At 40.3% G+C, this 54,632-nt stretch overlaps 3 protein-coding genes across 4 annotated transcripts; all 3 read right to left on the bottom strand.

The window, feature by feature from the left end:
• Positions 1-4,470: 4,470 nt before the first annotated feature.
• Positions 4,471-16,981, bottom strand: colq (collagen-like tail subunit (single strand of homotrimer) of asymmetric acetylcholinesterase). Of its 2 annotated transcripts, XM_022194512.2 has the most exons (18): positions 14,837-16,981; positions 14,357-14,393; positions 13,693-13,802; positions 13,311-13,418; positions 12,439-12,483; positions 12,282-12,308; positions 11,392-11,463; positions 11,059-11,121; positions 10,946-10,972; positions 10,816-10,860; positions 10,701-10,736; positions 10,504-10,584; positions 9,279-9,375; positions 8,556-8,686; positions 6,928-7,047; positions 6,693-6,834; positions 6,485-6,587; positions 4,471-6,394 (listed from the first exon to the last, which is right to left on the bottom strand). In XM_022194512.2, the coding sequence occupies exons 1-18, from the start codon at positions 14,840-14,842 to the stop codon at positions 6,325-6,327; spliced, it is 1,320 nt and encodes a 439-aa protein (XP_022050204.1). In that variant the 5' UTR covers positions 14,843-16,981; the 3' UTR covers positions 4,471-6,324. The 2 variants fall into 2 exon arrangements, with proteins under 2 accessions (XP_022050204.1, XP_022050202.1); XM_022194510.2 differs by having other exon boundaries at positions 14,357-16,981.
• An 833-nt stretch (positions 16,982-17,814) lies between these two features.
• Positions 17,815-26,509, bottom strand: hacl1 (2-hydroxyacyl-CoA lyase 1). Its single transcript, XM_022194513.2, has 17 exons — positions 26,365-26,509; positions 26,035-26,139; positions 25,915-25,955; positions 25,736-25,816; positions 25,572-25,644; positions 24,541-24,618; positions 24,317-24,411; positions 24,097-24,209; positions 23,828-23,963; positions 23,413-23,518; positions 23,149-23,232; positions 22,805-22,906; positions 22,027-22,181; positions 20,636-20,794; positions 20,452-20,559; positions 20,156-20,342; positions 17,815-18,022 (listed from the first exon to the last, which is right to left on the bottom strand). Exons 1-17 carry the CDS (start codon positions 26,413-26,415, stop codon positions 17,990-17,992), a joined length of 1,707 nt encoding a protein of 568 aa, XP_022050205.1. The 5' UTR covers positions 26,416-26,509; the 3' UTR covers positions 17,815-17,989.
• Positions 26,510-28,029: 1,520 nt separating this feature from the next.
• ankrd28b (ankyrin repeat domain 28b) lies at positions 28,030-49,547 on the bottom strand. Its single transcript, XM_022194515.2, has 28 exons — positions 49,280-49,547; positions 44,082-44,165; positions 43,497-43,575; positions 42,844-42,914; positions 42,554-42,754; positions 40,934-41,021; positions 40,016-40,158; positions 39,615-39,827; positions 38,982-39,060; positions 38,746-38,860; positions 37,770-37,852; positions 37,537-37,600; positions 37,357-37,425; positions 37,139-37,279; positions 36,849-36,960; positions 36,719-36,745; positions 35,472-35,546; positions 35,185-35,386; positions 35,006-35,093; positions 34,803-34,920; positions 33,202-33,421; positions 32,789-32,876; positions 32,608-32,691; positions 31,765-31,910; positions 31,539-31,621; positions 31,345-31,427; positions 31,112-31,203; positions 28,030-29,630 (listed from the first exon to the last, which is right to left on the bottom strand). Exons 1-28 carry the CDS (start codon positions 49,304-49,306, stop codon positions 29,347-29,349), a joined length of 3,159 nt encoding a protein of 1,052 aa, XP_022050207.1. The 5' UTR covers positions 49,307-49,547; the 3' UTR covers positions 28,030-29,346.
• Positions 49,548-54,632: the final 5,085 nt, after the last annotated feature.

The following is a 54,632-nucleotide window of genomic DNA, read 5'->3' as shown; positions in this document are numbered from 1 at the left end:
TCGTCCCGCCTGCCGTCTCTGGAGCTGAAGCTGGACTGGAACAGACCAAAGTACAGTCCAATCACGATGCCAGCTGCCTCTCAAAAAGTTCCTTCATCTGGCGGCACTTCTTCTGAGGGGAAGCTGAGCTTCAGCAGAACTTTGGAGATGTGTTCCAGTGGTTGGTGGATGTGTGGAGAGATAGAGAGGGACCTTTGAATTGTTCATAAAGGAAAACGGGGAACCCATTGGTAGTTTTAGTTTAGGGTGCTACTGTGGTGTGTTTTGGGTTTTAAGAGGTGAACAGGAAGAGTTTTTTTATTTGTATTGATGATCTTTTACTTTGTTCCTGGTTGGAATGCCCATCAATGTCAATGTGAAGTTCACTTTTAGTTCTGTTTATTTTTATTTTACTAACACCCATTTGCTTTTAACCCCCTCACATGTTGTGTAGTTGTAAACTTACTCTTTCAAATAAATACTCATCTAACCCTCTGGAAACCAGCGTTTGGACTGTTTTTGTGTTGCTCCTCACCTACTTCAGACAGCCGGGACATAACAGCGTTTTGTGGACCAAAGGCTAAACTCTGACGTTTTTAGAGTGACATGCTATACTATAGGCTTTTTGAATTGACATATTACTATGACTTTTTTTTTGTTTCAGTTTTTTTTAAAAGATATAAGAATATGACCAGTTTGAAAGATGACTATTTTTTATGAGTTATTTTTCTCTATCAAGTGTAGCTATGCCCCCTGGCTCCGCCAACTTTAACAATTTATTTAAAATTCACTATTGATTTATTTTAAGATCGGCCACCTGATCTCTCATTTTGACCATGAAAACTAACAAGAAAAAAATCCTGAGCTGTAGAAAATCAATCTATCAAATTTTATTTTTTCTGGTGATGAATTGGGGTTTATGGAGCAAAAGCTTTTTGGAGCCAACCCTAGCGGACGGTGTGATATTGCAAGTTTTTGACATTTCCGGGTGGGCTTCATTTTTGGAGCCAGATGCTACATCCATCTTTATATACAGTCTATGATTCATATCTATGCACACTAGTCTGGTCCGATGCAGTCTCGACGTTTCATGAGTACGTGAGAACCAAGTATGGACAATTACGTACTGAGAAACGGCCACAGTCTTCTTACCAGGTCCAAAGCTGCTCATCTTCTCCTCCAGCATCAGGAAACGTCTTCAAAACTTCTTCAAATCCAAACGAAATACAATCAAAAGATCAAACTAACGTCATTGGTTCATTCAGGTGCAGTCGGACAACGAAGTTGCGTTCAGGAGCGTCGGAAATCGGACTTTCAGTAATGTAAATTTCCAACGAAAATTTTGGTGGAGCACACGGGGTGGCCAATCAGATCAACCCCCTGTCCCCCCACAGAAGATCTGCCACTGCTACAGCAGCACTGATACAAACGAAACAATCAAGTTTCATTTTGTTCTGCACTCTAAATAAAAGTGATATCCAAAATCCCGTCTAGAAATCTTTGGCTCTAATATTAAAACAAAATGAGAAAGAACTCTGGAGCCTGACTTTATCCAATGTTCTGATTTCTGTTCTCGAAATTGCCTATTTGATCACAGAATTAACCCTTGCCACCCGAAAGACGCTCTGGGGCGTTTTCTTGTTGCGCCGCGGTAATCAAAACAAAGCAGGAAAATGAAGCGTCGTCGAGTCTCCCTTTAAACGTGTGCTAAAAGTACAGATTTTGAACTTTCTACCAGTTTTTGAATCATGTTGATCGGCCAAGTAAAACCAGAGATATGATCAATAATAAACGCCACATTTTTTACCGAACTTCACCGGAGCTATTTCCAGCGTCTTTTATGCACGGCGAAATTTTGAACTTTGGACTTAGCGGAGAGTCCTCTCTGCTGAAAGCATCTGGTGAGAAACACAGACCTTTCGAGTTATGCTTGGTGTAGGAAGGAAAATGTGGACCAGATTTTCACAAACCTGGCGTTCTCTGGAGTAAAAACGCGAACTGGATTTCCCCAAAGGTGACTGAGAAACTTGGAGCTGACAGAGACGCTCTGACGGGGAGCGGCCGCACAGACACGCCCCCAGTCTCTGTGTTCATAGTAAGAGAGTGGAATGTTCTAGAAATACACAGAGGAGAGATGGCCAAAGTGCGGATTTGGAACTTTCTATCATTTTTTAATTTTTTTTTTTAGTCAGGTAATAGTTATAACTCTTTGGGAGAGCAGCACGTCCTTCACTGGCTTTGGCCACAGATCACTCTCTCTGCTAGACACCAAAGATGCACAGAAAATGAAGATTTTGTTTCAGATGTAATATATTACTGCTACTACTACTACTAATAATAATAATAAAATAATAATAACAATAATTATAATAAAAATAAAATAATAATAATAATACAACAACAATAATAACATTCATAATAAACATATTCTAGCAATGGAGAACACCAGGACTCTGGATTCTCCCTGTGGTCCTAAGGACTGTTTCTATTGTTTTTGTCATTGTAGAGATTGTGGTGGACAGAAAAAGCTTTTTGGAATGGTACAAATTCATTTATGTAAAATTTTATTGTGACTCCTCATGATTTTGTAAATAGTTGTGCAAAAACGCCTAAAAAAATTCCTCCATTTTAGTGCAAATAGTGGTATATAACTGTGTTAACTGCTAAATTTGTACATTATTTTATGACAAACAATTTATATTTACATTATAAGTTCTGAAAAAGATTCATTACACATGTTTATGGTGTCCACAGCAAAAAAATCTAACTTTTTTCTGCTCGGATTTTGTATTTTTTCTGCTATTTTAGGTCAAGTGTGTCCATACATTATATCAAAATGTCTAAATAATTATAGAATCACACAGGTGAGGTTGTGCTGAAAAAAAAGATACCAAGCAAAGCAAGATCAACAGCTTTTAAGGTGAAATATAAAGGTAAAATCAGAATTTGTCAAAAACGGACCTAAACCCCCCTAGGGCCCTAAGGGTTAAAGAACAACAAATAATACAGAAAGTCATTTTCTTCATATAAGCAAACACTACTGTGGACAATCTCGCTCAAAATAATAGTGTAGAAAATCCAGTTGGGAGTACAAGAAAACTTTTATGCAATAGGTAGTAAATAATTTACAGGTGTAGTGGTTGGTCAAAACAACAGTGGCCTTAAATCATATCTTTCATTCCCTCCTGTCTGTTAAGTGAGTATTTTGCAATGTGTCCTCTGCCAGCACCACAGCACCCTGCATGCCAGTGATTCCTGCCTATAGGTCAGGGATTTTCACTTGGACGGGGCCAACAGTTGGGTCCCTGCCTGCTTCCTCCCCCTGTGCCTGCCTTTGCATTGCCTCTTGTGCCACAGCTGTAACGTTACACCGGCCAACCTGCACTAAAATAACCCCTTTTGTTGGAAAAAGTATTTGATTTCACCTCATCAACTCGATACCTATGAGAGTTCAAAATAGACCCAAGCTCAACTCCGCGATCGAAATCTTTGAGAGGGAGAAAGTCGATATGAAATGTAACTTGTTATAAATGAAGTGTTTGAGGTTTCCAAACTCCAGAACTTCACTTGGGGGGGATTCTCAGATCTTTTCATTACAGAGTCAGTAGAATCCGGTTCGTTTGCTGAGACATTTAGTGCTGTACTGGGACATCTGCGGTACAAATCTGATTGTCCTGGTCGGGGGGAATGCACATGATGGGATAAATACGCCAAGGTAAGCTTTTACTCGGGCATCTCAGCAGACAAATTGTCCTGATGTGATTTAGGAAAAGAATACGGCATGCTAATACAGTTACACGGTCGCATCCAGCCTCAAACATCTCGGCCGGCTGCCCGTCCTCACCCTGTATCACCGAGGATCATCTCCAGGCCCAGACTCAGCTCTGAGGGGCTTCATTAAGGCAGAATGAAAAGCTGAAAAAACCCCACTGCCATGTCTGAGAACCGTCAAGAGTTCACCGTGTGGTCTGCCGGTCTCACGCAGCACTTTGCAGAGGAGCTGCTGACAGGGTCTTTTTTTTTTCACCTGATAGATATCTGTGGGGTTTTTTCTTTACATTTCATGCTTTGAGAGAACATCAATAACATCTCCATCAGTGTCGATTGGCTTTTTGTACAGCTTCCAATCAAAGCCGCTGACTAAAGTTTAAACTTGCACATCACGCACCAGAAAATCCTTCAGGATTCATGTCAGTAGCAGGGAAATATCCAGTACATATACAGTATTTAACCTCATGTGCAATACCTAATATTCTAATTTACTACCCTGGTTTAAGAAAATATACATTTTTTTTTTCTACATAGTACTTTGTTTACATTTACTCTTGCACAGTACTTCTACTTATGCTTCTTATTTTTAGCATTTCGGATTTAGATTTGCTTCTTTATTCTTTCACTGTCTGTTGTTGTTGCTAGGTACAAATTCCTTGTGTGTACTGACTTGACGATAAAAGCTTTTCTGATGGCGATTCACATGCAAAACAGACTGAATGATTTAAATTCCATTTTTTAATTATTATTATTTCCATTCTTTTTAAAATTCTCCACAACTACTGTAAAAATCATATCAGAACAATGAAACACAATGTCAACTAGCCCGGTCGCAGTGAATAAAACACTCCACAAAGCCTTACTTACAGTACGTTACCACATGCATGTTCCAGCATCGTTGTGCATACACGGTAGGTATAGAATACAGCACAGCAGCACAGATACGACATTTAACACAGTTTCCAAAAAGGTAATTTCAGCTTTGTGCCTGCCACAATTCACCGCTTTAAGGTTTGTCATACATACAGTACTTGGCTACACTCCGACTGACGCTTCTTAAGACACCTGCTATGCTGATGAATGCAATGATGATTTACAAAACAATGTGTGGCAAAGTGGAAGCATTTCACACCCATTAGCAGATTTTCACAAGCATGCGGACGCAATATATTAACAGTCTTTATCTTTTGATTGATTGCTTTTGTACATTTTACATCTTTAGTGTAGCTGAGAAACAAGGTCTCCCCTTGGCACTGCGACTCCTTTACAGTAGCTTATGGAAAATGTCAGCTTATATCAGCATTTTTCAGCACACGCAGCAGACTACAACTACACCGTTAAGTTTGAGTTTCTCTGTTGCTTTATATACTGTAAGACAGAAAGACTGGATAAAGAGGTATCAGAGTAAATACAGTAATGACCATAGAACAGACTGGAATTTGAGTTCCTCCCCCCGTTTTCTAGCAGCTACAGCCTCGTCCAGCCGTTCGTGTGCGGTGAGAAAATTAAGAACATAACAGTTTCAAGCCTTCACATACAGTAGGTTTCTTTTCTCACTGAAGCACAGGGAAGCAGTCTACAGGACGGGATGTTTTAAAGCTTTTGTTGGGGTACAGTCACTGCCATTTACAAAGAGAGTAGGTGGAGGGATGTGTGTGTGTGAAAGGTTGCTGCGTGGAGCTACATTACCTGTGAGTTCCTGAGAAGTTTTAGGATTTATGAGACCTTGTCCAGACCGAGTGTCCCTGTCAAGTACAGTACCGCAATAATCTAAAAGCAGGGGAGACTTCAAGTGTGGTCTCCTGTTTTAACAGTCTCACTCAAATAGTATAAGTGCATAACTCACTATATATACTGCATATAGTGCACTATAACCGCCCCATCTCTGTCTTTTTACTACATCTTACTATATACCTGGCTTTACCTTTACATCAGGCTTTCTTGATATTGAGAGTATACAGTACGAAAGTTGTTGTGACAATAATAAGTAAAGTGATAGGTTACATGCTTGGATAGTGACAGCTGCTGCCGTGGTCTTAGTAATCCCACCCTTCATGCACTGTCATTCACACTGCAGCAGAATACCTGTGGGCACGACTCTGGATGTCCCACTGCCTCGCTTTTTTCCCCAACAGTAACTGGGTCAAACGTTAATATGCCCCAGCTACTGTTCCTCTGCAACATTTCCCACCTAATTAAGTCTCTGCATGGCTGTCACACAACTGTTGCATTCAGGAGGCTGGTTCCGGTCCAGTCGGGCATTTTTGGCGAGGAGGCCAGTTAGGGAATCCGGCTTGTTAAGACAGAGTGCAGGTGTGGATTCTCACCTTCACTGGCTGACTCTGTAACTCCGGGAGCTACGTGGCATCTCAGCAGCAACACAAATGAGTTATATGGTTGTTGTTGTTTTTTTGTAATAGGTTCTGTACTTGCTTTTTTTTTTCACTGTAGAATCGTCGGCTGACTCCTCTGTCAGAGTCTTTCTTGTTGTTTCTTGATTTGCGTGAAAATATTCCCGTTATGTGTCGAGCAAACAACACACAGAGGATCCTGCTGCACAGTCCAGACTCCTCCTCAAGTGAAGTATTTGCAGTTTGTGGAGTCGATAAAGCATTGGGGTGTGCACTTGAGGTGACCGTATGACCTGAATACAACAGGAGAGGCAACATTCGGTCAGTTTCACATCTCTATCTGTTCACGCAGCACAAATACTGTCGTCATTTACTGTGCTTACCCTGGAAGATATGAGTTACACGTCTGGTATCCAAAGTCTTTCCCATCACACTCCTCAGCCCCTTCATAGCGGTATCCGTCTCCACAGTAGGCATGTTTACACTCTATGGTAAGAGGAGACAGCAGGGATGTGTTCTCATGTTCTATGTGCACAGCAAAGTACAACTAAGGAACTATTAAAGACCATCCAACACGGAACTGTAACTTACTGACACAGCCGTCTGTGACAACTCTGTTCCTGTCATCACACTCCTCCCCATTAGAGATCTGCACGATCCCATCACCACAGTAACCTTCATCATCGGGTGCATTTTCCATGGACTGGAAGGGTGTCAGCTGGAATGGAAAAGTCTTCAAAAGAGGTTAAAACACTTGAATAAATAGGAAGTCAGCATGTGTAAGAAAAACAGAGACACGGTTTAATATTCCTGCATGCACTGGTACCTGGATTGGCAGCCAGCCGTCGATGTCTTTGAAATAGAGAGATCTCTGGTCTTTTCGGAATGCAAGAGCATTATCTGTGCGGAGGCGCTCCAGTTCTTCCTCATTGCTCACCACGAAGATCTAAGTCAGAAGCAAAAATAATTTATTTTCCGATATTTAGCGCATTTTGAATTATAAACTTTAGCCCTGTTGGAGTGCAACTCTGAAGTATTGGGCATCAAAATTTTATATACCGGCTGGCAGCATGTGTCTCAAAAGCAATATCTGTCTCACCAGTATCTGCACTTTGATCATTCAGTACTTAGTTATTTATACTATCGCTATTAAAATGCAATAAGTCAAGGATTTCTAAGAGATCACAAGTGAAAATAGCTGTATCACTACAACAAGTCAAGACAAGTGAAGTCATCCTTATATAGCACATCTGAATACAACAGATGCTGAGACGCAATGGTTTCCACTGGAGAAACAAGAAAAATAAAACAAATTTACCAACCTAACAAGTTTAAGTATTAATGTAATACAAATTTACCTGACTAATTTATATATTAAGGTAAAGACCCTAGGGGCTGCACAGTGGAGTAGTGGTTAGCACTTTCGCCTTGCAGCAAGAAGATCCCCGGTTCAAATCCCAGGGTGGGCCTGGGATCTTTCTGCATGGAGTTTGCATGTTCTCCCTGTGCATGTGTGGGTTTTCTCCGGGCACTCCGGCTTCCTCCCACAGTCCAAAAACATGCTGAGCTTAATTGATTACTCTAAATTGCCCATAGGTGTGAGTGTGATTGTTGGTCTGTATATGTAGCCCTGTGACAGACTGGTGACCTGTCCAGGGTGTCCCCTGCCTTCGCCCGAGTCAGCTGAGATAGGCTCCAGCCCCCCCCCCGCGACCCTAGTGAGGATAAAGCGGTGTATAGAGGATAGATGGATGGATGTTGTAATTTAGGAATGGCTAAAGTTATTGTTAATATTAATTGCAGTGGCAACACTATGTAAATACAATATATTATTTCGTGGTGCAACAACAGTATTACACAGTAAACCTTAAATTCTACTGGAGTGTACTGTAATCCATTATACAGAATCAACTGTTTAGTTCTAGTGAGGATAAAGCGGTGTATGGATGGATGGATGTTGGTGGTGGTGGTATTGTTGTTGTTGCTAGAGGTATTGGTGGTGGTGCTGCTGGTGTTGGTATTGTTGTTGGGGTGGTGTAGGTGTTGATGGTGATATTCTTGGTCTTCCTGTTGTTGTTGTTGGTGGTAGTTATGGTGATGGTAATGGTGGTGTTGTTGTTGTTGTTGTTGTTGTTGTGGTGGTGGTATTGTTGGTTTTGTTGTTGGGTTAGCCAACCCTAACCCTAATTAAAATACAAGGTTCAGACTCTGCAATATTATTTATTGTATCTATTTACCTAACCACTTTAAATAATAATGTTAAGACCCATACAATGTTTTATAAATAATACAAATTTACCTGACTGATTTAAAAAAGAAGGTTAAGAATGTGAAAAATACAAGTGAAAAAACTGAGCAAATCCACAAATTTCCTTAAAGCTGGTATTTTTGGACAAGAGAGAGGAAAAACTTCTTTTTCATATTTTAACAGAAGCAAGACTAGTCATTCCTCACCGCTGGCACTTTAGGATAGTTTCCTGCAGAGCTGTAATCATCAAAGGGAGAACCACTGAGAGAGCTGCAGCTACACTTTCCTGGAAGCCCCGGTGGACCACGAGCTCCCTTTGCGCCGACCATGTAGACTCCTGCACATACAGGGAGAGAAAACATACATGAAAAGACAAAATGAAAGAAAAAAAAAAAGGGTCAAAAACAAGCAGAGGCTGCACATTCAGTGGAAAGTAACGGAATAATGCAGGTTTACTGAGCTAAAGGTGAAGTGTCGTTGCCGGTACAGTAGCTGGTATAAACCCCATATGTCATTAAATGCTTGATTTATCTATCAAGAAGCAAACACGATCAGCTTAATTCCCACAGAAACTTGATCAAGATAACAAATGTCACTTTAATTATGCGGTGACATAATATTTTGTAAAACTGTAGAGAGGTTTGCCATCTGGGAATCCATTTTAACCACATGATGTCATGATGAGCGCATCCTGTTTCAAGTGAGGAGATTAGATTTCTCCGGTGCTAAATAAGACTCCCGGTGTTACCTCTTACACTGGTCTAAAGTGTGCTTCCTTCTGCTGACGCGGAAGTTTGCTTCCCCTGTCAGTGGGTGCAAAGCTTTTCACACAATCTCAGAGAACAGGAAAAGAACCCACTGAACAACATGTCAGTGTAAAAGAAATCATCTGAATCCTTGAGGGATTTGAATCTGCTTGGAGTTTTCACCTGTGGCAGGTGAGCCAGGAGGACCGGGGTGACCTGGAGTTCCCTGTGGGCCTGCAGGTCCCATCGGACCAACGTTTCCTGGGTCTCCTTTCATCCCCTGGAAATCAAAAGAATACAAGGCAGTCAGACTTTTCCTTTCCCCATGTCGAAAGTTTTTTCTTTTTGTTCTGCAAAATAAAACAGCAGCAGAAACACAACAACAAAAGCAGACTGAACAGGTGAGACTAAAAGAAAAAAAAGAAAAACCCTCAAGAGCCTTACAGAAGAAATCTCATCTCAATATTCATTCACTAAAGCAAGTAAAGAAGAAACCATGAGGAAAAACAAGCAAACAAAGTAAATCAGAGATGAACTGTGTGCCATGTGTTTTACTATAATTGTGAACATCACTGTAGGGGCTGGAAGAATTCATGGATTTTTATTGAAAATATAAAAAAATGCATCTTGTGCCAATTTAAAACTGCATAATTTAACACATCTGCAAAAAATATGTTTTTATTGCAAGATATAAAGTTTATGATGGTAGGTGTCATAACCCACAATACTATTGTGATACCTATGTTAGGTACAGATAAGTTATGTTATAATAAATCTAAAAGAGCTTCTAATGAACCAAAGTATCAATTTCCAGTAGATTTGGACACTTTATTGCAAACACAGCAAATATGACATTTCCAGCTAAGCATCAATCAATCAGCAGGAAACGTGCATGAAACCTGAGCAATTGGGTTATCTCCAACGGACAGACAATAGCTGGATTTACGATATTTTTCTATTTATTTTACTCAATTTTTTAATGTGAATTGATGTCGATTTTTTTTAAATTTAAAGATAATGTCCTAAAATTGTATCATTCGGAAGCCTGAGTTCGTTTAAATAGTACATTTAGAACACAGGTAAATATTCTTGATATGCAAATAAAAACAATTTAATTTGCGCAGAAATCTATTCTCTTCATAAATGTCTTTGCATGTTTGCTGCTATACACGAGTGCAAAATAATAACCTCCCTAACAAAGTTTTACTAATTCTCCTTACTATTCCAAACCCTCTACTGTTATCTTAGCATCTCTGCTGTGTGTTCTCAAGTTTGCCTGCATGCTCGCTGTGTTTTTCCCCAAAACATCCCAGTAAAACATTTTTTTCTCCAAGCAGGTGTCCACTTGCATGCACAAAATTAAGGCACAAATACAACAGTTTGACCCAACTGCCCACGAACTTCTCACCTGCTTGCCTCTCTTTCCTGGTCGGCCCGTGGGTCCTCTGTTTCCTGAGATTCCAGGTTCTCCTTTTGGACCCATTTCACCCTGCAGCACAAATCAGATCAATTCAGTTGTTAAAATCTTTTATTTGCTTAGTTGGGTAATAAACTGTGTAACTCTCAAGCCAAAACTGCCGCTCATTTTTTGAATATGTTGCTCACTTTTTGTCCAAGCATTCCTGGGAAACCCATGGCACCCTGTGGATAAAGAACAGTTAATATTAACTCAGATGTCGTACAGTGTATGTACAGTACAGCTGATACACTCTACACCTACTTTATCTCCTTTAACTCCATTCTCACCGCGGTCACCTCGAGAACCCTGATGGAGCAGAGATGTTATGAAGTCGTTGATCAATAAATCCTTTATTTCTTACTGAATAGCAATCACTAAAACAGTCACATACCTTTTCCCCTTTATAGCCAGGTAATCCCTAGAATGAAAAATAAAACAAAATGAAGCCAAAGAGTGCAACGCTGACATGATTCCAGATCTGTGGGGTTAATAAGCAGATCCTACCCTTGGCCCAATTGGTCCTCTGGCTCCAGGCAAACCCATCAGCCCTGGGTCACCTTTCTCACCCTGACACAGATTAAAACATTAGGATTAAAACAGAGTGGATTGGCTCTGTTTTAAAAGCACATCCCCCAAACCCAAAGAAGAAATCATGAGTGCAGATTTTAGAAAAGGAAATGATCCATATAGGAAAGGTTGTTTGCATGATATGTAACAGCATTTTATTGTGCTGTAAATCATACCTAAACTCTTTTACGCTGCTTTTTTCTCGCACCTACTGATCTCACGTGATGCCACGTTTTATATGATCCACATTATGAGGTCTGACTTACTCACTTTGGCCCCACTTGGTCCCGGCCATCCAGCTGATCCCTGTTTCCCAGGAAGTCCAGGAGGCCCGGTCCGACCCTAACAGGAAGCATCAATTTTAACACAAGCCGAGCGACAGAAATACCTCATAAAAACCCAATAAAACAATTACTGCCACAGCTGAAGAAGCAGTTAGCTCCTTATGAAATCAGGGGCCTCTTGTGGCTGCTTTGCTTTACAGAAATCCAAGTGCATTGTTTGCTGCATTAGCCGACAGGCAGCTCGCCACAGTATTTATCAGACGCTGCTGCACATGTAGGGGGAGAATGGCTTTAACGAGCGCTGTCACTTTGCTCTCTTTAATTAAATGATGGGCTGTATATAGAATCGGAGTCTGTGCTTGTGGGAAATAAAATGATTAATGACCTGGCTGAAGCACTAAGCTAAATTGCACTGCAGTGCTGCAAAGCTGCTCAGTCAGGCCACCGGCTTGTGGAGCTCACCCACTGGGCTGCTTTTACTGCTTGCCCACCACAGCAGCTGATCATTTAGGAGGTCACTTCTCTTCTACCTGCGCTCATCAAAAACTGTGCCCTGAGCTTTCAATAAGGCTGTGCTCTAACAGAGAGGGAGGGAAGTCTGACAGGGATGCCTGATGCTTGGATAGAGATGCAAAACGCCCTTCCAGCAGCATCCCTTGGCCATAAAAACAGCGTGTCTCAGCAGCCCTGCTCCCCCTTGCATCCTGTCAATGTGTCTGCTCTGTCTCCTGTCAAGGTTGCCCACAATTTCTTGATGCACACAACCAGGCAGTGGCAGCGCTCTGACATACAGCTAGCGAGCAGGCGGAGGCACTCTATCATTTTTGAGTAAATCCACTTAGCAAAGAATATGGAGTGATTAATGGAGACTCTCACCTTTTGCCCAGGTCTTCCGATTTCTCCCTGACAACGAGATGTGGAGGAGGGGACAAGGACAGCAGCCACTTAATACACTTACAGAAAGCATTTCTCACTCCTGTGCAATAGGTCTATAAAAATAATGAGCAAAATCAGATGAGACTAAGCTGCTTACCTTTTCTCCTTTAGGCCCTCCTATCCCAGGTAATCCAGGTGGACCCTAATGAACATTAAAGAAATACATAAACTACATAGTATACGCTCATAAATCATACAGATAGCCATCTAAATTAGTTTTATTGTCCACAACATCCCACTGCAAAGTCACGACTGCTTCTGGGAGCCCACAGCTGCAGTTTCAATTAGCTAAAGGCTGAGAGGCTTCTATTGATTTAAAGAGTGCCTTGTGGGTGTCTTTTCATTTAATGCTGAAATGCTGCTGTGGTCCAGCTGGTGCTGTAGCAGCCTAAGACGAGCAACGAAAGCAAAAGCTCCAACTGTCATTTTCAAAATCTGCTTTTCACTAATGAAACATTAGATTAGATGCACCAATTGGACCAAAACGTCTTTTTATCTCCCATCGCCAGCGAACACAAACACATGGACACAGGCGTGTGTTGGTAATCCCTGGAATTTACGCGGCACAGTACGCCTTTCCAAGCAGACAGCTCTTCGGACAGTTTCTGAGAATGATGTGTGGCACACTGGCAGGCAGTGGAAAAAGGCTATTTGTGTCCCAGCTAAATGTAGAGCGTTAATGGGCTGCTGTGTTGCATGGGCCAGAGAAATCCCCATCTCTTGCTCCGCAGGAACTATCAAGTTGGAGAGGAAGATCGAGGTAACATGTTGCCGCAGGAATAATTCTTAACATCCTAAATCTATGGAGACCCCAATATGAAATGGACAGGCTGGGATTTAGCCAAGCTGGTACCGGTTCTGGATGTGGAAGACAGATTGTGGGAGTTGTGTTAGAACTAAATCCCAAATCTACACTAGATGTTTAGTACTGGGACAAGCATGATGTTTGAGAAGAGCCTGGTGTCCTACCTGAGGTCCAGGAGGACCAGCAGGACCAGGGAGGCCTCGGACGCAAGCAGAACCTTTGTCCTCATTACCTGACTCAGACCCACCACCATGATGCGAAATGCCTTCATGCTATAAAACAAAAATCAAAATAAAATACTCCATTTTTTGACAAACCTGGATGAAAACACAACACAGCACTGGCTTCACTTTTCTGAAAAAGTTTGTCTAAGAAGTCTGAAATTCATCCCAATGTTGGCATAACATTTCAAAACCTTTATCTTCCTGTAACCATCAGTAACCTCAATCGGGGGTCAAAAGGCAGTTTTGACCTATTTGGACATAACCCAAGGACATGTCAACAGTCTGATATTCCACAATAGAAAGTCACATGACTTTGACTCACATGAGCGTGGCGGCGCCAAAGTGAAGGAGGTGGAGGAAACAGTGGGGGTGGAGGTGGACTCAGTAAACAGCACGGGTTGAATCTCTTCTGCTGCTCCTGGGATCTGAGAGCTGTTTGAGGTATGCATGCAGTCACAAAATACAGCCGGAGTTAAGAATAAGACAGTCAGATGAGGTCATGTTTGTGTGTTGTTTTAACTTCTGCACCACAGAGTTGAATCCTGACCCCACCGCCGACATGAGAGGAGAAACGGCTAATTCACTGACATGCATCTGTGCGACAACAAATCCGTTACATGTAGTCAAAACTGGACAAATCAAAGAGGCTACAAGATGCAGGAGCAGCGCAAGCAACAGGGAAACAGGTGCAAAATATCAAATCATGACACCCATCCAGGAGAATTCCTAGAGCTGGACACAGATATGAAGTGCCTGTGCCTCTCGCTGAAGGACTGGTCTCGCTATTTATAGAGGCATTTCCAGTCTACCTCATGGACACCAAGAAAATCAAAACAAGTGCACTGTATGAAGACAACAGGAAGCTCAAAACACGTAGAATCCATGCTTTTACAGCCCCTCAGCACCTGTGCATGCATATGTACAGTACAGTATCCACATCTACACACTCATTAAACACATGCAAGCTCAGATCACAATACTCCTACCGGCAGGGAATGAAACAAAGCTGTCCAGGAAGGAGGACTGAACCAGGCCATAGGAAAACCACAGTGGCAGATAGAGTCCAAGTGTTAGGAGAGTCATGCTGCTCCAGTTGTAGTTGCCTGACTTTATTTCTGAGCCACAGCAGCCCTCACACGCTGCCTTTTTCCTCTCCCTCTCTCCTCACTGTCCTCTCCCTCTGCTCCCCTCCCTCTCTCCTCGCTCGGCTCTGTCTCCTTTACGCCCTCAGAAGAGGGTACGCTGACCAATGCCCATTAAATCTTTCCTCCGCATCAGTGTGCGCTAAAATTACAGGAGACAGCCCGCCAGCTGCTTCTGGTGCCAATATTAGATCTCTACTACTGTAGGGGATGCCTTTTGTTTTTTCCACCCCTCTAGGGATGCATATCAGAGACAAGCTCGCAGTTTCTGCAGTGGGATTCTCCGTGTAGATGCATTTGTGCATCCTGTGACAACTTTCTTACCTGCATCAGATTTCAGCTGCTATCAATCGGTGCATCTCTTTCATTCAGTCCACTGTGCATTCTGGTATTCCTCCAGTCCAGTCTATATTGGTTTCACTGTGGCACAAAATTAAATGTCTGCATTTCCAAGGAGGCTCCTTTGAGAGCTCCTGTTCCAAAAAAAATCCAGCAAATACAGACATCACTTGTCAACAGCAGCGTCATGAGAATTATGTCTCTATTATGTGTGCAGAAATTAGACAGACACAGAGGGAAAAACACGTCACTCACATCTGCAAGAGTCTAAATGAGTGAGTCATGTAACTTGATAAAAATTAATTCAAAGACACTTCGCTTTCACTACATAACAAATATGAAGATGTTGCACTTGTTGTCGGAGCTGTTAGAATTTATCTATCCAGGTGTGAAATTACAGGATGTACACTGTTTAATTGTGTATATCCAAATTAGAAGTCAGGGTAGAGCTGGTTCTAGCACCGAGATCGTGAAATTACATCTTAGTTTTCTAAATATTGCACTGGATTGTATAGCAAAACCATGTTCTGTACGATAATCATGCTATTCAGCTGGATTTATGATGATGGAACGGAGCTTAAATATTAGTTGATTCGGCTCACATGGGCATACACTGTATAGTATACAACAGAAGTGAGTGCACCCCTGTGTAATATCACGTCACATGTTTCAAAATGTAATCACCTGTCAATAACTGTATTATGTCTAAGTAGGCCGTTTCCTTTTACGAATAATCCAAAGCATATTCTTTGGAAATAATATATACAGATTCCAAAGTAGAAACTCAATGCAATAAAAGTGAATACATCTGTGATCACTGACACACAAATTAGAAAGCCTGTCATCACTGAAACTAAACTGAGTACACCTGTGATTTCCACTCATCTTAACTGAATGAACGTGGTAATAAGATGACCTGTAACCACGAGAACTTTCTCAGTGTCAGACCTATGGCCCGTGCCTATCTGTATGTCTATGTCAAGGCTGGAACGGACAAATCTGATAGTGAGACTTCACAAAGATGGCCAATAATACAGGAAGATCAGTGACCAACTGAACATAAGTGGAAACACAGTTGCAACAGTAATCAGACATAAAATGAGTCAAAGTACCACTAGTCAGGGCTGCCGTGGTCGTCCTCTGAAAACAGCGCTATGGACAGTACCCTGGTTGCACAATCTACCTCTGAAAAACATTTAGGAAAGTGTGTCAGACATGGCACAGGAGTTGTCAGTAGAAATTTTTGTTACAGTTCAGTGTGAGGGACGGTTTACAAGACTGACCTTTATGGTAATCGCTCTGACAAAAAACTGATAGATGAGACCTTGCTAAATAACATTTATAAAGCCAGATAAATAGTGGAAGTTGATTTTTTTTAGTCAGATCAGACCAAGATCATTTTTCTTGGTCTCATCTGATCCCAGATTGGGTCAAGCTGATGTGAACCTGGCCAGGACTACCACAGCAAATGCATAGTCCCAACAGTGAAGAATGGAGGTGAAGTGATAATATGATAAGGTGTTGGGGAGATGACATTTATAAATGCACCATAAATCCCTGTGGATTAACCAAAATAGTGGCTGACAAGAGGACCCTTAGTCTGCAGAAACTTGGCAGAAGAGGGATGTTCCTGCATCGTAACGATCCAAAACCCACACAAGAGTCTCTAAAGAGGAAAAAAGTGTGTCTCCTGATGGAAATTCAATAGAACATCTTTGGGGAATTTTAAAGAGAAGGAAAGAGCAACACAATCGATCCAACGAAGAGCGGTCTCTGAGGGATCGCAAAGCGTCTCTTTGGAAGTGGTATCTTCAAATGATGACGGGGACTGAGTCTGTCATTACAAATAGATCTCCCTAACAAGGTGTGAAATTAGAAGGTGTAAATGTGTGAATATAGATATGTAAATTATTGGTATTTATGCTTTGATATATTATGATGGAGTAAAGCTTAAATATTAGCTGATAAACTAATAAGTTAATTGACAAAATTATTCTGCAGCTATTATGATGATTAAATATTTTGTGGTTCAAGGTTCTCAGATGTAAGGATCTTCATTTTTTAAGTCATACACTCAACAAAAATATGAACGCAACACTTTTGTTTTTGCTCCCTTTTTATGAGATGAAGTCAAAGATCTAAAACTTTTTCCACATACACAATATCACCGTTTCTCTCAAATATTGTTGACAAATCTGTGATAGTGAGCACTTCTCCTTTGCTGAGATAATCCATCCCACCTCACAGGTGTGCCTTAGACTGCCCACAATAAAATGAGGCTGGTTGGATGTACGGCCAAATTCTCTGAAACGCCTTTGGAGACGGCTTATAGTAGAGAAATGAACATTCAATACACGAGCAACAGCTCTGGTTGGCATTCCTGCTGTCAGAATGCCAATTGCACGCTCCCTCAAATCTTGCCACATCTGTGGCATTGTGCTGTGATAAAACTGCACCTTTCAGAGTGGCCTTTTACTGTGGGCAGTCTAAGACACACCTGTGCACTAATCATGGTGTCTAATCAGCATCTTGATATGGCACACCTGTGAGGTGGATGGATTATCTCAGCAAAGCAGAAGTGCTCACTATCACAGATTTAGACAGATTTGTGAACAATATTTGAGAGAAATGGTGATATTGTGTATGTGGAAAAAGTTTTAGATCTTTGAGCTCATCTCATAAAAAATGGGAGCAAAAACAAAAGTGTTGTTTTATAATTTTGTTGAGTGTAGTTTATATTCTTGTGAAAAAGCATACCTTTTCTTTCTTTGGGTTTTGATCTTTTCAGCAAAATAAAACATTGTAAGAGGTAATGTTCCCTTTAGGGAGTTGTGAATAGTATATTTTCACCATTTCTTGACATATTAGAGACTATACAATTAATTAAAATAATAATCATAGTTTCAGGCCAGTTAAAGATGAAAAAATAAGACAGCTGACATAAATAAATCACATTAGCTGGATAATGTGTACAAATGTTTTATTGTGGTGTTATTTAGTTGATTTTAACAATATAGTGTAGTAAGAATCACTAAAAATGGTTATTTCACAGAAATAATTACAAAAAACAAAAGCAGCTTCATAATTTCCACTTTCCTGAAGGAAATCATCACTGTTGTTCTGATAATGTTCTGGACATTAGAGGTTGGAGCGAGTGAGCCAAGGAAACTCCTGCAAATACAGACAACACAAAATTACATTAGACCTCCTTAGATGAAAAGGCTGTTTAGCTTTTTGTGACCTGAATGGCTGTTGGAATCCATTTGAGTTCCACATTTACTTGTGCAGGAACAAATAACAGTTTGTCTTCAGTCAGACTCAACCTAAAGTCTGGTCATTGTCAGAGGGCAGCACATCTCAGAAAAGGGATTCTGCTGGCCACAGAGTGCACAGCCTGGAGCTCAGCACCATGGATACAGTCCTCAATACAACCTTCAGCCGTGTCTGCGGAGGGTTGCGTGGATACATTCAACATAAACACAGAGGGCCATGCTTTCTAATTATGGGAGCCTTTAAATAGAAAGGTCAGGTTGGTGTGAGGTGGAGGGATTGTGAGTGGAATGCAACGGTTCTGGAGTGCACCTGGAGGGTATGGATTACTGCTTAGAGAGAGTTGGTCACGTAACCAAACGGGGATGAGACAAGAGTCAAGTAAACAGTGAGCTGCTCGTTGCAGTAAACGAACCAAAACGCTGTTGCTTTTAATCACGGCTGGCTGTACTGCTGTGAGGGTCAGTGACATTCACACTCTGATTTACCTCCTGCAGGGCACCAGGTAGAAATACTTTAAAAAAAAAAAAAAAAGGTGCTGATCTGACTTGTAACCTTTGGTCATTTATATTATCTGTTGTCACATCAAGCCTGCAGGGACACTGAGCTGCGAGGGGATAAAACCTGGTATGAGATGAGGCTTACATCAATTATGAGCAGTGCCAAGTTCTTTACCCTTTAATCCTGATTTTCTGGAAGTCTAAAAATGAAGTGTCCACATGTTGTGGATTTGGGTAGCCTAAAGGCTGTCCAGATTTTACTAAAGTGTGCGTGAGTGCACGGAAATCTGGACTTTAGGGTTCAGCCACAGATGTTGGTCTGGGTCTAAGAAGAGGTATAGTTACAACCTCTGGCCACAAGGTGGAGTTTGCTTGTTTCTTTGAGCGTCTATGGTTGCATGCAGAGAGGTGTTCAATGTAATCGGTCCTATTTCCAGGATGCAGGGGATGTGCATATTCAGCATGTATGAATTCTAAGCACATTAAAGCTATATGTCAGCTTCTTGCATGTTTGGGAAATTAAAAGCAAGAAAACCTGTAGTAAAAGACATGCCAACAGCTAACTAACAGCCTCTCTGCTGTGATTGAGTATAAAAGTTACATATTTAGACATTTTTTTTCATGTAAATAATCCCTCTCCTACCTTAAAATGGCTTACATTACACTCCAAACTCCTGATTCCTTGAGAATGTGTAGATCTATTAAGTCCCTGCTTCTCTCTCCACTACTGGTTGCCCCTAAAGCACACCAGCTCACCTACAACTCTGCTCTAACACTGTAAAACTACTTTATGATGCTACACATTTGTAAGTTGCAATATTGGAGTAATCCAGTCAGACATGTTCGAAGCAGGAACGGATTCTGAGGAATACCGTTACATAAAGCTCCTCCCTGCAAGTTGATGGTTCTTTGTTTTTGTTTTTTTTATGTGTATAAAACCCTGGAAATTTAATCTGTTTTTGAGTTTTTCATTACTACGCTGCTTTAAGTCAGATTGGATTTGTATGTTACATTTATATTATTGCTCAGTGCTGCACCTAAAACTGTGTTTTTATTTGCAAATTGTAGTTATACAAGTGTAAAGTCCTGGTACTCTGTGTTTAGATAAATAATTGAATGTGTCTAGTTTTGGAAGGGGATATTTCAGTAACCACAGAAAAGACATTTATTGTGAGTGAAATGTGTCTTGCCACTAATTCGTATGGCTTATTCTGTACTAATGACAGAGACGCAACAGTTAATATTTATCCTGTGAAGGCACTGTGTCTCTTAACGAATGAGGATCTAATTAACCTGTTAATCCTGGGAAGCCTCAGGGCCTTGAATAGGGCCACTGACTTTAAAATTGAGGTATTACAAAAGAATTTAATCCAACAGAAAACTGGCATCACAGGTTAAATGCTAAAGATTTTCTGTCTGTCGTTATGTCTGAAAAATCAATTCAGATGAAAAACCTCTTAATTAGACTCCAGTGGATTCTTTCCTTTTGAGCTGTACAACTCTACAGACGTATTTTGCTGAAGGCCCCGGTTACCTGCTGTTTCCTGTCTGAGGACGGATCAATAAGCACATTGAGGAGGCTTGGTTTTTCCCAGTCACTCAGGCTAAGCTGTAAGGCACTGCGCAGCTCCTCCACCGTCCTCACCAGGAAACCTCGACCTCCGAACGCCGTCATGACCTCATCATAGCGGGCCTCAGGGAGGAGGGACACGGGAGGGGCTCTAAAAGGGAGAAATGAAGACATGAGATACATTTCAATTACAGAACAGCACATTACATGGATGGAGCCATCACAGTGAATGCACTCCGTTATGATCTTGTGTGACTTACATAGAGGTCAGATCTCCCATTTTTGCCATTACTTTCCATGTCTCAGGATCCATACCGCTGTATATGCCATTATTATTGACCACAATAAGGACCACAGGGAGATTATACCTAGCAATAGAAATCAAAATAAATCAGAGGGGGTTGAACTGTACATACTAAATACAACCACTGGAGCTCCCTCTACCTGCACATGGTCTCAACCTCCATGCCAGAGAATCCAAAGGCGCTGTCTCCTTCCACACAGACAACCCTGCGGCCGCTGTTCTCGCTCTTCTCCAAGGCAGCTGCAGCTATAGCAAACCCGAGGCCCACTCCCATCGTCCCAAAGGTGCCAGCATCCAACCTGCACATCACCAGGAGTAATTAATCAACTACAAACAGACCTACAGGATTACTTAAGTGGTATACCAAATGTCAGCTGTGGGTTTATATTTATATCCATCCATCCATCCTCTATATACCGCTTTATCCTCACTAGGGTCGTGGGGGGTGCTGGAGCCTATCCCAGCTGACTCGGGTGAAGGCAGGGGACACCCTGGACAGGTCCCCAGTCTGTCGCAGGGCTACATATACAGACAAACAATCACTCACATTCACACCTACGGGCAATTTCGAGTAATCAATTAACCTCAGCATATTTTTGGACTGTGGGAGGAAGCCGGAGTACCCGGAGAAAACCCACGCATGCACAGGAAGAACATGCAAACTCCATGCAGAAAGATCCCAGGCCCTTTATATTTATATTTCATGTGAAAAAACTCCTGTTTGATGTGAATAAACTGCTAATCTTGACATGGAGGGAGCCTCAGGTGGGGCTGTGTGTGGTCATGCTGGATGCAGCACGAGGATAAGCGCATGCTTTATTTGGAAAAAAAGTCAGGCAGCAATCTTCCTTGGTTGGATTTAGTAGCATTTGAATATTATTTCCAACACTATACAGGTCTGAACTGCAAGCAGTTGCATTACCAAATTGTACTTGCAAGTGACGTACTTTGAATTGTGTTAAATGACTTGGGGAAAGCTTTTTCAGGAACAATATTGATTAATTAAATTAAAATTATCACAGCGAGTGTGCACCATTCTTGATCACTTTGCACTATAATGTCACATCTATTACAAATCCACAAAACTGAAACTTTGCTGCTATAAAGACAGTGTAGGTGAGGTAAACAAGAGTCATTAATCTAACCTGGGTTTTCATCAAATACTACCAGGAGCTGAAGTTCAGTTTGTCACTTCCAGCTGTTTGCAGGAGTCTTTCCTCTGAGTTTATTAAATACCGGCATCATCAGACAGTAACAGGATTAATATGAGTGTCTCCAAAGACAGAGGGCTCTGCATAATTTGCCAAAAATGCATAATTTTGCCTTCAAAAAACCCTTGTTCTATAATTCCTGTGTGATCCTTTACTCCCTTGTATTATCACTGGATGAGGCCTCTGATAGCTGAAGCTCCTGGACTCAAACTCATCTCTATGAACCGTCCTGCAGCACCTGCACTTTTATGTTGTTTAATACATCATTAACACAACTGAGGGGTGGGTCTTTAGTCTCTGCTTGAAAGAGGCGGCCTTGCCTGTGTCGAGGCAGGTAGTTATTCAGCATCGTGCGGCCGATGTCCATGGTGTTTGCACCCTCGCTGACAATGATGCAGTCGTGTGGCAGCAGCTGGGAAATGTGATGAAACACTGTGTAGTAGTTCATGGGCAATGTTTCCTTCAGAGCAAGTGCCTAATTACAGAAACAAGAAAAAAAAAAGACAAAAATGAAAAATCGAACAAAATACAATGCAATAAACACGCTCCGCTTAAAACATGCCCCGCCTTATATGTAGTACCTCTAAGTGCAAGAAATAATAATATATACTGGACGATACACCTACAAAATGATACATCTTCACTACAATAAAAAAAACAGTCAGGTCAAGGTCATGCACCCCAAAAACCACATCTACATTACCAACAGGCTTAGTGTGCGCAATATGAATGAAATCCCTCAAGTAGTTTGTGAGATATGATCCGGAAACAAAAAAATATTTGGAGTGCCTCACTATGACCTTGAAAATCAGGTCAAGGTCATACACCCCAAACAGCACATCTATACTATATAGAGATGGCCTGGGTGCAATATGAATGAAATCCCTCAAGTAGTTTCAGAGATATGCTCCGGAAACGAAATGCGGACGTACGTACGTACGGACATACGGACATACGTGCCCACGCCAATATCCCCCTTCGTGCCTACGGCCGGCGGGGGATAAAAATGGCTTAACTGCATATATAAATGAAAATGATCCGCAGGTGGCATACAGTTTGCACAGCAGGTTTTCCACATGTGATGTGAATAAAACCCACCTTTGACATTTTTGCATTTGCAGCCATCTTCTCCTTCAGTGTGCTCCACCACTCTGTCTTAGAGGGATACTTCCAGCCATCGTTACGAACACATGCAAGGAGCTGCAGGAAAAAGAACTAGAATTACTACCTGAGGGCTGTATGTAATTGCAAACCAACAGAGTTGCAGTTTACATCCAGGTCTGTCCTATTAGGAAAATACGTAAAATAACAACATAAACCAAACTTTGTCATAATCACAACATAAGATGTTCTGTGTGGTCGCAGTGACCGTAAACCACTAAACTTATCTATTCATTCTTGATTCAAAGTAGATTCTACACCCAAACTGCAACTTAACGTACCTGAGTGACAATAGCATTGATGTCTCCTAGCAGAGCAGCAGCCGGCCTCACATTGTTACCCATCTCCTCAGGACAAAGGTCAACCTGCATTGTTAAATAATTAAGTTATGAAATAAGTTACAAGAGATATGAACGAAGAAACGCTCTCTCGTGAAAAAGTATTTACAGAAGAATTTAGCAATTAGGCAGCCTACTAGCTTTATACCAGGTACTCAGTTTTGGAAGATCTGAAATCACAGGTGCTTTGTTTGATCATTTACATACCTGAATGATCTTCACATTAGGGTTAAATCTCGGTGGCAGACCAAAATGTAGAATCCAGTTGAGCCTGGCTCCAAGGAGAAGCACAACATCAGCCTGGAGAAGAGCTCTGCGTAAAAGAAACAATAAAACAAGTGGCAAAATTTGGCTGGAGATCCAAAGAGAGTATGGAAAACTAAACAAATAATGCTTTGCTGAATACATGTCCTAATTTTTTTCGTATTAGGGTTATTCCAAATTCTATATTCTGATTTGGTGTGGGTTAACTATTAGTAACCACGATGTCGATGTTTGTTTGCTGTTCCTAAATTCACAGATGAGGAGCTTTAAAGTGTAAATCTGGAAGTCCAAATTTACACGAAATCAAGCAATGTGGAAGCGTGTAAGACCAGATGTTCGGTTCCGCAGTGAGGCTAACCTTGAGCGGGCAGCAGCCACACAGTTTGGGTGATCATCAGGTAGGACTCCTTTCCCCATGGGAGTGGGCAGGAATGGAAGGCCGCTCATTTCCACAAACTCCTTCAGAACAGTCTCTGCTCTGCCGTAGGCGGCTCCTATTGGGAACAACATCATCTCTATGATTATGATTTGCACCAAACTGATTCACCAGTGATGAAGGAAAGTAAAAATCTTAAGTAATTCTTCATAACGATTATAAAAGACATGGCTTTGTTTGTTTTGTGTTACCTTTCCCAATGATGACTAAAGGTGCCTTTGCTGCTTTTAAGACAGAGATAGCTTCGGTGATTTCACCATGATCAGCCAAACTCACAGGTGGAGGTGGACAGCAGGACACTTCTCTGCAGGACAGACACACATCTGTAAATGCTTTTTCATTCCTGCAATTATAGAACTGATACTATGCATTCAAAAACTTATTAAAAAAAATACATGAATGTCAGCAAACCTGACTTTGCTTCTGTCCACTTTGGCATTGACCATGTCTCCTGCAATGTCCACATAACAAGCACCTGGACGCCCATACATGCTTGTGCGGACCGCCTACAAGGAACCAAATCCCATAAAACTTCAGTCAGATTTGTGTTAAATTATACAAATATCTAGCATAATGGGTAGAATACATTGCTAAGTTCGGATGAAGGGAAACATGGAAGAGCAGTTTGATGTTACCTTCTCTATCACTGAGGGGATGGCTTCTAGACTGCTAGGTCGAGCAGAAAATTTGCTGTACAGCCGGCATGCCTCTACCTAGCAGCAAATGAAGCCAGTGTCAGTGTAATAAGGCAGTGTCAGGATAAAATCCAAAAATAAGAACCATCATTAACTTTAGTTTTATTGCATCTTTTAAAAGTGGAGATAGAATGCATTTATTTAAAAAAAGAAGCAATAAAAAATACAGTAAAACGTTTGAAAAGTAACTACAAAGTATTATAAATATGCCTATCTGCAAGGGTGTATTGAAAAACACTAGACACTTGATTGCTGTATTGTTTCAGTGAATGACTACTGAGCTGCAGTAGTCCAACAGGAAAGAGATGAAGGTGTGAATAAATTGAGCAGCTGTGTTTCCAGGAAGCATTGGTTAAACAGCTATAGGTACTCAAGGTGGGTTTGAAAAGTAAAGAACTTCATTTCAGTGGGATAAAGAAAAAATACACTAATGTGTCTGCTTGCACCTTCTTCAAGGTGTAGACACACAAACAAACAGAACAGAGAAACAGAGATACTATAGCTGCAGTTATAGCAGGTGTGCCCAGGTTGATGTTGTAAATCTTCCACACTCTTATCATTGTCTAGTTCAATCACAGATACCAGCAGCACAGATACCAACTCCACTAGGAAGTTCATCTATGAGTGACATCTGCCCACCCACTGCTGTGTCTATTTTTAGAGAGCGGTCTGCATTTTCAGTTCCTGGCTTTTCTGACCTTTAATAGTTTGCAAAACTATATTAACACTGTAATGCTGCAAACACGGAATGATCATCTGAGCAGCTAATCAAACAGAGAACAAAACATGAGTCCAAATTCTCCATTAATTCTCATGGAGATGCATTGTTACACAACCTCACACACTACAGCTGTGTCAGTTAAATTTGTGAGGGTTTACTGCTTTGATTGATTGGGATGGGGCCTTTAAGTACTCTGTTTGAAAGTTGAATCATATGATCAACCAAAAATCCACTTGAAAGCATGCATTACCTGTGGGAACTCCTGAAAAGCTCCGGTTGTTTCCTGATTTCGATCCGAGGACCCTCCAATCACAACGACCGGCCTGTGAAAAGAAAGCACTCACTTATAAACAATACGCAGAGAAACCAGTAGATCTAAATGTATAAACTAACTGTGTTATTTTGGAGTCTTACCAGCAGTTTATGTTTGCGTTGGCCATTCCACCCAGAGCATGGATGAGTCCAGGCCCAGACACCACCAGGCAGGATCCTGGTCTGGATTCACAGAACCAACAAAACCACAGCAGACACGTGAGATAGAAAGTGTCACAGCAGCTGTTCACATTGTTCTGCTCAGCAACACAAAGTCTTACCTGCCAGTCAGATAACCGATGGCAGAAGCTGCATAACACGCCTGTTGAATGACAGAGGTTCTTAGATATTTATTACACATTAAACTGTGGTGAACAGAAACCTAACAGTGAGAGTTTTACCGCTTGTTCGTTGCGCATTCCCACATATTTGATGCCTGCAGCTTGAGCAGCCATGGCCACTTCAATGACAGGAACACCCACTATCCCGAACATGTACTCCACTTTCTGGAGAAAAAAAACATTCCTCGAATGTTATAAACCAAGCTGAAATCAACAAATTATGTCAGTAACTTAACTACATTTAGATCACAAAAAGTTTACCAATGACCTCGACAGCGCTTCACTTGAACTTTGACACACTCTCAGAAGCACAGAAGCAACACATCAACACTGCAGCTTCAGAATATTTTGTAAACATTAGCGGTGTTAAATATTTTTAAAAGGTCTTACCTGAGCCTTTAGAGACTCAGCAATCAGCTGAGCACCTGTCACTTCGTCCATGACTCTGCAGAGCTCCAAAATTTTACACCAAACCGCTGCTAGCTACATCAACGAGCCACTGCCTCCTGTTTAGATTCTGCTACAAGCTCCGCCCACTAAGATAAAGTTTGGCGTCACTTCCGCTGGACGTAAAGTTTAATATTATCAATAATAATAATGATAATTTTTTCCATTCACAGTCTGCAGCTACAGTAGTGATGATGAGATAGAAAAAATATTTAACTAAACAGATTTCACGGAAGATAGCAAATGTATTAGATTAGCTGTAAAAACTAAAATGATTTATTCTGTGGACAAATTAAGTTTGACGATAAAATCAATCGTCACTAGTGTTATATTCGGACGAATTCTGGTGTCAGATTTTCAGGGGAAGCAGGACATATACTACATCCACCTCAATATTCAAAGAGTCAAAATACAGTACGCATGCAAATGAAGCTATGGAGATCTTCTTTGTTTACTCCCAAAATGTTAATATGAATTATGAGCTCATACAAAGCTGGAATATTTTACGGTGGAAAAAGAGGCGCTTTGATATTACAACTCTTTTTTCTGAAAAAATCTCAAATGCAAGTAGGTCGTTGGCCACTACAGTAGGACAATATTTTTCGATTTCTTTTTTTTAATAGATTGCAATGTTTTATGGTCAAAATTCTTGTCTTCAGTCAGCAACATAGTTGAGATGTACATGTTTTCGAAAAATCTTCCAAAATATGTGATATATTCTGAGTGTCCACAAAGTTTTGAACGTCTCACTAAAATGCACACATAACAAAAACAAGAGCTCATTCAAATGACATGAAAAGGTGCCACATGCATGTTTGAAGAGGTCACTTTCCTGAACGCAACGCGCAAGAGGACACAAGAGGTGTAATATTAGTCGATCTACATTTACACAAGTTGAAGTGAACAAGTCCACTTTTACACTTCAAAGTAATAGCCAAATGCGGTGTTAAATATCGGACAGTACTGAACTCTGACCTTTGTAGGCAATTAGAAATTTGGAGACTTTGGCTTTAGAATTCTTGTGAAAACTTACATATACTAGCATTTTAAGTTCCAGTGCAGATATGAGGTTGAAGGAGAATTTCCACATTTTCAATAACTTACTTTGTATGAGCTAATAAATGTCAGAAAAACGTACTTCAAAAATGTGCATCAAAAGTTCTCAGGGACTATAATGAAAACATTTTTTCAAACTCATGGTGCAAAACCATCGTTTCATTTATAGATATATCTTTAAATTTATTATTAAATACCACTAATAATACCTGCCAGGATGAGCCCATTGCTGAAATAATTGCTGCTGTGGAATAAGCATGAGCGGTGCAGTTTTCAGAGTTGCAGAGAAACATTTCTATGAAGAACAGCAATTGTACGTCTTAATGGCCATTTTCAAATGACATAATGGTGAAAGTAAAGGTGTAGCTAATGATCGTAATTATGTCTTGATATCTAATGATAGCGACCAGCAGGCTCAGAATCAGGGGTATTAAATATAGGCAAACCTACACCTGTACTTTTCCTACTGTGACATGTCAAAATGCATATTATAAAAATTCCCTTCAATTTTGTTAAACAGAATTTAAGACAACACTCCACAAAAGACTCATGTTCAGTATTAAATAACTCATTTCTTTATTACTCATAAAATATACAGCAATCTCCGTACTGAAAGAATTCATTGGAACTTTGAATTCACAGTCATAAATTCTATATACATGCTAGTTTCACTCCTCTTCAAGAAAAAAAAAAGCAAGGAAAAGGAAAAAAAAAATCTTTTTCCAATCTAATGAAGCTAGCAAATGTATTGTACATATTTCCAGTTAAAAGAAATTTCTCAACAGACAAACTCGGAATTTTTGAATCATGGTACAATCGAGTGGTTTCTTTTTTTTTTCTTCTGAAGTTAAAGCAAGCAAAACTCGTCAACATACATTGACTAATATAAGAGCGAAAACATCATTCAGACAGAGGAAAATCAAATGCCGTCCTATCATTGGTTTACAGTGTTTCTCCTCACAAAAGCTGAGCCTCGATACCTCAGTAATGGATCAGTGCTTCTCACGTGTGTTTAAATACTTACCTAGTGTGCATCACTGTACTTTCACAGCTGCCTCTACAAACCCACCTCTTCTCAGTAACTAATGAAGGCACAAAATGAACACATAAAAAGCAACCAAAAGTACACAAATAATTTATTCTTCAAAGACTAAACTGCAACGGACAGGTCAATATACAAAGGTAAGGTTGATCAACTTAATTTTTAACCTGGCGCACGTGTCAAATCATTTGAAATGGCTCAGGTCAGTAAATCAGATTTTGTTTTTTTTTCTAGAGGATAAGGAGTTTTTAAGACGTGAACAAAGGTATATTAAAATTTTGATCTGAAAAAATAAATGATTTTCCCCCTGTACGATTTACAGACTTGACAAGTGCATTCTGACGGATGTAGTGTGCGGATATCAACAAATGAAAACTGCTCCCCTGCTCAAAATACTCCGCTAACCCATAACTTCTCAGTCTGGTTTACAGTTAAAAGTGGGTTAAAATGCATCCATGTCTTTTGGTCCCTGTTGGTTTAGCTCTCTGTGAAGTGCAACCACACATCTTCAGCATGTTATTGCCGTAAAAAAAAAGGCTGCCGTCTGCCCAACAAGTACTGTTTTTTTTTATAGCACTCAATACGTCAGTGTTGGTAAAGCAGTGGTTACTGAGGTCCAGTATCAGCTTGAAGGACACGTAGCGCTGGATGAGGTCGGGATGAGTGTGGGCCAGCCTGCTGCACCTCCTCCCTCGGGTGGACTCTTAAGGCTCCTGTGGGGGGCTTTGTGTCTCATTCTGCCCTCCAAATCTTGCAGTGGGTGATTTTTTTTCTTAAGACACAGTGTGTGTGTGTGTTTATGCGTCTATCACTTCCTCCCCCGTCCCTCAGTACGTCTCTGAATCCGAGTCATTGAGCTCCTCGTCCTTGTAGAAGCCATCGTGGTGGCTGATGTTGTTGAAGCTGCAGTAGGAGCTGTGCTCGCCGCGCAGCACGGGCAGGCTATCGAACGTGACGCTCTTGGAGGGGCTGGTAGTGTAGTGGTTAATGGCACTGAAGGGGAGGGTGGGTGCCGGGGTGCAGGGGGACACAGGCATCATGGTGGCCAGGATGAGGGCTAGGCAGTCTGCCACATCTTTGTTGGGGGCACAAGCCAAGGCAGGAGTGTAACCTGAAGAGACAGCAATGCTCCAGTGTTACACACTCCATAAAATGAATGCAGAGTTGTACGTTTTAGGATAGGCAGTTATTGAACGGTTAAAAAAAAAAAAAAAAAGTGCCATGAAGGTGAAAACTGAACAATTATTGTCATAAATAATTTGACCAGCTTCACATTGTCTTGATTTGTTGTCATTTACTGTAATTTCTGGACTCTAAGCTGCTACTTTATTCACACACTTTAATTAAAAGTTTAAAACTAATCTTTGTGTAAACATGTCATGTTACAACGTGGACACCAGCAGCTTGTAGACATGTGCGGCCTATACATGTACAAAAAGGTTTTCTTTTTAAATTTAGTGGGTGTGGCTTATACTGAGGTAGTCTGAACATTACAGTAATCTATAAAATGTTAAAAAATAGTAAAAGCTTGTTGAAATTTTCCTTGTTGACATAAAAAATTGCTTGCTTTGTCTAACAGTCTAAAGATCAGATTTACTAACATATGAAACAAAGAAAACTTTAAAATCTCACTTCTCACAAGCAAAATGTTTGATATTTTTTGCAAGAAAAATGACCTAAACATTAAGTGCCCAATTTTTAAAAAAAAAGTTGCCAATACACAAATACATTTACAATCAGCCTATATGTCCAGCATGTCCCACAGATAAATGACTGCATTAAATGCTGAGCAATTTGGAGGCCAAGACATTTTATAAAGTTCTTGAAATCATTTCTGAATGATTTTTGCAGTGTAGGGGGCAGCATCATCCTGAAGGGTGCTCTGCAGTTTTGATTTTTAGTAATTTGTGCTACAGTAGCTCTTCTGGGTCAACCTTCACTGGTTTATTGGTTGAACCAGTGTTTGTAGGTACAAACCAGTGTACACCCAATAAGACCTGCTGATCTGGAGATGGCCAGTCGCGCAGCCATCGTAATTTGTCGATCTGATCTCTCCGCCGCACAATTTTCCTGCTTCCAACACATCAACTTTGAGAACTGACTGTTAACTTGCTGTTTAATGTCTACCTATTTCTTAACAGGTGCCATTATAACAAAAACGGTTTTCGCCCCGTCCATGGTTTTAATGTTGTGGCTGATTGATGCATGTTTCTGATAGTAAAAGAGTAAAAATGCCTATTTCAGTTCCATTTTCACTCACTATATCAAAAATTCTGGACAAGTATGGGCCTTTTTTAATATACTACTTGCTTAAATCGAAGCTTTTGACACATTTGCTGTAACCCATTGAGCCTGAAAATTTCCAACAAACTAATCTAAACAATCAGTTTATTTTGGGCTTTTTTATTGCATAACTATCACCCAAGGAGATTCTCCCTGGACGTCATCTGTCTCTGGCCCCACAGCAGTTTGTGTGAGAATTTTATCTGTAGATATCCATTAATTTCTGATCCTGCTGCGTTAATTTGAATGCAAAACTCCATAACATGCGAATGAGTGTACAGTCAAAGAAAAACGCTACATTGGCTTTACCGTTTTCATCGACTGCAAGGACACTGGCTCCCTTTGCAAGCAGCTCTTGCACCACCACAGTCAAGCCATTTCTTGCAGCCACGTGTAGAGGCCTTAAAGGAAAGATAAATCTCAGATGTGACGACAGGCCATTTGTTCTGTACATCTTCAATCTCCACAGAAATCTGACAACACTACCACTGTACTCCGTCACTTAAATGTACAGAGAGACAAGGTACTGATGTGATACGTACGTCTGTAAGGCGGCGTTAGTAGCATTTATGAGGTTTCTGTCTGTAATCTTCTCCAATATCAACAAGGCACTGGTTTCATGTCCCTGTAGAAAACGGACACAGTATTATGAGATATGCAGAAGCTTCTAAACGTGCAGCAGATACATATCGTCATACAGAGTGACAGAACAGTGCCACCATATGGTAATACACACCTTACTGCAGGCCAGATGAAGTGCAGTGTTCTTCACAGCATCCTGTAGAGTGAGATCTGCCTTCGCACTGCTCACCAGCAGCTCTGAGAGCGAGATGATGAAAAACAGGGAGGGAAAAAAGTCGAGTTAATTCGATACAGCGCTGATCAATTCAATACTGCACTGATTGGCAGGCCCCGCCGTGATATCTCCCAGGCCGGTAGTTCAAGAAGAGAAGAATTCGTACCGACAGCGTTGGTCTGGCCGTTCTCAGCGGCCATCATGAGTGGGGTCTTCCCTGCGGCGTCCACGCTGTTGACCTGAGCGTTGTGGCTCAGCAGCAGCTGGAGACACTCCACATGGTCAGTGAAGGCTGCGGCATGGAGGGGGGTCCTGCACGCACAACATCGTTCTTCATTAAGCAATGCTATTTATGGCATAAGCTTTTTAATTCCATGAGTGTTCATGGATTAGGGTGGTATTTTATACATGTGTGCAGCTGTGACCCTTCGGCCCGTGGACATTATTTATCACTGTGCATTAAGATTTATTACTGGTGATAATTAGAATTCTCTTCCATGTGAGCTGTACATTAAGGCAGGGTGACCTTAAAAGACAGGGTTTTTTTTATTTATTTATATGGGGCCAACTGTGCTTTTACCCCCTTACTAATGTAACTTCCTTGCTGTCTCTTACATGTTAAAATGATCAGACTGTAGTTACCGTCTGTTTCTACTGATCTTGAAAATCAAGCAGAACAATTTCAAGCTTGACTCTGTCATCCTGAAGCTAGTTAAAACTATTAAATTTTATCTAATGTAACTTCCATTTTAAATGCTCAAGTTGCTGTTTCTATTATTTTACTAACTTTGTCTTTTAATATGTTAATGTCAGTGGTATCCAGGTTTCTTATCTGTGTGCCAACATCTTTTATTTTCTTCATTGTAGCCGAGTACTGAAGCCTTCGCACCTCAGTGCATTCTGAGATTAAATAAAGGTTAAATCAACTGAATGGTTCCCAGAATTAGGTGCGTCACAAAATGTCTGACGCTGAAATTGCTGTGGCACTTATCTATATACCCTCTTGTACCTGTTTTTACTGTCTTTGGCATTGACAATGGCAGGGCCCAGAGTGTCGATCAGCATTTCAGCAGCACCTTCGTTGTCGTGGATTCTAAAGAAGATGAAAAAGAGCATAATTGTTAAATTTGTTCGAGGTTTCGTCCTCGTCGCAGACGTCGATCGAGAGAGAAGACAGCTCAGGATCTTACACAGCACAGTGGAGGGGGCTGAAAGAATTGCCTTCGGCCTTGTGAAAAACCTCTTGTTCCAGCAAAACCTCCACACACGTATCGTGACCTGAAGGAGAAAGAAGCATTATCAGCATCATCGCAAAGTGCTCACAATCACGGCTCTCTAAAACATTTGCCTTTATCAGCTGGTGAGATAAAACAGCTTCAGGATGCATAAAGAAACTGCATTAAAGAAATGCATAAAGAACAAGCATGGAAACAAAGTGCATGCCTATTTTAAATTCACATTTGCTCAAGTGCTCCATTATGCTAATCTGCTCTATTTGGCAGCATGCTTGCGTCTAAGAGCATACATTACTAAACATCAGATGTACATTTCCATAACTGCATTGATTGCTTTTTAAGAGGCCTTCAAAGCCTCTAATCTGTACCATTGTAGCAGGCCCAGTGCAGTGGGGTGTAGCCTTGGTTGTCTGTTAAGACAGGGAGTGTTTCCACTGATTGGGCAGCATGCAGAAGGCCTCCCAGTACCCCTATGTGTCCGCACGCTGCTGCCAGGTGGATCGGCGTACGGCCTTTACAGTCTCGCACCAGGAAGTTGGCGCTGTGCTGAAGCAGGGCCTCCACACACTCCTCGTGACCGGTCACCGCCTGAGGGCACCAAAACAGCGTTTACTGATGACTGTTTGTAACTTTGTATGCCAAAGTTTGGACACCCCCGGGTAATCTGCATATTTTATGGAGTTCTCTTTAGTGAAACAAGTAGTAAAAAAATACCCGGCAGGCAGAAGACATTAAAACAGAAACAAAAGACACACTCTTCCTTCTAAGAGTTCTGGGACGCTTTTAGTCTGGCACACGCAGTGATCTACCCACAGATTTTCAATGATATTCAAGTCAGGGAACTTTGAGGGCCACTCAAACAGCCTCAGCTTGTGTTCCAAGTCAAGTAGTTTGTGCTGCATATTGAGGTCTGCTTTGGATTATTGTTCTATACTAGAAGCCAGCCTCTGTTCACTTTAGGTTTCTTGACAGCCTGTTGGATGTTTGCATCGACAATTTGCTGATATTAGTGGAATCCATTCTTCCTGGCTGCCACGCAGTCCCAAAGCAGATTTTTTTTGAACACACCCATGCTTAACAGTTGACGAGGTGTTCTTTTCATTACAAGCTGCTCAACATACCTTTGGTGAATGTGGTCAAGAAGGCAAACTGGAGCTTTCTAAATGTTGCCTTGCATACTTTAGATTACACTGACTCAGGTAAAGTTTCCATTCTGACAACTCTTCATACAGACTCTGTTTATTAGGGCGATTTTTTTGTGCTGATTGCAAATTATATTCTCATAATTTGAAACTTTAGTGCGACTTAAATCTTTTGTTCCTCCTCATACAGTGATGTCGAAAAATATTCTAATGGATGAGCTTTGACAGAAGGAAGAGTTTCATTTTCTTCAGCAAACATGAAGGAAAACAAGTCAAGCAGGAAATCAGTTAGGCTTTGAAATGCTTTGATACCTTCTTTAAAGTTAGAATGAATGAGCACCACCTTTTTTGAGTCATACTTCCTGCACCACCTCTACAGTCCCTGCCTGAGGCATCAGTTAACTTCATTTTCAGATCTTTATTTAGTTGCTTAGATGAGACCAAGTTTGTTGAGTGTTGCCAAAGTGTCTGAAGCTACAGAACTTATCAGCTGCTGAAAAAGGCCTGATTTGTTCACGAAACCAAAAGGTGACTGCTACTTGTTTTGCGTGCTTAAATGTGCAAAGTAAGACAGAAAAGATAAGAACAGTTGAGGTGAAAAACATTAAGCAAATAAACGAACAGTTGAGATAAAATTAGAATTAATTAAATGATAAGGATCATTACACAAACCATGCTACGTGAAGGTCATGTATTTGTGCTGTTTCATTGCAGCATGTTAAGTTTGGTGACGACAGCAAAAGCCAAGTATCTACACAGAAAACTGCCCCATAATATCCAGTGTAAGGTACTGTATATTGTATGTAAGAACAGGAACATGTGCTTACTCCTCTGTGCAGGGCCGTTCTGCCCCACTTGTCTTTGGCTTCTACACTGGCTCCCTTATTAAGCAGAGAATACACACAATCTGTGTGTCCACTCAGGACCGACAGCATCAGCGGGGTTCTAAGAAAGGACACACCATAACGTCAGTGCTTACTTTAGAACATAAGTGGAAGAAAAAAATTGCCACAAACAAATTTGTACTTACTGTCCGTTCCCGTCTTGAATGTCTACTGCACTTTGAAGATCAGCATTTCCAATCAGCAAACGCAAACATTCAGAGTGACCATTAGTAGCTGCAGGAAAAGGAGAGGCCATTTGAATTGGTCATTATATTGCAGTTTGGTCAGACATTTTACATGAAGGCAAACTCATGAGTCTTCATACCTGCTGCGTGTATAGGGGTTCGCTTCAAAGTGAAATCTTTGACCAAGATAGAGGCTCCCTGGTTGATTAGGACGTCCACACACTCTACATGGCCCTTGAAAGCAGCCAGGTCTAGAGGTGTGCGGCCTTGGCTGTTTCTCACATCCAGATCCAGCAGAGACTGCACCAGAACCTCCATAGCATGATGGTGACCGTGATATGCCTGAAAGGTAAAATCATCGGGAAGAAGTTAAGACTGATGGCATGTCCGACTCACTAGGAGGCGGCTGATGGGAAGTGATACTCACAGCGAGGTGCAGGGGGCTGACGGGGGCTCTGACATCAGAGTCATTCAGGATGTCTGTCCCTGAGGTTTCCATTAGCTGAACAAACCAGACACAAGTTAGAACTCACTTCAGATATACAGGGGGTCCTCGGTTTACGACTTCATTCACCTATGGCGTTTTGTTCAATTCAATTCAATTTTATTTATATTGTGTCAATTACAGTCAAATTGTGTCAAGACGCTTTACAGAACCCTGATATGTTCTGAAATGTTACATGGAACTAGCTGATGAGCAGAGCAGAGGGTTACGTCTTCACATAACATTATAAGATGGATTTGTTTACATTCTCCGGTTGTACCCCACTTTGGATTGTGCTACATTCGCTAACTTTTTGCCCATCACTATGGCTCCCAAGCAAAAGTAGGACTCTTCTGATGGCTGCGCTTCGAAGAAAAGGAAAGCCATCTCCATGGAGGTGAAATTAGGTGTAATAAAACACTTGGAACAGGGCAAAACGCTGACCAACATCAGTCTAGATGTAAAAACGGTGCAACATATTGTAGCGACCCTTTGTGATGACTGAGTGAGACTTTATCTTGTTCTCTAGTCGTTTATTGAACTTTCACACAGGCTACTGTGTGTCTATAACTTAGCTCCAGAATTAGCCTCCGATCCTAACTCTCCCTCGCTTAACACACACACACACACACACACACACACACACACACACACACACACACACACACACACACACACACACACACACACACACACACACACACACACACACACACACACACACACACACACTTGCTGACTCTCAGCCAATCAGAGGTGAGCTAACTAAACATAGCACGTTCATGACATTAGGTAAATCTCCAGCTGAACAATAAACACCGAAACATCAACAACAATATCGGTCCGTTACAATATTCTGTTATCTTCTTGTAAAATGATTTATACATGCATCAAAGTCATTGGTATTCATCACTTTTCCAAATAACTGATCATAACATGATGCATGTAACGGCTTTGTTTACATTTTTGCCACGTCTTGATGCACATAAGGGCCTTGTTTACATTTTCGCCGGAGTTCTGACTTATGGCGAAAATCAACTTTCATCACACCACAAGAACGGAACTCTGACATAAGTTGAGGACCCCTGCAATTACTTGTGTAACCTACATATATATATGGCAATATGGTCTATTTTATATGTATGAGAATTTCAAACAACCATAGTGAGGAAAAATACAAATCAACTCACCACATCTAGGGGCGTTTCACTTGCAATCTGTCAAAGAAAGCAGGTAAAACATCAATGCATTAAGCATGATTTTGAAATATGAAAATATGTTAATTGTTAAGTTTCATACACTCTGGACTAAAGTTCTCACCAGCTCCAGACAAAGGCGATGTCCGTACGCCGAGGCGTAGTGCACAGCATTGTAGCCCTGATTGTCCCGGATCCCTGGATTTGCATCATTTCTCAGTAAATATTCCAGGCACCTGTAGACACAACAATGAAGCTGTAGCCAAGGGAACAACATCCTGGTTTCCAGTCTTGATCTGTTACTCAGCAGAACCGATGATGCAAGTGATCTTTTATTCATGAAAAACATCAGTCGCCTCCCACACAGCCAACCACATTCTTTAAAATACACTGAATTTTCAAAGTAGTACTGACTTTCCATCTGTGTCGGAGGCAGCGGCGTAGTGGAGGGGAGTACAGCCCCGCTCGTCTAGGTCGTTGACGCTGGCCCCAGAGCCCACCAGAGCAAACAGGCACTGGTAGTTACAGTTGGCAGCAGCATAGTGCAGAGGGGTCCTGGAAAAGCAAACAAGCTCAGTTCCTTGTTCAAATGTGACTCGTGATCCAAATCGAGCACTAAAAATACGACTAACCTGCCGAAGCTGTCCTTTCTATTGAAGTCTGCCCCAGTGTTGAGGAGAAGATTGAGACACTCCAGGTTTCTGAGGGTTTAGAGAGATTCATAGCAGCAATTAAATTTTTGTTTCATCTTTAACGACATCTTAGCAATTACAGGTAATAGCAATCACAATATTCATCTCTCCTGTACTCACCCTCCAGCAGCTGCGGCATGTAAACAGGTCCTTCCGAAGTCATCAGGAGTATCAATATCAAAGCCTGCACAGACAAAAGTATTATCAGCAAGATCCTGCAGGTGCCGAACATTTTTGAACATCAAAACAGAAAACACTGTCAAGAATTTTGACTTATTAAACTGAAACATCAGAACCAATCAAATGATAAAGCTTGCATTACTGTGTACTGTCACAGTATACGAGTTGCGTACCTGAAGACAAGAGCTTTCGGCAGCAGTCAGAGAAGCCACTGAGAGCAGCCAGATGCAGTGGAAACATGCCGTGAATGCCTCGTCTGAAAAAGACAATCATATTGTTTTACTTTTTAGCGTATAAATATACAAAATGTGTATTATATGTTTGTTTGTAAAGCTTTAAACTTTTCAATAACTCCCTCCGAAAAGCACTAAAGTTACACCATTTATCAGAGCCACACACTATAAAAACAGAAAGAATTGTCAGATGTTTAACTTTCTGATGGTCCGTGAAGTAAATCATGTGTGAAGAGCAAAACAGACCACATTTAAGCTTAAAATGATGTTATCGTCAATTGCATGTTGCTCATGTCTCACTCTAAAATTTTCCAAAACAGGGAACTGCTTGCATCAGATCCTCTAAAAATAAATAAATAAAAAATTCTGTTTCTCAGCACAACTGAGAAGACGTTAGTGACACGGCTGCTCCAAACAGTCACATGACAAACAATTCAGAGACTTCGCTTAACTGAAGTCTGTGTTTACAGAGAACTAAAGAAAGACAAGTCTGGAAGCAAATTAGAGAGACTGAGATGAAAAAAAACATAGTTGGGCAATAAAAACAAATGCAGAATGCTTAGAAAAAGTACAAAAAACAGCAAGTTGGTGGACGATACATTTTGCATGGTAAAATAGCCTGTTAGAGTTTATGCAGAGTATGAAAGAAATGGAGATTGTACAAGTTTGAGAATGTAGAGATGTAGTTTTTCCCCCAACACTGTTTTTTTTTTTTTAAGAATTATGGAACTGCAACTGTATCATAATGCACAAAGGACGTTTTTAAGTGCTCCGTACTTCTAGAGATGGTTATACTGTTTACATAGAGGTGTATAAATTAATATTGCAGCGAAAAATGAACCCAGGACAGTAACAAAAAATGGCCAGAAACTGCTTGGATTCAGAGGGTTAACTCGGGCAGCAGAGAGTCACTTACTTTGCCGTGTCAGCTCTGTTTGTGATGAGGGTGTTGATGAGCAGCTCGTGTCCGTATCGAGCTGCGATGTGCAGTGGTGTATTTCCGTTCTTATCTTCACAGTCAATCTCAGCACCTTGAGGAAAAGACGAAGCAAGCGCTTAGCTGCTGTTAGGCTAAAAAGCAGTTTTTACTTTTTACAGCCTCGTGTGAGAAATAAAGTCAATGAAGCTGGTTAAGTCTTAGGGGGAGCTCACCATTTTCAATGATTGCTTGGGACCTAGAAAACCTGCCGTGGATGGCTGTCATGTGGAGGGGAGTCTTGCCATCTTTACTCTGAGGTGAAACAAAAACACAGGGGTATCACAGGTTTGTAATATTCTAGCAAGAATGTGTATTGTCCAAGAAACAGATTTACCTAACTTTTACATTATAAAACTGTTTAAAACGTAGAGAAAAGGCACAATGAAGTTTCTACAACACTAACAAAAACATATTTGTGTGTGTAACAGCTTTCCAAGAACACAATATGCCATCATCTCATTCAAGTGATTGGCCAACGCTTGAAGTCACACATGCTTACTCTAAAAACGATGAAAACACTTTCAGCTTTTCTGCTGCACCACTTTGAACATTTTGCAGCAAACTTGAAGCAAACTGAATCTTGATGCAGCTGTATCTGTTGACCAAATTAAATCCACGATCATAGACTACACTGCTTCTGAATGAGACCGTTTTGAACCGTGTTTCTTTTGTTCTGTTGACTGTACTCATTACATCACAGTACATAAAGGTTTGCCCTCAATGAGCCCTCAGGGTTTAAATAAAGGTTGAATGAAAGAAAAACAATAATCTGATTCCGAGGGGAAGCTGTTTTGGTCTTTACTCACCTTGATGTTGACATCTGCTCCGTTGCACACCAGCAGCTCCAGACACAGCGCGCCGTGACGTGAGGCGGCGGTGAAGTGTAAAGGTGCAAAGCCCTTCTCGTTCACCTGGTTGACGTTAGCTCCACACTCTATAAGCTCGTTCACGACCACGTCTTGCCCGTTGTAGCAGGCCACATGGAGGGGTGTGTTGCCATATGCATTGGGCTCATTGATCTAGACAACCGCATGAACACAAAGCAGTCATGACACAGCTGTTTCCACCAAGACAAAGTGGTCCAGGTTTGTTACTCTTACAATACACAATACAGAGTCATTATCTAAGCATATTTCTCTTTGTCAGATAATAAGATCTAGCAGTGTCCACAGTGTAATGACTGAAAAAGATTGTGGGTGGAACCTACATCCACCCCCAAGTCCAGGAGGTATTTGACAACGCTGATCATTCCACTAGAGGCTGCTGCATGAAGGGGGGTGTAAGATTTCTTATCTTTGCAGGCCACCTCAGCTCCATGAGATGCCAGCAGCTTCACCACTTCTATGTGGCCTGAAAACAAAAAGAGGAAGATTTAATCACAAAAATATCCAGTATCATACTTGTTCAAATCAGAATATAAACACTCATTGTAGCATTTCAAAGAGCTTTATATTCCGCTTTGCTTAACCCTTTAAGCTTCAGTCAATTCCAGCCGTTTTCAGTACAAAAAGTCGCTAATATTCTATTTTTAAATAAAAAAAATTACGAAAAATACAGGGAATATTGGACGCACATCGCGAGATGCATTTCCTTGAAAACGACCGATTCGGGGATTTTATACCGACTTCAGGACATGTTTTGGACAAAATAGTTTACTGGCTTGTGTTGTCTGGATGTCCAAGGTTGGATTATGGCCGTTTTTTGTGGAATCTTTTTTTCTGTGTGGAATAATGAACCCGGAAATGTGAGTCGTGCTGTGTGCGTTGAAGCCGTGTATAGAGAACGGATGGATGAATATTTGTTTTTGTCGGACAAATGTGTTTTTCTCACCCGTTGTGGTAATCGCATCTGAAAGTGGTTTATACCGGCGGATTCATGAGAATCTAAGCTTTCCATCGGCGTATAGTGTTTGTATAATCGTGTTTACAGCCGTCGGACATTCTTGAAATTCCTATGCAAATTAGTAGGTGTACCACCGGCGGTACACCTACGACGCACTGAAGCGTAAAGGGTTAAACATAAGGGGGAAAAAAGTGTTTCACCTAACACTGTGCAGATTTATGTTTACAACAAGAAGCATGGAATTCCAAAAGCTACAAAAAAATGAATGAATGATTTTTATTACCCATGTAGGCTGCCCAGTGGATTGCACGGCGGTCCTTCTTGTCAAAAGCATTGATATTGGCTCCTCTGGAGAGCAAAAGCCTCACCATCTGACAGGGGAAAAAGGAAAAAGAGTGATCAGGAAATACATCAGGGGAAACTGCAACCTAAAGACTTCAAACTCTGCCTTTCTCAGTTAGTAGGGCAACTTGTATAACCACTGTGCCTTTATACTGGGTGGAACAGACCAGTCACCTTGTCAACACCACATACATGCATCCAGCTACCTTCGATTTACTCTAATATAATCTAGTAGATGAACTTCCAGAAGGCCATAAATTATTTTTAGATCCCTGCATTAATGTGGGTGGAAAACTCTTTTGCATGTACTCAATACAGCTACAGTAAGGGAACAAAAAGACATTAAACATGAAAACATCAATTCCCACATAATCTGTAATGCACAGGCAGTAATGTAGCAGGTTATCAAAGGAAAACGGTTATGTTGAACCTCCATGTTTGTTTTGAATTTTACTAGAATACTTCTATATAACTAAAAGCTTCTCTCAACAGCTTTTCAGCACTCAATTTACATAAACATCACAGGACGCTTCCACTGTTAAGATAACCAAATTGCATGCAAATATGTGACAGGGAAAGCACCATCTACGCAGATAACATCCTTGAATGTGTAACCACAATTTAGCCATCAGTCTGCAGCCATGTCTGAAAATGTGTTGCGCATTTGTGTATATATATATATATTTCTACAATGTATTTGTTTTTAGAGTTTGAATGACTGAACTGGATTTGCATAACTGACAGATTAAGAGGCTGATTATTATCACCTCATTAAAATACTACCAAAAACAAATGCAACTCAGCTTAGTGTTGTTGTCTAAAATGTAGAGTGTAAGAATATGCTACAGCGTACATCATGTGTAGTTTGTTGTTAAAAATGCATTCCTCATTCAATTCTGAACTAAAAAAATCCTAACAAAAAACATCAAAAGCTTTGTGTGAGATAATAAAAGCTAAACAACCACTACTGACCACATTTCTCTAACTAACGCAATGTGGCAAGCTATATAATAATACATGATTTGCTGTGGTCATGTAAGTTAAGTTGTGGTTGTCATAGCTGCTAATGGAAGGTACTCAGCAGAGCTACAGAAGAAGGTTTCAGCCTACACGTCTTAAACAGGCAAAAATGCAGCTCTGTGTTGCAGCTGTATGTGGTACAATGCCCATTGTTTTTGCACATTTATGAGGCAAGCAGAAACACTTCCTTTTAGTCCAAGAAGGAGATCAGGAACAATCAGGTAAACAAACCCAGCTTGACAGTTTGACAATAACAACCGTGTACGTGGTACGTAATCTCTAGAGAAGAGAAGAACACCATATCTATATATATAAATGAGCAGCACTGAGGTGGTTATACTTAACAAAGACACGAGAGACTGTAGAGTCACAACACAGCATCAATGTTCTAACGTCAAACATGTTTTTCTTCTTATGCCAGCTCATATTCAAATGTTCTGCTATTTCTATTCATTAAAGCGCAACTAAATCAATACTGAAGACATTAAAGCGCTTACTTAAGTGCAGCTTACTGCTGAATCAAACAATACTTTAGGCCTACCTCCAGATGACCGCTGAAGGCTGCATGGTGCAGCGCAGTCCGGCCTGCTCTATCAGAAACATTCACATTGCTAAGTAATGGGACGAGGGCTTCAGCACAGCGGACGGCCTTGTTGGCGGCGGCGATGTGAAGCGGCGTCTGCCAGTTTTTGTCTCGGGCGTTTACGTCTGCAGAGTGTTTCAGCAACACCTGCACAGCCTCCTTCAAGAAAACACAAGATGAATTTTTGCAGTGCTTGGACGTGTGTGCAGTAGTGTGTATGAGAGGAAACCAGAGGAACGTTCACATACCTCGCTGCAGGAGGCCACAGCCCGGTGCAGAGGAGTGAGCCACTTGTTATCTTTGGCATTTACTCTTGCACCTAAAAGTTAGAGGACACTGACTGTCAGACGGCTCAAAGTCGCACAGTTTCATGACATCTGGTGTAACATTTGGAAAATAATGAAATAAGCCTTTTTGGACAGATATGAAGACGTTATGAACAGGCTGGAAAGGAGTGTCTAGAGGCATTTCACCATATTGAATGCAGATGCACCATCTGGCCATAAGCATTCCACTCGGTTTCACATTTCAAAGGTGTCATTATGCTCATAGACTTGTTATCACTGGTCAATCACCACTACCTTTGGTCCAGAAAAGAGGAACCAGTACATTATAACCTCCATGAACGGCACAGAGAGGAAAAGTGATGATGACTTAGCCCTGGGTGACTTTCAAGGGTTTAAATAAATGAAAATGGTCAAAAGAATTGGGTTTCTATAATCAGGATGGCCATATATGCATTTTTCTTTTTCATCTCTCATCTTTATACATGCCCAACTTATAATCACATTACATTCTTTTATGTGGCTTCCCAGATAATCTCTCCTGCTCAGTATTTGTAAGTTAAAGCATTTTACTTGCAGGGAGATTGCCTGACATTAATGCTGAGGATGAAACACACCTGAAAGAATCAGCAGCTCTATAATTTCTGCGTCTCCGAGATAAGCAGCAGCGTGCAGTGGAGTTCGCTTCTCGTTGTCCTGCAACAAGTGAACAAAAAGACACTGGTGTGAATTAAAAAAACAAACAAAACAGCTTGCTCTTAAACTCTATATTCTGTCTCTACTTTATGCAGGCAAATGTGGTCTCTTGTGACAATAAAAATCACACTTTTTATTTAGTGTTAGCAGCATTATAGTGTCATAAAGTAACAATAAAATGTTGACAGTTACCATTCGCAGCACAAAGTGTGCTACATGTAAATTCTAAAAAGGCTTCCAGTGAAACGCCAACAAGTACAAACCAGCCCTATTTTGAAACAAACACCCCCCACCAAAGCAGTAATGGTGAGGAATGCAATAAAATAAGCAAAGCCAGATTATTCAGTGGGAACTGTTTAAAAAAAAGCACGACCATGTGCTGTTTTGTACTGCAAGAGGTCTTTCAAGGACAATTGTTCATTGGAGGTTTAAATGCTGGGATGTTTTTTAAAAACACAACAAAATGTGAGGAAACAGATGCAGAGATTTGTGACTGTTGGGATTACCTGTGCGTTCACATCCTCTTTTTTGAATATGAGCGAGCGTACTTCATCTGGGTCCACATTGAAAATAGCTTTCAGCAAAGCAGGCTGTAAAAAAGAAAAAAGAAAAAAAAGTGTGTCACTATCAGCATAGTTTCAAAACTTTTCTGGCTAATGTGTAACGCTAGCTCAGAGTTCCTCTACTAAAATTTATAGATAATCAAAAACAATTCAGACCTTCCAGACTTTTGAACTTAGACAGACATCAAGATCCTCGTCGTCAAGCACCACAATACACACACGACTCATTTGCTCATTTAGAAAGTGAATGAGAGCAGGCAACAGCTCCACATATCGCACTATGAAGACAGCAAGCTGTCAGATCTGACACTGACAAATGTTGAGGAGCCATTCTCCAATGCTGTTTTGTGTTTACTATCTGCTGGCAAGTAAAACCACATATATTCCATGGTATAGCGATATAGAACAGTCTTTTATGAATACAGGTCCAGCTGTGTCCTCCAGGTGTCAGATGAGCCGTGCATCTTCACTTTGCCTCCAGAAAGACTTTAAACTTCAGCATAACGGGTCTCGTGTGACTGCATCTTTGACAGAGATTAAAAATGGGAACAGTATGTCCACAAATGATCCGTTTCATGCAATCCAGCATAACAAAGTGGCAAAGATAATACAAGTGGAAAAAAAGTCTCGTAATAAAACTCAAGTGAAGGAAGTTCTTTGTGCAGTCAGATTCTTATGGATCTTGTCAATCCTGTCTCGGCTTCTTAAAGAGTAGCTAAGTAAGCCCCACCCTTCTTAGGGGTGCGTACACACCCCACACAGGCAAAGTACTACTGTGTATTTAACACATCTGGGGCTGTGCTGTATAAGCAATGCTTATTTCAATGTTTCCACAACTATCCATACTTGTACCTCCTCCAAAAAACAAAAAAGGAGTAACTGTGATTTAAGACATGTAACTGAAACCATATTAAACTTTTATTGTGAAACACCACCAGTGGAGCATTTCACCAAACGCTTCCCGTAAGACAAGCCTCCATCACAACACTTGCAATGTCTTTAAAGAGTGAAAGAGTGGAACCGAGCACCCAAACTGCTTCAACATGGTCAACTTAAACTGTAACAGACATCTTGGCCACATAGTTGCCCACATCTTCACAACAGCCGTCAGCATTGTGAAAAACTCAAGCTACAACTTCAGTGTCAGACTGCAAATACAAGAAAATCAGCTACTATGAATCATTTGCTTGTTGGGAAAGCATAATTTTGGCACTATGTAAAGGACAAAACTGACATGTTGGCTGTCCAGATCCTTCAGAAAGCATTGAGCAGGCAGCTGACTGTCAATACACATGTGCTTGTTACATTTCTACAATCTTTTCCTTTGTTTTCATCTTTTTCGGTCAATAACCAGTGTTACAACTCTCCAATGTATTGGGAAACAATATTGAAATCAATGCCTCTATCAAGAGTTATTGCTGTATTACTAAGTGCAATAATAGACCCCCATGTGTCATGATAGCCTGTTTAACACTGCTGCACTGCCCCATCTTTTGAACCAAAACACCAGCAGAGTCTTTTGATCAGGCAGTTTTCCACTGCCTGCGGGGAGAGGCTGGTATGGATGGGGTGAACAGTGAATGGAGGGGATCCCTTCCAGATGGAACATTCCTGGCTTCCATAAAAAGCTTAACTCTTCCCTGACTTCAGTCATGTTTGTAAAAAACACAAGTTAACCCATGTTTAGTGCTCTTGCAGCTGCAAACAGAGTAAAAAGCAGTTTTCCCAAACAACAGCTGTGTAATTCGGAGACTAGCATGATATCCGAAAAAAATGATGTGCGATTTTTAGCTCCTCTGCAATATGAAAACAAGAACAATTTTCACAAGATGATTTAAATAACTCTGGTCCTGATTTAAATGATCAAACAAATTAGTTGCGCTGCCTCATGTAGGGGCAGCAATTGCAAGACATTACTGCTGACAAAGGGCCTGTTTTTATTCACCATAATCCTTTCTGTAGCTACAGTATATTCCTGTACATCTGATTTCTCTTTCCTAACAAATGTTCATTTTCAGCGCTTCTCTCCTATTCACTGTACAGATGTGGAGCCGTCATGTAAACTAATTCTGTGTCTTCTGAATAAAGTTAAAAAAATCTTCATTCGGCATAAATTATGTTCCAACACACTCACTTAATCTCTTGTAAATTAGTTGTGAAAAATAAGAAATGTACTTGCTGTCTTTCTGCATCAAGCAGCAAAAAGCAGTAGCATGTTGTGTTTGAGTTAATCCGAGTTACTTTTATTCGTCACATTGCAATGTCAATCCTCAAGCAGCCCTACATGCAATATTTAAAAGTGACATATGGGGTGAGAATCATCTTGCACTTAGACTGCATGTTAGCAATCATAACCTTTGAATAAGCGATTTACACGAGTGTATCAAAAACAAAGCATTAGATGAAGCAGCAAAATGGTCCTTTATGAAAGACGGAAGAGGATGCAGGTTTTAAACTAATCTAATCTTATATCGTTTCATCCTTTATTGATTTTTTTCTGCTCTTAATGCAGCCTCGGCGGAAGACAATAGTTTAGCCTAATATTCAGGTGGAAATAAAAACACTAACTACATTTCTAAAAACTAAAACAGTCCATTTTTTCATACAATCTTTTCCACAATCTGATTTCTTCCTCCATACAGTTGAAATGATGCAGGACGCAGGGTGCATTTATTCATTAAGACTTCACCCCTCATTTAACCCACCAGGCAGCCCAGCTACTCAATTAGCTAATGTGCAACCATGCAGTTTGTAACACAAAAGACGCCTAGTGTATATGGCTTAGCTTGAGCCCCATCTTTACAAATGAAACCTAACAGAACTAGCTATTTGGGCCCTATTTTTTTGTACTACTTCCCAGTACGTTTCAATGACTCACCCAACCACTCACGTAAGCTTGAGCAAAGTTGAGCACAGAACTAAGCACTTTCACCTTGAGCTGACAGAAATACTTTGTGCTGTATGTCTCGCTCACAATAAAGTAGAGTTTACTGGGGTTCAACAACTCCGAAAGCAAAATATTATAAGCACAGCTGCTTCTGTATCTCCCAAAAATGAATTTGCTGTGGATAATAATACTGTAGTTTAAAAAGACACATGGTGGCGTGGGTGAGATTATTCCCCTTGAAGTATGCTGAAAGTGTCCAGACATGGTAAGCTGTGCCTTTGGGTAAATTAGAGCAACATCGTGCATTTTAGCTGTTGAGTTGATCGATAAGCATTTATAAAAAGCAAGATAAAAACTAACGTTGGCATCCAGGGAGTAAGAAGCATACAGTCGCTTTTTAAACACACTGGACAGTCCTCTCATTTACTTATTATGTCCATGAATACTTGCAAGGCACAATGAAGTCACTGGGGATAAATTCAGGCTAACAAGGCGGCAGTTGTGCTTCTTTACACTAACGATTTCTGTATTTCCATCACAATGAAAAAAGGAAGGACAGATCTGCGTTTCGTTGTTTTCACTTCTCCAGTCCTGCATGAGTGGTGCAGGAGATTTTCTATGCTTCCTCTCTCAGCTGCTCGACTGTGCACCTCCTCTCCTCATACAAGCCAGGCTAGTTAATACGATCACCATGGAGACAGCTCTTTGGCAACTCCAGCGGCTCACAGGGGCCCAGGCACACGATCATTCAAGCACACAGACAATACCAGACACATGCACGTACATATGTGACAAGAATAGCAGGCGTGTGCAAAAACAAAGTCCTTAAATGATAACGGGCCGCTATTCTCGTTTCCGCAAGTAGGTGTCAAGTGCTCAATATATTAGAAAGGGCATGTGTAATGCTGTCACATTGGTACTGATGTCATACATTTAATATAAGCATCACACAGCAATTTACCTGCATTTTACAGAGCAAAACTACCTCATAGACAGGTAACAGGAAGAAGTCAGGTCAAGCTAATATTATCCATACAGCACATTTAAATTGAGTCAAAGTGCCTTGCAGTAGAAAAAACAAGCTTAAATAATAACTTTAGGATCCTACAGTGTTTTTGGTGTGAATTTCCCAGAGTAATTTAAATATAAATGATTAAAACGCCACAAAATACTATATCAACAACAACTTTACCTGGCTGTAGTAAATGTTAAAGGTGGAACTCTACAGCATTACTATGTATGGAGGTTAACTTAATTAATTTGAATCTTAATGATAAGACCCTAAAGTATCATTAACTATGAAAATTAACCTTACTAATTTCGGACTAAAGTTATGACTCAACTAAAATATTCAAGAGAACTCAACACATCCAAGGATTTCCTGAATTCCCTCTGAGAAAGCCTTGTTTTAATTTCTATTTTTAAGTGTATGATACTATGTTATTTCATTATTATTTTTTGTATAGGCAGTAGTAATTGCAATATTTACATGGAGACATACTCTAAAGGCTTGTGATCAAGGAAATGGGAGTTATAAACTTGCTCTGAAAAATTAATATGACAAAAAAAGTCATAATAATCATCAAACCGGTACAAAGCTTCTGAGAGAATCCTACTTCTCGTGTCCCATATCCTCATTACAATAAATCCTGGTGGTATTTAAACTATATTAAATATTTTATTAGAAAAATCAGTGCATGAAAGCTATATTAATATTTAAATGTTTACATGCTATCTCATCTTACGGCTGACACAAACCTTGCTACCATACAAATGTGTCACAACTTGTCAGTAATGTCACAATCAACAGATCGCTTCGGCTCTTGTGGCACTACAATAAGGAGATTTAGAAGCTATTACTAAATCGCCTGTAGGCTATTTTAAGAGCCCAGTTTAGTGTTGTTTTTGTCACAATATGCTAACCAGTCACTTCCCAAATGCTAGCAGAATTCCATGCAGGCTCTGGCTAATTGCTGGAGATAAACACAGTATCATTAGCTGTTACAACTCAACAGCCGCTTGGGTTTGAAGGCGAACGTGATGCCAGAAAACAAGCCTTCCCCCAACTGTACTTCACCCAGCTTTCACCTCACGACTGCCAATTTAATTTTCAGCTTTAGGAAACGCTTCCGTTTTAGAGACGAGCTGGAAAGACTCGAATTATATGCCGCTGGCGAATGCTGAAATCGGGGCTTGCTAGCTTAACGTTAGCCTGCTTAAACTTGTGCCAGCTTTTCACTCAATGGCCACTTACCTGGTCTCGAATTTTGAGAACCACCATATTTCTGGGATTTTAACTGTTCTCATGCAGATTCATACGGGGATGTTCGTCTCCTTCCGAATAACAAGTGTTTGATCTCGGCGGCAGCTCTCCCGCTGGTCTGCTGGAGGCCTAGCGTGACTCTAGCTTAGCTCTCTTGCTAGCTGTTCCTAACCTGATGGCATGAAAGCAGAGGAGTACCGGAAACTCCATAACATTGCCGCCACCATATTTCACCTCCCAAGAAGATGCCATTCAATTGGCCGGATGCGCTCTACGTCACAGTAAGACTGTTAGCAATTGGATGTTGCTCACTGAGCTCTGTGACAGACGACTGTGTTTAATATTGCATTGCTGTCTACGCTGATGTTGTAAGTATTCGTATTTTATGTTTAAATTATTTATCCAACGACACAAAGGCATATAGGTGTAAATGTATAAAGAATCTGTAATATTTAATGTAGCCTTTGCTCAACATAAAAACTTATACGCTGGTAAATATATAAATATTATATAAGTTTGAGTTAATAAAATATTATATTATATTATATTTCCCGATGAGCCAGGGGATGACAGGAGAAACAAATTTTGTAAAGAAAATGGGTAAAGAGACAGGAAAACTGATTATGTAACAAAATAACACTTTATTTACAATTTAAAGCAAAACAAAATTAAAATTAAAACTATCTTCGTAACAAAAAAGTTATATTATATTACACTGTATTATAAAATTAACCAAGCCAGTCAGAAATACAACCAAGAACTAGTTTATAATTATTAATTATATATTCTGGAAACTATTTTCAGGTCTGTAAATTGCAGCTCTTTTCACTGTAACAATAACACAACACAAATCAACAGTGACGTCATTTAAAAACAAGCAAAATTACGCAACACTTTATCTTCATATAACACTATCATTGATATAGGAGAACCATTAAAATGTAGTTTAGTGAAAATGTAGTTCAGTGTTGTTTATTCCTGAACTTTTAGTTTACACTTATGAGGCAACTGTTTTTATCCATTGTTGCTATTACTCCCATGTGTACTCTAATACAAAGGCAGAAATGATTCACATCATAGTGCACCCATGCTGTGCTCCCTTGAATAAATATATCGAGCTACATGGCTCACTTGGCTTGTTTTAGCAACAGCTGATTATTATTCTATTTTCACGCTGTGACTCACTTTGAATTTGCACAAGTACGAGAACCATGTTTGCCATGGACGCAAGTCAAAGGGTGCCACTGAGGGTCAGGTTGACCGTAGCTAGCATTTTCTTCAAAAAAAAAAGTGAAAAGTCTTTTTGATTCTAACTTTCTAGTTTCTTCCCAACTCTATGAGAGTAAACTGAAAAGCTTTAGGGTAATCTTTTGCATCTTGGGCTTTGGGAAACACTGTTCAACATGCATCATTGTTTTCTGACACTTTATAGACCAAAAAGCTAATCAGTTAATTGAGAAAATATTCAATGATTAATCAACAATTAAAATAATAGTTGGTTTACAGTCTAAAACAACAGCAAGCTATTTTCCAGAAAAGAAGAGACAGTCTTGAATCAAATAAATTAGCCATATAACACAAAAATCAATACCATATAATTCATTTATGCATACATTGATTATTTTAAGCCGTTGTGAAATTTTGTGCAGATAACACAAGCTGATGGACTTTTCTGTAACTTACACACTTGTGGGTTTTAAATGCAGCATGTTTATCAGGTCCTGACAGCAAAATGTGGTAACATGTGGCCCTCTAGTGGCTTTCTCTTCAACTGCAAGCAGGCTGTGGAAGTTTAGCTTCTATACATCAATTTGATGCATTCACTATTTAACAGACACGATAAGAATTTGAGTGACTTTTTTTAACCTGTGATTTAAGAAACCTTTTGTAAAATTTAATGTAAAAAAAAATATTAACAATAATATGCACTGAGATAAAACAACTTGGAGTAATATTTTCTTAATTTTAGAAATACAGCTGAACAATTCAGGGAAGGTATCTTATTGCATTTTTTGTGTCAGATTTTTTTTAAATTTAGCATTTATTTCACCAGGTTCGTCCCACTGAGATCAGATATCTCCTTGACAAGGAGAATGTGAGTGCAGCAGCATAGTCACATTGAAAGCAGATATTGTTATTCAGTTTGTGACATAATTTTTTAGTCCTGCCTGAAACAACTTTTCACTTTGTAATAGATTTAGCATGTGATGAAATGCCATTAAAAGACTGTCACCCAAGTAGGACAGCATAGGTTTGTAAAACCAATGACACACCAGTGAAACTTTGGGTCAGAAGTGATGTCTAACAGATATTATAAATAGAAGCTTTGTGAATGATTTACATTTTTCCGATATAAATCATAACTTCAGTGGGAATGGTAATTTTTGCATTTCTTTTCCATAAAAACAAACATGTAGATGATATTTGTGCATTTTGTTTTCCTAAACCGAATGAGCATGTTCCCTTTTTTGTGGAGAAAATGATTTCTAGGCATCTCTGTGGCACCACAGTGCATTATTTATATTGGTATATTTTGACACATTTTACCTTCATTAAAAATGTGCAGCTAATGTTTGCTAATATAATATCTATGATAGCATTTTGATCAGGTGTTCAGCCCTGTTGAAAGCTGGACAAGAATATTAACCAATTTCCGTTCACACAAAATTCACACGGAGGGAAGTAGCATTAATAATCATGAAAATAAGACTGTCTGTTCTTGAACGTTTGAATCATTCAAGGAATGTTCGATGCACAGCAGCTGATGATGTGGGACAGTAATTTCCTCTGTTCAGTGAAAGTACCAGAGACGAGACAGGCAGGAATGACATTATGGAAAAGTGCCAAAAGGCCGGGACACACAACTGTCTGTTTGTGGTGCCTTCAGTGACTCAGTGGTTCCGTCACAGACACAGACTTGGTACATTTAAATGCTATAGTTCACAGAGTACACAGCAGTTCGGAAATGGAAGAACTGCTGCTACAAATTATGAGTGCTGTACAGTCACATCTTATTGTTGCTACTGTAGTCATTTGATGCGTGCAGTCAAGCTCATCCAGCTTTAACAGTTCTGTATAACAGAAACATAATGTGGTATAGCTGTAAGACATTAATAAAACTACTACTTCTAGCAATATTCATCACATAAACCTGTTAGCTATAATAATTTACTGTTACGTATTCACTATCTTGGCAGCTACCAGTCTTAAGCTTGCATGCAGGGTTCAGCAGTGAACACTCCCAGTGATTACCATCCACTCAAATAGCACCTGTGCCATTTGGAGAAAAAAAGCAGTTTGACAAATTGGTACAGTTTAGTGAGCGAGGGAGGCAGCAGAGCTCTTGTGAAAGAATGTGGGTTATGTTCACCAACTTTTCAGGGCAGGGTCACGTTTCATTGCAGTGGGAAGAGGGAACGGGCTGTAGTGGCAGCTATGTGGATGGTTTTGGGTGTAGGCTGGTCACCTTTGCTGGGGGAGGGGGGAGGGGGGGGGTTGGGGGTAATCCTCCTGGATCTGCCTCTAAGCCCCCCAAAAGGCCAATGTAACCCCAGCAGAAATATTTTCTCACTGGAGAGGCTGTGATGGAAAAGGGTTTCCCACAAATGAAATTAAGAGGAGAAGAAGCCGCGGAGAAAATGCATCAATGAAGAAAACAGATGCTTACACACATACCTCCCAGTATCCACCCTGCTTTTAAACTGCACCCTGATCCTGTGTTTACGCCGTTTCTTGTTTACAGGACTCTTAGTGTGTGTGTTTGATAGGAGGAGAGCAAGAGAAAGACAAAAATAGATCAAAATAAACCTTATTTTTATTAGGAAGAGATGAGAATATTTGTAATAAACTGTAATAAAATGCAAGCAGGGCTGCCAATTAAACACTTGATTCTGTATAATGGATTACAGTACACTCCAGTAGAATTTAAGGTTTACTGTGTAATACTGTCATTGCACCACAAAATAATATATTGTATTTACACAGTGTTGCCACTGCAATCAATAATAGCAATAACTTTAGCCATTACTAAATTACAACATTCTCTTCTTTTAAAATGTATAAACACCTCTGTGAATTACTGACATATACCATAAAAACATAGCATTTTTGATCTTTATGATGCAGAATTGATTTCTACCAACTCTCTTTTAAAAAATGCATATATCAATAATAAAAATAAAGACAGATATAGTAGTCTATTAAACAAATAAACCAATGAAAAAACATTTAACTTCATGTTTTACAAAATCTACATAAAAAATCAGTATGAAGTTGCCTATAATATTCTGAGATGCTGAAATATACTTGTTAGTCTGAACTGTTCTGCATTTTGCTGTGTTTTTTTTTTTTTTTTTTTTTCAATTTCCACTCTTAATAGCCTTCTGTCAATGGCTATTTTTGTTTTTGGCTCCAAAAAAAGCATCACATTTTACAATATTTATTCATATTTCGAAAAAACAGAACACTACTGTTAGAATTTATGTGTATTTTTACAGTAATTTATTTTAGATTATACACTGTACATGATCTGAATAAAAAGCTACATGCTGGAAAAAGGTTATATACTGGACTTTTAAGTAATACTACTACTACTATCCATCCTATTTACACTCTATTTATCCCTACACATACACATACATTTATCCACCTTATATTGTATCCACAGCTAGTATATCTATATACTTAGTGTGTTTACGTCACTTTGTTCAATACTGGTCATACTGTGTGTATCCATACTATATATAATGAACTTTACAGCTGCTTTTGCACTCCCTCTTGCATGCTAAATTGCATTTTGTTGTCTTGGTACTTGAATTATGCAATTACAATGAAGTTATATCTAATCTAATTTTTTTTTTTAAAACAAACCAGTCAGAAATGCACACCACAGCTAGTTATAATTTTCATTTAGGTCAGTTTGATTTGTGAGAAAGAGATGGCTGTCATCCCTATCATACAGAATAACGCAAGAATAAAGTTATACAAGAACACTTATTTGTCCTGCAGGTCTAATATTCTGACAATTACATGTTTGTGCATTTGCAAAAGCTACAAATCTCACAACATTCTTGCCTGAACATCTTGCTCAGAAATGACACGGTGTTAAGTGTCCAGATGCCAGCTGTGAGTCCTGCACTGGGCTGAGACGGCCACGGTGACGTCCGTGCAGGATCACGCCTTCAGATGCGCTGGTGTTTGAGCTGTGCCCCCGTCCGTCTGGATGTCAGGATGAGAGATAGCTCACAGCTGGACGCTGGGGATCCGGGGATGAAAGCGGTGTCACCCACTGGGGCAGTCCCAGCTGCTGCAGGACAGTGGCAAGAGAGTTTCAGCTCTCATATTC

This window comes from Acanthochromis polyacanthus, chromosome 12 (assembly GCF_021347895.1).
Source record: "Acanthochromis polyacanthus isolate Apoly-LR-REF ecotype Palm Island chromosome 12, KAUST_Apoly_ChrSc, whole genome shotgun sequence".
Classification (NCBI taxonomy): Eukaryota; Metazoa; Chordata; class Actinopteri; family Pomacentridae; genus Acanthochromis; species Acanthochromis polyacanthus.
Note: the sequence above shows the minus strand (reverse complement) of the source record. Positions and strands in the feature narration are given on the sequence as shown.

Bases quoted from the DNA above. Each gene is read 5' to 3' on its own strand.
- colq (XM_022194510.2), bottom strand. From the start codon at position 14,453: ATGACTCTCCTAACACTTGGACTCTATCTGCCACTGTGGTTTTCCTAT. The intron at 10,585-10,700 runs GTGAGCAACATA...TTTGTGCTGCAG, and splicing joins CAGGAATGCTTGGACAAAAA to GGTGAAATGGGTCCAAAAGG. The intron at 9,376-10,503 runs GTGAGAAGTTCG...TTTGATTTCCAG, and splicing joins CAGGAAAGAGAGGCAAGCAG to GGGATGAAAGGAGACCCAGG.
- hacl1 (XM_022194513.2), bottom strand. From the start codon at position 26,415: ATGGACGAAGTGACAGGTGCTCAGCTGATTGCTGAGTCTCTAAAGGCT. The intron at 24,210-24,316 runs GTTTGCTGACAT...TCTGTCCTGCAG, and splicing joins GTGGACAGAAGCAAAGTCAG to AGAAGTGTCCTGCTGTCCAC. The intron at 20,343-20,451 runs GTAAGTCACACA...TCTCCCTTTTAG, and splicing joins ATGGGAGATCTGACCTCTAT to AGCCCCTCCCGTGTCCCTCC.
- ankrd28b (XM_022194515.2), bottom strand. From the start codon at position 49,306: ATGGTGGTTCTCAAAATTCGAGACCAG. The intron at 43,576-44,081 runs GTAATCCCAACA...CACTTGTTGCAG, and splicing joins AAGAGGATGTGAACGCACAG to GACAACGAGAAGCGAACTCC. The intron at 37,426-37,536 runs GTGAGTACAGGA...CTAAACCCTCAG, and splicing joins CATGCCGCAGCTGCTGGAGG to AAACCTGGAGTGTCTCAATC.